Source organism: Cololabis saira, chromosome 1 (assembly GCF_033807715.1).
Source record: "Cololabis saira isolate AMF1-May2022 chromosome 1, fColSai1.1, whole genome shotgun sequence".
In the NCBI taxonomy this organism is placed as follows: domain Eukaryota; kingdom Metazoa; phylum Chordata; class Actinopteri; order Beloniformes; family Belonidae; genus Cololabis; species Cololabis saira.
In genome coordinates, this window is record NC_084587.1 from 18922750 (window position 1) to 18988458 (window position 65709).

General features: G+C 42.3%; 1 protein-coding gene and 1 long non-coding RNA gene across 5 annotated transcripts; one reads left to right on the top strand and one right to left on the bottom strand.

The window, feature by feature from the left end:
* Positions 1 to 21667: 21667 nt before the first annotated feature.
* LOC133432504 (uncharacterized) lies at positions 21668 to 25149 on the bottom strand. Its single transcript, XR_009776839.1, has 3 exons — positions 24949 to 25149; positions 22619 to 23811; positions 21668 to 22502 (listed from the first exon to the last, which is right to left on the bottom strand). It is a non-coding gene; the product is annotated as an uncharacterized LOC133432504 (long non-coding RNA).
* On the top strand, positions 24762 to 57916 carry atf7ip (activating transcription factor 7 interacting protein). 4 transcript variants are annotated; one of them, XM_061716855.1, is made up of 17 exons: positions 24762 to 25481; positions 45826 to 45878; positions 46736 to 46918; positions 47117 to 47239; positions 47339 to 47780; positions 48302 to 48471; positions 48609 to 48746; positions 48842 to 48913; positions 49020 to 49120; positions 50695 to 50756; positions 52015 to 52689; positions 52782 to 52883; positions 52987 to 53088; positions 53411 to 54281; positions 54361 to 54541; positions 55280 to 55362; positions 56801 to 56946. In XM_061716855.1, exons 3-17 carry the CDS (start codon positions 46742 to 46744, stop codon positions 56811 to 56813), a joined length of 3312 nt encoding a protein of 1103 aa, XP_061572839.1. In that variant the 5' UTR covers positions 24762 to 25481; positions 45826 to 45878; positions 46736 to 46741; the 3' UTR covers positions 56814 to 56946. The 4 variants fall into 4 exon arrangements, with proteins under 4 accessions (XP_061572839.1, XP_061572821.1, XP_061572830.1 ...); XM_061716837.1 differs by having other exon boundaries at positions 24763 to 25481; positions 46736 to 47239; XM_061716846.1 differs by lacking the exon at positions 45826 to 45878 and having other exon boundaries at positions 24763 to 25481; positions 46736 to 47239.
* The last annotated feature ends 7793 nt before the right edge of the window (positions 57917 to 65709 follow it).

The following is a 65709-nucleotide window of genomic DNA, read 5'->3' on the forward strand; positions in this document are numbered from 1 at the left end:
TGGATTGTTACAGGACCACGAATAGGACAAACACCACTTCCATGCTGGAGGAAGAAGTAGATGTGTTGGAGGACTTCCGATACCTGGGTGTCCACCTGGATATCTGACAGGAATGGAGGTGCGAGACTCTTGCTATCTTCCAGAAGAGACACAGGAGACCACAAACCTAGACGAGGCTCCTTCAGGTATTGCAGCAAAACAAGTCTGTGGCGGAGAATGCAGTCTTAGAGGACTGCAGGCAATTTTATTAACTGATAAAGGACGCTGGTACCAGTCGGAGGGGGGTGAGTCTCTTGAGCCTGTGGAGATGATTGTGAAACAAAGAATGGCGCATAAACCAGAATATGCAACACTGCACATCCTCTTTACAACGCAGTGTTTAGACAACAGTGGCTTCAAAGGCTCCTTTGGGGTTCCCTGCAATACAGAGACCCATTCAGGGGAAGAGCTGGGCTGCTCACTGCAACAACTACAGAGACTTACTAACTGATTTATTTACAATTACAAAATGTAATTACCCTTTAGGATTTATAGAATTGGGGTTAATGAATTGACGTGTGCGATAGTACGGCTGCAAATCGAGCTGCCAATCTCTGAGGATGGCAGTTTGATACAGAGTCTTGCTATTCAAATGAATGGAAATACTTACCTGTTAGATACGGGATATAATGAATATTTGCATAAAGGATATTTTTGTCCCTCGTGGGTTAGAGTCTGACGAGTATAACGAGTATGTTGTGCCGGTGCTAAAAGAAGCAGTAGCTCAAGCAGCACACTGCAGAAGAGAGGGTTTGGGGGAGGGGCACACAGGAGGAAGACAGCCCATCTTGAGCTAATAAAAATCAGTGGAAAAATAAGAAAATAATATATTATATGAAAATCGGTTTTTCATTGTTAAAGTTTTATGAGGAACTTCACATTTACATGATTAAATAGCATTTTTCATTTTCTGCTCAGAATATGTCTCTTAAGTGAAAAAGAAGACTATGCGGAGGTTTATATGTTGCATAAAACAGAAAAATCGGTTAAAGTGAAGAGGAGCTGCATTTCTCCCACTGTGTTGCTAACACCGCCCTGTTGGGTCAAAGTGGTACAGCCCGGTAATTTTCCATCCACTCTGACCTACAATGTGGGTGTGGCTTAATGTCAAGCATTATGGAAGTGTTGTGCAGTTTTTCCTCATGTTGTTCTATGAATCAAAAAAGGTAAACCTTTCTTGATTTATAGATAAGTGACAAACCGAGGGTCCAGTAAGAAGCAGAAGATTTTTGAGGATTTGAACTTGGTGCTGATCTGATGCTTCGCTTCGTTTTGCTCACATAGGAGGTGAAGGCGAGAAAAAATAATAATAAGATACTGATTTCCTTAAACTTTCATTGGATTTTAGACCAAACCATAAAAAACACAATAACTGTTTTTAGAGCAGCCCTGCGCTGACCTGGTGACCTGTCTAGGGTGTCTCCCTACCTTTTGCTCAAGAGATTCTGCTTTGGATTGAGTAGCTATAGATAACGGATGGATGGATGGATGGATGATTTTTCTGCACATAAGACAAGAAGAGCAAAAATGTGAATACCGACAAAGGACCATGAAGTTCTCTCCTGATACAGCAAGTGTAGTGCTTGATCAGACTTGCATTAGGAAAAAAAACTGTTGCAAGGAAATCCTTAAATGTGAGCCTCGAAGCGACGTACACATGACAAAACTATATTTTGAAAGAAAATGGGGCAGCATTTCATGAGGCTGTTAACAAACAGCAGGAAAAAGCTCTGCAGCCCCGTATGAAGAAATCTGGACAACCGTTGTATCACGTCAGCTCTACGTTGCTGCAGAGGGGTTTGAAGCCGCTCTGTGAGCTCCGGTCGTCACCATTTTGGCAGGAGAGCTAAAATGAGGACTGCCAGCTCCCACTGGAGCTCCAGCTGTGGCAGCCGCCTCCAAGCAAAACCACTCCTAGTCCCACTCCCACTTCCTGCTTGCACAGGATTTCTGTGGATACTTCCAATGGCATCTTAGGTTCATTGTTGTTTCTAAATTGTCCATAGGAGGTTCAAGCATACCTAGTTGGATCACTGTCAGATCACCATCAAAGTCAAGGGCAACATCTAAAACTTGCAGGGCCGTGCGACCTGAGGAACAGGGTCGGGAAACGCTGCTAGGAAACGCTGCTAGGCCATGCAAAGAGTCAGGAAGTTGAGGTCTTGCATACACATGCAAGTTGGAGTCATGAAAAGACAAAGAGCCCTTGAAATGCACTGAAGTTTGAGATTTATTTATTTGTTGTTTGTCTTATGTGATAAACTTGAGCTCTACAATTTCCCTTGGGATTAATAAAGTATCTATCTATCTATTGTTCTATCTGTCCGTCCGTCTGTCTATCTATAAGTTGTGTTTAGGGTGGGCATTTCACTGTATAATGGTAAAAAATACATTTATATAGTAGTTATCTAGTATAATTTACAACTTAAAGCACTTTAAACTACTATTCTCATTCACCCATTTAAATTAATTTATACAATATTTAGTCTAAACTCTTCTCACCTCTTAAAAAAACATCATTATTCCGTATCCCCCGACACACTCGCTCTCCAACGAACACCTTCAGGGCAGTGCAGAGTTCAGTTCTTGGCCCAAGGACACTTGGACATGTGGACTGGTGGAGACAATGGAGGCAACTGCCAACCGTGTCTGTGTGCTGAGCTACACGCTGCTGCAAGTAATCCACTTAATTACTTACCCCATTTAGTTATTGGAGATATATAAGGTTCATATTATATGTATGTGCCTGACATAAGTGGTTCAAGGTCTGAGCTTGGCAGGTAAGTTTAGCGAGTGCTGCGTTGGTGCTAAAACCAGCAGCTCCAACAGCAAACTGCAGCGCTTTGGGGAGGGACACATGATGGAGGACAGGTTTTGTTGGTGGTTTTCTGTATATAGAGTCTATAACCAAAACAGAGAGGGTAAAAGAATATGTTGTCTTAGTCCTTTTATATTTCTCCTTTTTCTTTTTTAAAAAAGGTTATATAAAACTTTATAACTGGTACTGCTTATGTAATTAAACAGCAGATTTCCTTTTCAAAGTCAGTGCTTATTATGGGACAATCTTCCTCAAATGAAAAAGAACATTAAATGGAGATTTTAATGTTATCGGCAACAAAAACGGGCTGAAGTGAAGATGAAAAGGCTTTGTTTCCCACACTGTGCAGCTAGCTCTCCCCCTCTCGCTCTGAAATGGTACGGTCCGTAATTTTCCATTCACTGGAGAAAGTGGGCGTGGCCTTATGGCTACTGCAAAACAAGGTTTGAGCAATTTTAGGTATAATTTTGTTGTTGATTAGAGACCAGCTGAGGGTTTATTTATCACCAGAATCAGGTGAAAAACTGAGCCAGACGTCACCGTTGGTGGAGCACGTCAGTGAGAGCGAAGCACGATGCTTCAAAACCAAGCGGTGCCAATTTAGTCCAATCCTACTGAAACTAGGGCTGTCCCCGAGGAGGGGGAGGATTTGGCTGGTCAACTCAAGTCGGGAGTTTAATGCGACCTCGACGGCTCGTTGTTTAAGTACCCCCCCCCCCCCCCCCCCCCCGTATCCATTTGGCTTTTTTCTCAAGTGCTGTTTAAACCATGTGAACATACAGTGCATGCAGCTGCAACAGTAATATAAACATTGTTTTAAGCATTTTAAATGAAATTTAATTTAAACTACCTTTCTTTCACTGCATAACACACTTCACATGTAGCTCTTGCTGATACTGCACATGCGCAGTTTGCGCACCATCCCACCCCTCCCCCTTCCCTAAAAATACGACAGCTCGACTCAAGGAATGCGTGTCGACGCCAGGCTCCTCGACTGACGCTCGAGCCGTCGACTTCAAGGGGGCAGGCCTATACTGAACTGTGTCAAATTTGCCTTTACCTCCTTGGAAGATAAATAATTTTGTTTATAAGAATACAATGATATTCTGGGTGTTTAAACCTTTGAAATAAACTATTAAATTAAGCTTGATGTAAATAAAATAAATGAATACAAGGTGCTTGAAACCATGTTTTTGAGTGTCCGAGGCGACCACTTAATGAAAACATCTGGAATACAAAACCCTTTAATTTAGTTTGGAGGCTTTGGATTTGCAGGGTTCTGTGACATCACAGAGCCAGATCAGATCTGAATGATCCCGGCTCCCCATCTTTTCCTGCAGCAAACTTTGAGCATATCTTATTTGCCGTTTCTTGAAGGTGGGGAGTGCAGTGGAGCACGTCAAGCCTGGCTACGTTGAACCGGTGAAATGATGCAGTAGTGGAAAACCCTACGTCATAATGTAAGACATGTAATTGCATATTGGGTTGATGTAGTTCTGAGGTTTCTCCACATGGGAGCGTTGGATTTCCTTCCACATATTTCCTGTTGCAACAATTTCTTTATCATTTACACACCAGGAAGGAGGGTAAATTCCTGTAATGTCAGTAAAAATGACTGTTGCTCAACATTTATCAGCTCTAACTCACATACGTCCCTGTTTGCTCTGCTGCATGTCTGAGCTGCATCAAGGAAGTAAAAAAAAGAGGAAACTCAGCAGTGCACGTTACGGCAACTGCAGTAAAGATCCTGCACTATCATGTAGCACAATAGTATATTTACAGCACAACTCGATTAGCAACAAGTAAAAATGTCAACTGCGACAAAGGTCACGCATGTGCACTATGTGCAAAGTTGCTATCTCCATAAATAAGGCTTTACTTTTAAGTAAGAACGATGCACAGCCCTCTGACTTTCCTTCAAGTCCAAGAACTGTATATTTGTACAGGCTGCTGAGGTGGGCGGAGTTAATGGGATGACTCCGCCCCTAAAAACAGTTACTGTGAACGGAAGTGTATCAACATGTTGAAAGGAGAGTTGTTGTGGTGCATCTTGGTGATATTTTAAGACCCCTAAACTTTTATCAAGACCTCAGGAAAATGTGTAAACTCTAACATATCTCTTTAAAACAATGTTTCTTTTCACTTTTCTGCAGATTGGGTCTCAGAAAGTGTGTTCCCTCATCGGGCCTTAATTGACTTGGGAGAACTTGTAACGAAGACCGGGTCAAGATCTGTTTACGGGAGTCAGTATTTATACAGGTGTCAGCATTTCTGAAGACGAATGCTAACGTGATCTGAGGTTAAACTCTTTTTCCACAAGTCAGATGATGGTAACAAGAAGCTACAGATTCTTCAGACTCATGTCAGCATCACTAAGACGAGCTTGTTGGACATGTGGCGGCCGGCAGCAGAGGAAACGCTGAACAATTGAGATGAATGGAATTCGGTTTTTATGGATAATCAGTGCACAAGAGATAAGAGCCTATAAAGACTTGGTGCTACCTTGGAACCGTTTTTTTTCTGGCCTGACGCCAGTTCTTTGTCAGTGGAAACAGAAAGCCCGGTTCCAAACTCAGCACTGGCCCAGAACCAGCCCTGGAACCGGTTTGATGGAAAAGGGGTAAGAGGGGGCTACGCGGACCAAGTCCGTATTAGAGCATATACGTTGTTGTTGCTTCAACTTTCGCACCAATGCAAATGCAGCAGCGACGTAATGACGTGGCTCCCCTTAGAACCCCCGAGCTATGGCAAAGCAAACCGGTTCTCAGCTGATTCGCAAGTTGAACAAGTTGTAAACCAAAACCAGCCCTGGAACCGGTTTGGTGGAAAAGCGGTGTTTAACATATTGCTAAAAGACAGGTTGTCTCCTCCTCAGACCACTGCCGCCTTGCTGCATCCATATCAATTTGTTGCTTATTTAAAAATGTTGCCGTCTTGCTATTGCCGTTGGTCTTAACAACTTCACCCCCTCCGCTTACGTAAGCAGTTCTTTCCTGTAACCCAGCAAAGAGTTGGTGTTACCTTGGAACCGGTTTTTATGGCACGGAGCCAGTTCTTTGTCAGTGGAAACAGAAAGCCCGGTTCCAAACTCAGCACTGGCCCAGACCAGCTCTTGAACCGGTTCTATGGAAAAGGGGTAAGTGTGATGGAGACATGCCGAATGAGGGGGCCGAGGAGACTCTCTTTCCTGTTAGAGGTTCCTGTCTCGCAAATTTACCCTGAATTCCTGCTACTGCAAACATAGAGGACTGTATTCTCTCCTTTTCCTTTCACCCTGCACACCTCAGACATCCAGTACAACTCAGATTTCCGTCATTTATTACATCATATCAAAGAAATACACATTTGCTTCAGCAGTTGTGGTGACTTAAAAGATTACTGGAGGATCGCTTTGTAACATAGCGAGTGAACAAAACAAAGGTGATGATTGTGGATTGTTAGAGGACCATGGATACGATAAACACCACTTCCATGCTGGAGGAAGAAGTAGATGTGTTGGAGGACTTCAGATACCTGGGTGTCCACCTGGATATCTGACAGGAATGGAGGTGCGAGACTCTTGCTATCTTCCAGAAGAGACACAGGAGACCACAAACCTAGACGAGGTTCCTTCAGGTATTGCAGCAAAACAAGTCTGTGGCGGAGAATGCAGTCTTACCTGCAGTCATCTGTTGGGACTGCAGGCAATTTTATTAACTGATAAAGGAGGCTGGTACCAGTCGGGAGGGGGGTGGGCTCTGGAGCCTGTGGAGATGATTGTGAAACAAAGAATGGCGCATAAACCAGAATATGCAACACTGCACATCCTCTTTACAACGCAGTGCTTAGACAACAGTGTCTTCAAAGGCTCCTTCAGGGTTCCCTGCAATACAGAGACCCATTCAGGGAAAGAGCTGTGCTGCTCACTGCAACAACTACAGACACTGACTAACTGATTTATTTACAATTACAAAATGTAATTGCCCTTTAGGAATTATCGAATTGGGGTTAATGAATTGACGTGTGCGATAGTACGGCTGAAAATCGAGCTGCCAATCTCTGCAGATGGCAGTCTGATACAGAGCCTTAGCTATTCAATTGAATGGAAATACTTACCTGTTAGATACCGGATATAATTAATATTTGCATAAAGGATATTTTTGTCCCTCGTGGGTTAGAGTCTGACGAGTATAACGAGTATGTTGTGCTGGTGCTAAAAGAAGCAGTAGCTCAAGCAGCACACTGCAGAAGAGAGGTTTTGGGGGAGGGGCACACAGGAGGAAGACAGCCCATCTTGAGCTAATAAAAATCAGTGGAAAAATAAGAAAATAATATATTATATGAAAATCGGTTTTTCATTGTTAAAATTTTATGAGGAACTTCACATTTACATGATTTAATAGCATTTTTCATTTGCTGCTCAGAATATGTCTCTTAACTGAAAAAGAAGACTACGCGGAGGTTTATATGTTGCATAAAACAGAAAAATCGGTTAAAGTGAAGAGGAGCTGCATTTCTCCCAAGTGTTGCTAACACCCCCCTGTTGGGTCAAAGTGGTACAGCCCGGTAATTTTCCATCCACTCTGACCTACAATGTGGGTGTGGCTTAATGTCAAGCATTATGGAAGTGTTGTGCAGTTTTTCCTCATGTTGTTCTATGAATCAAAAAAGGTAAACCTTTCTTGATTTATAGATAAGTGACAAACCGAGGGTCCAGTGAGAAGCAGAATATTTTTGAGGATTTGAACTTGGTGCTGATCTGATGCTTCGCTTCTTTTTGCTCACATAGGAGGTGAAGGCGAGGAAAATAATAATAAGATACTGATTTCCTTAAACTTTAATTGGATTTTAGACCAAACCATAAAAAACACAATAACTGTTTTTAGAGCAGCCCTGCGCTGGCCTGGTGACCTGTCCAGGGTGTGTCCCTACCTTTTGCTCAAGAGATTCTGCTTTGGAACGAGTAGCTATAGATAATGGATGGATGGATGGATGGATGGATGATTTTTCTGCACATAAGACAAGAAGAGCAAAAATGTGAATACCGACAAAGGACCATGAAGTTCTCTCCTGACATAGCAGGTGTAGTGCTTGATCAGACTTGCATTAGGAAAAAAAACTGTTGCAAGGAAATCCTTAAATGTGAACCTCGAAGCGACGTACACATGACAAAACTATATTTTGAAAGAAAATGGGGCAGCATTTCATGAGGCTGTTAACAAACAGCAGGAAAAAGCTCTGCAGCCCCATATGAAGAAATCTGGACAACCGTTGTATCACGTCAGCTCTACGTTGCTGCAGAGGGGTTTGAAGCCGCTCTGTGAGCTCCGGTCGTCACCATTTTGGCAGGAGAGCTAAAATGAGGACTGCCAGCTCCCACTGGAGCTCCAGCTGTGGCAGCCGCCTCCAAGCAAGACCACTCCTAGTCCCACTCCCACTTCCTGCTTGCACAGGATTTCTGTGGGTACTTCCAACGGCATCTTAGGTTCATTGTTGTTTCTAAATTGTCCATAGGAGGTTCAAACATACCTAGTTGGATCACTGTCAGATCACCATCAAAGTCAAGGGCAACATCTAAAACTTGCAGGGCCGTGCGACCCGAGGAACAGGGTCGGGAAACGCTGCTAGGAAACGCTGCTAGGCCAAGCAAAGAGTCAGGAAGTTGAGGTCTTGCATACAGCGTGCAAGTTGGAGTCATGAAAAGACAAAGAGCCCTTGAAATGCACTGAAGTTTGAGATTTATTTATTTATTGTTTGTCTTATGTGATAAACTTGAGCTCTACAATTTCCCTTGGGATTAATAAAGTATCTATCTATCTATTGTTCTATCTGTCCGTCCGTCTGTCTATCTATAAGTTGTGTTTAGCGTGGGCATTTCACTGTATAATGGTAAAAAATACATTTATATAGTAGTTATCTAGTATTGTTGACAGCTTAAAGCACTTTAAACTACTATTCTCATTCACCCATTTAAATTAATTTATACAATATTTAGTCTAAACTGTTCTCACCTCTTAAAAAAACATCATTATTCCGTATCCCCCGACACACTCGCTCTCCAACGAACACCTTCAGGGCAGTGCAGAGTTCAGTTCTTGGCCCAAGGACACTTGGACATGTGGACTGGTGGAGACAATGGAGGCAACTGCCAACCGTGTCTGTGTGCTGAGCCACACGCTGCTGCACGTAATCCACTTAATTACATACCCATTTAGTTATTGGAGATATATAAGGTTCATATTATATGTATGTGCCTGACATAAGTGGTTCAAGGTCCGAGCTTGGCAGGTAAGTTTAGCGAGTGCTGCGTTGGTGCTAAAACCAGCAGCTCCAACAGCAAACTGCAGAGCTTTGGGGGAGGGACACATGATGGATGACAGGTTTTGTTGGTGGTTTTCTGTATATAGAGTCTATAACCAAAACAGAGAGGGTAAAAGAATATGTTATCTTAGTCCTTTTATATTTCTCGTTTTTCTTTTTTTAAAAAAGGTTATATAAAACCTTTATAACTGGTACTGCTTATGTAATTAAACAGCAGATTTCCTTTTCAAAGTCAGTGCTTATTATGGGACAATCTTCCTCAAATGAAAAAGAACATTAAATGGAGATTTTAATGTTATCGGCAACAAAAACGGGCTGAAGTGAAGATGAAAAGGCTTTGTTTCCCACACTGTGCAGCTAGCTCTCCCCCTCTCGCTCTGAAATGGTACGGTCCGGTAATTTTCCATTCACTGGAGAAAGTGGGCGTGGCCTAACGGCCACTGCAAAACAAGGTTTGAGCAATTTTAGGTATAATTTTGTTGTTGATTAGAGACCAGCTGAGGGTTTATTTATCACCAGAATCAGGTGAAAAACTGAGCCAGACGTCACCGTTGGTGGAGCACGTCAGTGAGAGCGAAGCACGATGCTTCAAAAACAAGCGGTGCCAATTTAGTCCACTCCTACTGAACTAGGGCTGTCCCCGAGGAGGGGGAGGATTTGGCTGGTCAACTCAAGACGGGGAGTTTAATGCGACCTCGACGGCTCGTTGTTTAAGTACCCCCCCCCACCCCCCGTATCCATTTGGCTTTTTTCTCAAGTGCTGTTTAAACCATGTGAACATACAGTGCATGCAGCTGCAACAGTAATATAAACATTGTTTTAAGCATTTTAAATGAAATTTAATTTAAACTACCTTTCTTTCACTGCATAACACACTTCACATGTAGCTCTTGTTGATACTGCACATGCGCAGTTTGCGCACCATCCCACCCCTCCACCTTCCCTAAAAATACGACAGCTCGACTCAAGGAATGCGTGTCGACGCCAGGCTCCTCGACTGACGCCTCGAGCCGTCGACTTCAAGGGGGCAGGCCTATACTGAACTGTGTCAAATTTGCCTTTACCTCCTTGGAAGATAAATAATTTTGTTTATAAGAATACAATGATATTCTGGGTGTTTAAACCTTTGAAATAAGCTATTAAATTAAGCTTGATGTAAATAAAATAAATGAATACAAGGTGCTTGAAACCAAGTTTTTGAGTGTCCGAGGCGACCACTTAATGAAAACATCTGGGAATACAAAACCCTTTAATTTAGTTTGGAGGCTTTGGATTTGCAGGGTTCTGTGACATCACAGAGCCAGATCAGATCTGAATGATCCCGGCTCCCCATCTTTTCCTGCAGCAAACTTTGAGCATATCTTATTTGCCGTTTCTTGAAGGTGGGCAGTGCAGAACCGTCAAGCCTGGCTACGTTGAACCGGTGAAATGATGCAGTAGTGGAAAACCCTACGTGATAATGTAAGACATATAATTGCATATTGGGTTGATGTAGTTCCGAGGTTTCTCCACATGGGAGCGTTGGATTTCCTTCCACATATTTCCTGTTGCAACAATTTCTTTATCATTTACACACCAGGAAGGAGGGTAAATTCCTGTTATGTCAGTAAAAATGACTGTTGCTCAACATTTATCAGCTCTAGCTCACATACGTCCCTGTTTGCTCTGCTGCATGTCTGAGCTGCATCAAGGAAGTAAAAAAAAGAGGAAACTCAGCAGTGCACGTTACGGCAACTGCAGTAAAGATCCTGCACTATCATGTAGCACAATAGTATATTTACAGCACAACTCGATTAGCAACAAGTAAAAATGTCAACTGCGACAAAGGTCACGCATGTGCACTATGTGCAAAGTTGCTATCTCCATAAATAAGGCTTTACTTTTAAGTAAGAACGATGCACAGCCCTCTGACTTTCCTTCAAGTCCAAGAACTGTATATTTGTACAGGCTGCTGAGGTGGGCGGAGTTAATGGGATGACTCCGCCCTTAAAAACAGTTACTGTGAACGGAAGTGTATCAACATGTTGAAAGGAGAATTGTTGTGGTGCATCTTGGTGATATTTTAAGACCCCTAAACTTTTATCAAGACCTCATGAAAATGTGTAAACTCTAACATATCTCTTTAAAACAATGTTTCTTTCCACTTTTCTGCAGATTGGGTCTCAGAAAGTGTGTTCCCTCATCGGGCCTTAATTGACTTGGGAGAACTTGTAAGGAAGAACGGGTCAAGATCTGTTAACGGGAGTCAGTATTTATACAGGTGTCAGCATTTCTGAAGACGAATGCTAACGTGATCTGAGGTTAAACTCTTTTTCCACAAGTCAGATGATGGTAACAAGAAGCCACAGATTCTTCAGACTCATGTCAGCATCACTAAGACGAGCTTGTCGGACATGTGGCGGCCGGCAGCAGAGGAAACGCTGAACAATTGAGATGAATGGAATTCGGTTTTTATGGATAATCAGTGCACAAGAGATAAGAGTCTTTAAAGACTTGGTGCTACCTTGAAACCGTTTGTTCTGGCCTGGCGCCAGTTTTTTGTCAGTGGAAACAGAAAGCCCGGTTCCAAACTCAGCACTGGCCCAGAACCAGCCCTGGAACCGGTTTGATGGAAAAGGGGTAAGAGGGGGCTACGCGGACCAAGTCCGTATTAGAGCATATACGTTGTTGTTGCTTCAACTTTCGCACCAATGCAAATGCAGCAGCGACGTAATGACGTGGCTCCCCTTAGAACCCCCGAGCTATGGCAAAGCAAACCGGTTCTCAGCTGATTCGCAAGTTGAACAAGTTGTAAACCAAAACCAGCCCTGGAACCGGTTTGGTGGAAAAGCGGTGTTTAACATATCGCTAAAAGACAGGTTGTCTCCTCCTCAGACCACTGCTGCTTTGCTGCATCCATATCAATTTGTTGCTTATTTAAAAATGTTGCTGTCTTGCTATTGCCGTTGGTCTTAACAACTTTGCCCCCTCCACTTACGTAAGCAGTTCTTTCCTGTAGCCCAGCAAAGAGTTGGTGTTACCTTGGAACCGGTTTTTATGGCCCGGAGCCAGTTCTTTGTCAGTGGAAACAGAAAGCCCGGTTCCAAACTCAGCACTGGCCCAGAACCAGCTCTTGAACCGGTTTGATGGAAAAGGGGTAAGTGTGATGGAGACATGCCGAATGAGGGGGCCGAGGAGACTCTCTTTCCTGTTAGAGGTTCCTGTCTGGCAGATTTACCCTGAACTCCTGCTACTGCAAACATAGAGGACTGTATTCTCTCCTTTTCCTTTCACCCTGCACACCTCAGACATCCAGTACAACTCAGATTTCTGTCATTTATTACATCATATCAAAGAAATACACATTTGCTTCAGCAGTTGTGGTGACTTAAAAGATTACTGGAGGATCGCTTTGTAACATAGCGAGTGAACAAAACAAAGGTGACGATTGTGGATTGTTAGAGGACCACGGATACGATAAACACCACTTCCATGCTGGAGGAAGAAGTAGATGTGTTGGAGGACTTCCGATACCTGGGTGTCCACCTGGATATCTGACAGGAATGGAGGTGCGAGACTCTTGCTATCTTCCAGAAGAGACACAGGAGACCACAAATCTAGACGAGGTTCCTTCAGGTATTGCAGCAAAACAAGTCTGTGGCGGCGAATGCAGTCTCAGAGGACTGCAGGCAATTTTATTAACTGATAAAGGAGGCTGGTACCAGTCGGGAGGGGGGTGGGCTCTGGAGCCTGTGGAGATGATTGTGAAACAAAGAATGGCGCATAAACCAGAATAAGCAACACTGCACATCCTCTTTACAACGCAGTGTTTAGACAACAGTGTCTTCAAAGGCTCCTTCGGGGTTCCCTGCAATGCAGAGACCCATTCAGGGGAAGAGCTGTGCTGCTCACTGCAACAACTACAGACACTGACTAACTGATTTATTTACAATTACAAAATGTAATTACCCTTTAGGAATTATCGAATTGGGGTTAATGAATTGACTTGTGCGATAGTACGGCTGAAAATCGAGCTGCCAATCTCTGCAGATGGCAGTTTGATACAGAGCCTTAGCTATTCAAATGAATGGAAATACTTACCTGTTAGATACCGGATATAATGAATATTTGCATAAAGGATATTTTTGTCCCCAGTGGGTTAGAGTCTGACGAGTATAACGAGTATGTTGTGCTGGTGCTAAAAGAAGCAGTAGCTCAAGCAGCACACTGCAGAAGAGAGGGTTTGGGGGAGGGGCACAGAGGAGGAAGACAGCCCATCTTGAGCTAATAAAAATCAGTGGAAATATAAGAAAATAATATATTATCTGTAATTCGGTTTTTCATTGTTAAAGTTTTATGAGGAACTTCACATTTACATGATTAAATAGCATTTTTCATTTGCTGCTCAGAATATGTCTCTTAAGTGAAAAAGAAGACTACGCTGAGGTTTATATGTTGCGTAAAACAGAAAAATAGGTTAAAATGAAGAGGAGACAGCTGCATTTCTCCCACTGTGTTGCTAACACCCCCCTGTTGGGTCAAAGTGGTACAGCCTGGTAATTTTCCATCCACTCTGACCTACAATGTGGGTGTGGCTTAATGTCAAGCATTATGGAAGTGTGCAGTTTTTCCTCATGTTGTGCTATGAATCAAAAAGGTAAACCTTTCTTGATTCATAGATAAGTGACAAACCGAAGGTCCAGTGAGAAGCAGGAGATTTCTGATGATTTGAACTTTGTGCTGATCTGATGCTTCGCTTCTTTTTCCTCACATAGGAGGTGAAGGCGAGGAAAATAATAATAAGATACTGATTTCCTTAAACTTTCATTCGATTTTAGATCAAACCAAAAAAAACACATTAACTGTTTTTAGAGCAGCCCTGCGTTGGCCTGGTGACCTGTCCAGGGTGTCTCCCTGCCTTTTGCTCAAGAGATTCTGTTTTGGAACGAGTAGCTATAGATAATGGATGGATGGATGAATGGACGGATGGCTGGATAGATGGTTTGTCTGCACATAAGACAAGAAGAGCAAAAATGTGATGTCAACAAAGGACCATGAAGTTCTCTCCTGATACAGCTGGTGTAGTGCATGATCAGACTTGCATTAGGAAAAAAAACTGTTGCAAGGAAATCCTTAAATGTGAGCCTCGAAGCGACGTACGCATGAGCAAAAATATATTTTGAAAAAAAATTGGGCAGCATTTCATGAGGCTGTTAACAAACAGCAGGAAAAAGCTCGGCAACACCGTATAAAGAAATCTGGACAACCGTTGTATCACGTCAGCTCTACGTTGCTGCAGAGGGGTTTGAATCCACTCTGTGAGCTCCGGTCGTCACCATTTTGGCAGGAGAGCTAAAATGAGGACTGCCAGCTCCCACTGGAGCTCCAGCTGTGGCAGCCGCCTCCAAGCAAGACCACTCCTAGTCCCACTCCCACTTCCTGCTTGCACAGAGACAGCCTTGCTAAAAGTGTCCAGTGACATTATGATGTCTGCTGATTCGGGAAAATGCACTGTTCCAGTTCTCTTAGATCTGTCCTCAGCCTTTGACACTGTCGACCACCAAATCCTGTTGAGAAGACTGAGGGATGAAGAAGGGCTGTCAGGTTCAGTTCTTCATTGGTTCTCGTCATACCTTTCTGGGTGTAGCTTTAGTGACACAGCTAACCAAATAAGGTCTGGGTCAGCAGATCTGTTGTGTGGAGTCCCCCAAGGTTCTGTTTTGGGTCCTGTATTATTTTGGTTGTATTTGATCCCCTTGGGAAAAATCATCCAGAGATTTCCTGATGTCTGGTACCACATGTTTGCGGATGATATTCAGCTTTACTGCTCTTATAAGCCTACTGAGCTCCACAGGCTAAATTCCTTAGTTCATTGCTTGGTGGAGATAAAACAATAGCAAAGTGTGAACACCTTGCAGCTAAATGTGGACAAAACAGAAACCCTGGTTATTGCCCCTGATGACTCCATTCCTGGGATTAACCAGTATTTGGGTGACTTGGGCCAGTCTGTTAAACCGAGTCTAAGAAACCTGGGTGTTGTGTTTGACAAAAAAATGTCATTATTGCAACACTGCAAACAGCTGACAAGGAATAGCTTTTTTCATCTGAGAAATATCTCTAAACTCAGGAAAATGTCACAAAATGATTTGGAGCTGATCATTCACGCATTTGTGTCTTCGCGTTTGGACTATTGTAATAGTTTGTTTTCTTGTCTAAACAAGAAGGAGCTGTCTCGCCTGCAGTTAGTGAAAAATTCCGCAGCAAGAATTCTGACCCGCTCTAATAGGAGGACACACATAACCCCTATTCTTAAAATCTTCATTGGCTGCCAGTTTCCTCTAAGATCAATTTTAAAATTCTGGTTTTACCTTTCAGGCTCCACCTTACATCAGCGATCTGATCCAGCCCTACACCCCAGCTCGGGCTCTGAGGTCTGTGGATCAGAATCTGCTGATGTACCACGTACTCGTTTCCAGACCAGAGGAAACCGATCCTTCCAGGCCGTTGCTCCCAGGCTTTGGAACGATCTTCTGCTCTCTCTGCGTTCGATGGAGTCTGTTGACTCCTTCAAAAGGCAACTTAAGACCTATTTATTTGTGCAGGCTTTTGCCTCATTGTCTTAGGGCTGTTATGACTCTCAATGTGTTGTCTTGGCCTTTTAAACTTAAATTTGTATGTATCTTTTAACTGTGTTTTGTTTTTATTGTAACTGTGAAGCACTCTGTGAGCATGGTCTGTGTAGGGCACTGTACAAATAACATTTACTTACTTACTTACTTACTTACAGGGTTTCTCCGGATACTTCCAACGGCATCTTAGGTTAATTGTTTCTAAATTGTCCATAGGAGGTTCAAACACACCTGGTTGGATCACTATCAGATCACCATCAAGGTCAAGGGCAACATCTAAAACTTGCAGGGCCGTACTAACTTAGGAACGGGGTCGGGAAATGCTGCTAGGCCATGCAGTCAGGAAGTTGAGGTCTTGCATACAGCGTGCAAGTTGGAGTCATGAAAAGAGAAAGAGCCCTTGAAATGCACTGAAATTTGAGATTTATTTATTTATTGTTTGTGTCTTATGTGATAAACTTGAGCTCTACAATTTCCCTTGGGATTAATAAAGTATCTATCTATCTATTGATCTATCTATCTATTGTTCTATCTATCTATCTATCTATAAGTTGTGTTTAGTGTGGGCATTTCACTGTATAATGGTAAAAAATACATTTATATAGTAATCTAGTATAATTTACAACTTAAAGCACTTTAAACTACTATTCTCATTCACCCATTTAAATTAATTTATACAATTTTAGTCTAAATGGTTCTCACCTTTTAAAAAAAACATTGTTATTCTGTATCCCCCGACACGCTTGCTCTCCAACTAACACGTTCAGGGCAGTGCAGAGTTCAGTTCTTGGCCCAAGGACACGTGGACATGTGGACTGGTGGAGACAATGGAGGCAACTGCCAACCGTGTCTGTGTGCTGAGCCACACGCTGCTGCACGTAATCCACTTAATTACGTACCCATTTAGTTACTGGAGATATATAACGTTCATATCATATGTATGTGCCTGACATAAGTGGTTCAAGGTCCGAGCTTGGCAGGTAAGTTTAGCGAGTGCTGCGTTGGTGCTAAAACCAGCAGCTCCAACAGCAAACTGCAGAGCTTTGGGGGAGGAACACATGGAGGACAGGCTTTGTTGTTGGTTTTCTGTATATATAATATATAACCAAAACAGAGAGGGTAAAAAAATATGTTGTCTTAGTCCTTTTATATTTCTCCTTATTCTTTTTAAAAAAGGTTATATAAAAACTTTATAACTGGTACTGCTTATGTAATTAAACAGCAGATTTCCTTTTCAAAGTCATTGCTTATTATGGGACAATCTTCCTTCAATGAAAAGGACAACATTAAATGGAGATTTTAATGGTTATCGGCAACAAAAACGGGCTAAAGTGAAGATGAAAAGGCTTTGTTTCCCACACTGTGCAGCTAGCTCTCCCCCTCTCGCTCTGAAGTGGTACGGTCCGGTAATTTTCCATTCACTGGAGAAAGTGGGCGTGGCCTAACGGCTACTGCAAAACAAGGGTTGAGCAATTTTAGGTATAATTTTGTTGTTGATTAGCAACCAGCTGAGGCTTTACAGTTTTCACCAGAACTGCGTGAAAGACTGAGCCAGATGTCACCGTTGGTGGAGCACGTCAGTGTCAGAGAAGCAGGATGCTTAAAAAACAAGTGGTGCCAATTTAGTCCACTCCTACTGAACTGTGTCAAATTTGCCTTTACCTCCTTGGAAGATAAATAATTTTGTTTATAAGAATACAATGATAGATATTCTGGGCATTTAAACCTTTGAAATAAACTGTCAAATTAAGCTTGATGTAAATAAAATAAATGAACACAAGGTGCTTGAAACCATGTTTTTGAGTGTCCGAGGCGACCACTTAACGAAAACATCTGGGATTACAAAACCCTTTAATTTAGTTTGGAGGCTTTGGGGATTTGCAGGGTTCTGTGACATCACAGAGCCAGATCAGATCTGAATGATCCCGGCTCCCCATCTTTTCCTGCAGCAAACATCTAAGCATATCTTATTTGCCGTTTCTTGAAGGTGGGCAGTCCAGAATCGTCAAGCCTGGCTACATTGAACCAGTGAAATGATGCAGTAGTGGAAAACCCTACGTCATAATGCAAGACATATAATTGCATATTGGGTTGATGTAGTTCCGAGGTTTCTCCACATGGGAGCGTTGGATTTCCTTCCACATATTTCCTGTTGCAACAATTTTTTTATGATTTACACACCAAGGAGGGTAAATTCCTGTTATATCAGTAAAAATGACTGTTGCTCAACATTTATCAGCTCCAACTCACATACGTCCCTATTTGCTCTGCTGCATGTCTGAGCTGCATCAAGGAAGTAAAGAAAAAAAAAAAAAAGGAAACTCAGCTGTGCATGTTACGGCACTGCAGTAAAGATCCTGCACTAAAAATATTAACTGCGACAAAAGTCACGCACGTGCAAAGTTTCTATCCATAAATAAGACTTTACTTTTAAGTAAGAGCAATGCACAGCCCTCTGACTTTCCTTCAAGTCCAAGAACTGTATATTTGTACAGGCTGCTGAGGTGGGCGGAGTTAATAGGATGACCCCGCCCCTAAAAACAACTACTGTGAACGGAAGTGTAACAACATGTTGAAAGGAGAGTTGTTGTGGTGCATCTTGGTGATATTTTAAGACACCTAAACTTTTATCAAGACCTCAGGAAACCGTGTAAACTCTAACATATCTCTTTAAAACAATGTTTCTTTCCACTTTTCTGCAGATTGGGTCTCAGAAAGTGTGTTCCCTCATCGGGCCTTAATTGACTTGGGAGAACTTGTAAGGAAGACCGGGTCAAGATCTGTTTACGGGAGTCAGTATTTATACAGGTGTCAGCATTTCTGAAGACGAATGCTAACTCCCTTTGAATTTAGCTTCTTTTCCACAAGTAAGATGATGGTAACAAGAAGCTACAGATTCTTCAGACTGATGTCAGTATCACTAAGACGGGCTTGTCGGACATGTGGCGGCCGGCAGCAGAGGAAACGCTGAACAATTGAGATGAATGGAGTTCATTAAATGCGTATAAATTCTGGAGGCAAATATCCTGCAGACGGACAAACAACCAAACCTGTCAGAGGGAGGTTTTTGTACTCAAGAGACAAATTAAATTATGCAAACGTTTTTGTGGATAATCAATGCATAAGCTATAAGAGCCTATAAAAAAAAAAAGCAGCTATGAGGCGGGTCTTGGTTGGCTGGAGGAAGAGGAAACATCTGTCGAGAAGGAAGTGCAGTGCCCCAGCCCCTCCCCTTCTTTTGTACATGACAGACAGTGTTTATCACATTTATTATACTAAATTAAATAGTAAGTGCATATTTAGAGGGAGGCTGGTAGGCTTCTTTTGCTCCTTATTTTCTTTCTCATGTCCATCCATTTTCCGCTCCGCTTCATGTTGTTCAGGATGGACAGGAGTTGTGCCGATCCCAGCTGTCATTGGGAGCAAGGCGGGGCACGGCATTGGTAGGGCGCCCGTCCAGGGGAGTGCCGCGTGAGGAATCCCGCTCACTCGTAAAGTCATCTCAGAGTTCAACATGTACAAGTTCAGACTGTGGAGGGAACCTGCAGCACGGAGGAAACTCGAGCACACGGAGCGACAACATTCAAGCTTTCCACTTGAAAGCTGCTGCCCTCAAAGTAAAACACGCCCTTTTCTCCTGGTTAAATCAAAAACGGGCAGAACGAGGAGCATCGGAAGCCCGCTGGGACAAGTCCACCTTAATTCAGTTACCACAAAGCCACCGTCGTAGCCTCACAGGTTCTAACGTTAACTAATTACATCTGACCCTGGAGTCACACTGAAAGCGCGCTTTCATTTTCTATGAAAGCGCGCTGCGAGAGGCGTCGGGAGCAGCGCGTTGGAGGCGTCCAGAGCGTCAAATGAGCAGCGGCGACGCCGAGGCAGCGTCCAATCACAGACCGGGATTCCCGAAGCAAGAAGCCTCAATACAGATTGTACTTTCATGTACACACAAACATACACTCACTCATATGCATACATGAGCATAGCTGTGGACTAACAAAATAATTTTATCAGGAATATATTTCATCCAGCAAACTGACATTTTTGCCGATTTGACTGCCGTTTTTACCTGAACTGCTCATGTGAAACACGTAACTGATGGTTGAGGAGCTGGATGGTCCGAACGATTTTATTTGCTACATTGATCCTACCATGACCAAATCCGCTACCACCCGGTGTGTCAGTGTTCACTGCAGACAGACTTGATCCGCGGACCAAACTTGTTAAGGAGCATCAAACTCAATCTTATCTATGTGGAAATAACGGCAAAATATAAAGAAGGCTTCCCAAAGTGTGATCCATGGTGAAATAGGAAACTGAAGATGTGCACGCTATATATAGATAAGTAGGTTATATGCACTTTGTTCACTCCAGTTCCCGGTCCCCGCCCACTGCAGGCGTCGGCAGACGCAAGCAGCGCGATGCAGGCGTCCCGAGCCCCCACAGGCGATTTTTGCCGCTTTCAGTGTGAATCCAGCATTAGGTTAATTTTGCTGCTTAAAACAGGTAGAGGGAGATGAGCGGGATTCGGTCCGCCAGCGGACCTCTGGTGGCCCGCGGCTACCAGCCTTCAACCGGGAGCAACGACGTCCTTCCAGGCCAACCCCCAAAACAACTCTTGGCATTTTCTCAGCACACATAACGGCAGTAAAAGATGACATTTTAATTAAAATAAAAATGTGTTAGGTCTTTATTCACAGCTCAGAAGTCAGGAGAGTGTTAAGCCCTAATTAGCCCAAGCGATGACAGCTAGTCATCAATCAAAAGGGGCGTTACATCATTTCACCTGAGGTACAAAAACATTTCCCACCTGGACAGTTTTCAAACATCCCATTTGCACAGGATAAAAACTACCTGGGGACCTATGGTAATTTGTACTAATCACGGAGGACGTCTGTGGTTTTAATCCCGTCCGATTGTGCCGCATCTGTGATTTATGATGTCAAAAATCACATTTCAGCACAGATGACATTAGATCATTTTAATCCTGCACATCTCTGTCATTCAAAATCTCTTCTCCTCTTTTGTTTAATTTAAGACATTGCCATCCATATTAGCACGTCTGCCTACATCCATCCCATATAGTGTAAAGATCTGATATTTTTAGATTGAAAATATACAGAAATTGATCGGCATTAAGCTTCACAGAGAGATTTATGAGATGAGAAGACCAGCAGAAGGGACGATGAGATGACGACACGTGCGGCTGCATCTTTATCTTTTGACTCCCATCTAGCTCAAAGTCTCTCTTACGGCACAAAACCTTTAGGACTTCAAGGAAGGAAGCAGGGTAACATCTAAAACATGCAGGAGTGTGGCTCTCGAGGACCAGGGTTGGCCACCCCTGACCTAGACTGATACGCTGATTCAGCATTTTGTCAATCATCAAAATGTGATCTGACGATTTCAACTCAATATTCAAATTTCAAGTTAAATAAAAAGGTAATCGTTTGATAAAATACAAGGCTTCGGTGGAACTTCCAGGATCAACGTCTGTAAATTATGGTAAAAACACAGACTGCGTTCACATGCAGTCAATAACCCTTATAACCGGAATATTAGCAATAACCCGGTTTTGCTCCCATGTAAACACCAATAACCCCTTTGAATAACCAGAATTTGCTCATATTCCGGTTTTTAAAAACCTGGGTTACTCCTTTTCTAACCCGAATATTTGGTCATAAATACGCCTAATGGGATATCCCAATCAAAAGGAACATGAATCTGTTTTCTGCGCATGTTCTTTTTCGAAGGAATCTTGGTCTTTTGAGCCCAGGAAGTTCTTATAAACATGGAGAAAAACGCAAGACCACGCCACACTTTTGGAGTGAGGAGGAGACTAATCACTTCATAAATGTAATGAAAGATATTGTAACGATTCACAGACCAGGCGGAGACGGCTCGTCACTTCCAGTTGCCAGTTTATTGCCAGGAAGGTATTGAACAGGGTTACAGCCAAAAACAAAGAGCATAAGCAGACCAGAACTCGCACTTCTCGGGCTAATCCCACAACAACTTAAATTAGGACCCCTGAAGAAGAAACAAAGGACTCAGTCCCCCCTCCCCCCACCACCTGCTCCCTTCATGACATCACGTGCATTCCTGTGACAGGCAGAGAGACGAGAGAATTCAGGCTGAACTTCATAACTCTCCCATATCAGGGTCGCAACAATATGAACATTTTGGCATTTGTAGACGGTTGAAAGTACCGGGAAAGCGAGATTTACAAAAAGGTGAGTGAAAAGTTGGGCGAAGCAGGATTTGTACGAACGCCAGACCAGATCAAGCACCGCTGGAAGACGCTGAAAAAGGCGTACTACAGGGCTGAGAAACAAAATGGTACCAGCGGGTTCGATTATCCGCCGTGCTGCCGTTATTGGTGGTGTGACGTTCTCCATGCGTCGCTGGTTTGATCGAGATATCCCAAATGATTAGTTACCATGTATACAGGGATAACCCTGTTTGCTCACGCATGTAAACAGATTATTCCGAATGTTTCAGTAACCGGAATATTGACCTTAACCCGAATTTTGACTGCATGTAAACGTGGTCAAAGACTTCGCTTATCCGGCGTGAATCCGCAGAGCTGAACACAGACGTCGGGGTGTAATTTTGGGTCCAGAGGGGATTTTAGTCCAGCGAGAAAATCAGAAAAGATGTCAAATCTAGTCATGTGGATCAACTCGCTTTTGGAGCCACATTATACACCGACCTCAGCTTCGACCAGTCAAAGTCTGAAATACAAAGAAGTTTGTTTAATGTTAGAAATGTACGAAAAAATGTGTTTAATTATCACGATTCACTGACAACCTCAAGAAACGTAAATATCAATATATTTTTCAATGGTCACCATCAATCTTGTGGCTGCTCCACTGAACTTTCACCCCACATGTGTTTTCTCCTATATCGCAGCTCTACTCCACTGAAATTAAAAAAAATATATAAAAAATGAAAACAGCATATATATTTAATTGTTTAAAACTGCCATTGCAGAAGCGGGTTTTTACAGTCTTGCCTCGCTGGATTTGTTCACGCCTTCAGGTGAGAACAGACTCATCTAATCACAAGTCCTGCTTTCACCAGACTAGCACTGCAGTCCTTGTCTGGTGTGTATGTGTGAGAAAGGAGAGAGGGGCACCAGGCAAACTCACACCTCATGATGGATTTGGTTGTCTGAGCCTGTGAGAGGACTAGCCACCGCTGCACGCTGAAGGCTGCAGTAGCTGCAAGGTTTCTGGCTGTTTCCTGTGCACAAGAGCCAATATTGGTGATTGTCGGTGCAGCCGGCCCTCTGCTGGACGGCTGTGGAACTACAAGCTCTTTATGTGGAAGTGAGTCAACAAAATGGCTGACCTGTGCTAAATTAAAAAAGAGCTCATGAAAGGGGTGGATTAGATTTTTTGTAAGCCTGAAGTCAAGTCTTTGGGTTGTGTTCTGACAATCCATTAAAATCAGACTGTGAACCACCTAATTTGCAGAATATTGCCTTTGCAATTTTTTTTTTTTTTTCTTAAAAAGATGCGCTTGCAAGTTTACCTCATTTGATGGGTTAGTTTCTCCCCACATGTGAGTTATGCTGTTTTTTTTTAATCGTAACATTATGTTTAAAAAAAATATAATGGCTGGCTTGTGCTAAAGAAAAAAGAGCTCATGAAAGGGGTGGATTAGCTTTTTATGTAAACCTGAAGTCAAGTCTTTGTGTTCTGATAATCCATTAAATCACACTGAACCATCTAATTTGCAGAATATTGCCTTTGCAAAAAATTTAAAATATATTTTTAAAAAGATGCATTTTCAAGTTTACCTCCTTTGATTGGTTTAGTTTCTCCTCACATGTGAGTTATGCTGTTTTTAAATTGTAACATTGGTGCAAATGTTTCAAAAAAGGCAATTTTTTCTTTTTAGAAGATACAAGTTTACCTCCTTTGATGAGTAAGTTTTCTCCAATATTGGTGATGGTCGGTGCAGCCGGCCCTCTGCTGGAGGGCTGTGGAACTACAAGCTCTTTATGTGGATGTGAGTCAACAAAATGGCTGACCTGTGCTAAAGAAAAAAGAGCTCAGGAAGGGGTGGATTACATTCTTTTGAAAGCCTGAAGTCAAGTCTTTGTGTTGCGTACTGAAAATCCATCAAATCACACTGTGAACCACCTAATAGGCAGATTATTGACTTTGCAAAAAAATGTAAATATATTTTTAAAAAGATGCATTTGCAAGTTTACCTCCTTTGATGAGTTAGTTTCTCCCCACATGTAAGTTATACTGTTTTTTTTAAATCGTAAAATCGGTGCAAATGTTACGAAAAGACAATTTTTTCTTTTTAAAAGATGTGCTTGCAAGTTTACCTCCTTTGATGGGTTAGTTTCTCCCCCCATGTGAGTTAGGCTGTTTTTGTAATCGTAACATCGGTGCAAATGTTACGAAAAAACAATAATGATGACCTGTGCTAAAGAAAAAAGAGCTTGTGAAAGGGTGGACTAGATTTTGTTGTAAACCTGAAGTCAAGTCTTTGTGTTGTGTACTGAAAATCCATCAAATCACACTGTGAACCACCTAATATGCAGATTATTGACTTTGCAAAAGATTTTTTTTTCCTTAAAAAGATGCACTTGCAAGTTTACCTCATTTAATGGGGTTAATTCCTCCCTGCATGTGAGTTCTGCTGTTTTTGTAATCGTAAGATTCGTGCAAATGTTACGAAAAACAATCATGATGATTGACTAAAGCGCCAAACCTCTCATAGCTCCTCAGATGCTGTTTACTTGACCACATATGGGGATCTCAAACACAATGCATCACCTATAAAACCCCATAATCAGACTTTAGGTAATTTAGTTCAGACATTTTAAAGTCTGTTTGTTTGTCTGGCTCCTCCCCCTCCGTGTGGCTCCTCCCCCTTCTCCCCCCACCATTTTTTTTCTTTTTCCTTTTTTTTGCATCGGTCCAGTCACACCCCCCTCCCTCTCCACGCTAATGTGCCGCTCCAGCGTTGTCTGTACTTGCAGCTGTAGGCTCACTGTTGCTGCTCCAACCAACCATCCATCCTGCACCTCGGTGTCTCCAAGCTGAGGTGCTGCTACTCCAAAAAAAAAAACACCGGCGCCCGCGTGTTTGTGTGCGTTTGAGTGTGTACTAACAAAACCCCCCCGAGCATTCAACTCCCGGATCTGCTCATACGTACCTTTTTCCGCCTTCAGGTACCAACTCCGGCAAAAACTACCTGTAGAGGAAGTCGTGGGGGGGAAAGTACATTTTTCTGAAGCCGAAAACGACGGCGAGAACCGGCGTGTGCGGAACGGCTCCTCGGCGGTGACGTCACGGCCGCCGTTGGAATTCTTCTTCTTTGCGTTTTTTGGCGGCAGCCGTTGGAGTTTTTTCTTTTTTTTTTTTTTTTTCCGCCTCGTTTTTGTTGGGAACCAGAAGGGGGCGGGGCTTGTTCCAACGCTTCTTCAACGCTCGGCTTCAGTCCGCAAAGACCGACACAACAGACGTTGTGTCTTTTTGTGCGTGAGCCACAACTCTATCCCAATTCCCACCCCCTCCCAACCCCACACCACCATTACCCGGTTCGCCTTAAAGCACCTTTTAAAGCCGGTTGCGGTGCTCGATCTGCAACCGAAAGCCGTCCCTGGAGGAGTGTTTTTTTGAGTGGCAGAAGGAGGAAGAGAAACCGAGATTGAAAGTAGCGGGAACGTGGAAGGACGCGGAGAGCTGGTGAGTGGCGGAACTGCAGGCAGCATGTTAGCCTCGCAGCTCTTTCACTAAGCCTGTACATGCATATATCTGAATATATAAATATATATATTTTCTTAAAAGCTATATAATTAACCTGGGACTCAATTTGCAGACATGGATTGCTTTAGTTTTTTTTTTTTTCTCAAATGTGGGTTACCGTAAGCTTTATGCAATGTGTTCCTGGCAAGCGTAAGAAATGTAAGCTAGCACTTGTCATATTAGCTAAAAGTATAAAGTTGTGATTTAAAGCATCATATTTAGTGATGCACCGAAATGAAAATTTGTGGCCGAAACCAAAACCGAAAATAATAATAAACACTTGGCCGAATACCGAACAATTCCGAACATGGTTCTTCAGCAGTTTTTCATTTATTTTGCCAATTTCTTCACCATTGCATAAATCAAATACATTTGATTTAGGCATGCTTTTCAAAGAAAAAAATCTTTTACAAAATTACAAGGTAGAAAATATTTATTGAACATAAAAAAATGATTTTTTTTAAATTTACCAGCATTATGTTGTTTTGGTTCCACCTCCTGGTGAATGTTAGGTAAAATTCCTATGGGTTTAGTTTTTGGTTGGCCAACGATTTATTACAGGAGCGGCCAGTCTATTAGGTAAAAGTCTTATGGGTTAGTTTTTGGTTGGCCAACGATTTATGTAGTGCGCAACGTTACGGGACGGAGCGGCCAGTCTATTTCCTTATTTTACAACGCTGTTATTAATTGTTCGTTTTTTTCCCCCACTTATTCCACCGAACACCAAAAGTTTTTTTGCCATTTTCGGCCGAACAATTTCGGTTACCGAACAATCGGTGCATCACTAATATTAATACTTGTTTTTCCTCCACTCTCTTTATGTTTGAATGAGGGTTGTTAAGCCTGGGATATACTTGCTGTTGGTGCTTGCGTTCGCGTCCGTTCGCCTGCACCACCAACCGCAACGTTGCTCGCGTAGTACGCGAGGAGAGCGCGTCGTACCGGCGGTGACCGGTAGGGGGCAGTAAGCACAGCAACAGTTGGAAAAGTGATAAAATATTTAGTAGCAGCGGTAGTAGTAGCAGTAGCAGATTATAACGTCGACACGTCAGATGAACGCAGGATACGCGTGGCGGCCATGATGCGTACGCGTTCTGAACTGCAAGTATAAAGCTTGAGTTACGGTTCTGCGTCAAAACGACGCCGTGCCTATGGCGTGTGGTATGCGTCGACGCAGACCACACGCCGTCACTGACGTGCACCTCCCGAAAATTGTAACTACGCGTCGAGGCGACGCAGACCACGCACAGACCGAGAGGGCTGTGATTGGTTCGCTTGGAAGCAACGCATTTCCGGTTTGAAGCAGTCGTGAACTTTCAGCGCTCTTTTCTTCGTGTATGTGTGATTTTTTTTTTTTTTTTTTTTTTTTTTTTTTTTTTGCACAATAGTTGTCCTTATCTCTTTGATTCACTGTGACCGGAAAAAGTCGCATAAACCATTCAGGAAAAGATTTATTACACGAATTAGCGGTCACGGGAGGTACTGCACCGCGGCGAAATGGAGTGACGGAGAAGTCCGAAGGGTTCGCGACGGCGTGTGCTGTGCGTTGGTTTGATGCAGAACCATAATTCAAGCTTTAGTAGCAGCGGTAGTTGCAGCATTAGTAGCAGTAGCAGATTATAATGTCGACGCGTCAAATGAACGCAGGATACGCGTGGCCGCCATGATGCGTACGCGTTCTGAACTGCAAGTATATCTCAGGTCTTATAGGTAGCTTACGTTCTGAGTAAAGCTGAGGTTTTTATTTACGCTTTGAATGGAAGTATGGGTTACTTATTCTGAACATGGGGTGTATAGCATTTTTAATTAACCACAGACCCAATTTGTAGCCATGGATTGCATTAAAGTTTTTTTTTCTTTGTTTTTTCTCAAATGCGAGTTACCGTAAGCTTTATGACATGTTTCTAGCGAGCGTAAGAAATGTAAGCTAGCACTTGCCACATTAGCTAAAAGAATAAAGTCCTGATTTAATATTATATTAATACTTTTTTTTCTCCACACTGTGTATTTTTGAATGAGGGTTTTTATAGGTAGCTAAAGTTCTGATTAAAGCTGAGGTTTTTATTTACTCTTTGAATGGAATTACTGCGGACACTAGCAGTAGTAACTTTTTTAGAAGAGTTCTTAAGTATGGATTACTTATTCTGAACATGGGGTGTGTAGCATTTTTTTATTAACCTGGGACCCAACTTGTAGCCATGGATTGCATTAAAGTTTTTTTTTTTTTTTTTTTCTCAAATGTGGGTTACCGTAAGCTTTATGACATGTGTTTCTAGCGAATGTAAGATATGTAAGCTAGCACTTGCCACATTAGCTAAAAGTATAAAGCTGTGATTCAAAGCATCATATTAATTTTTTCCCCCACCCTGTATGTTTTTAAAAGTAGCTTAAGTTCTGAGTAAAGCTGAGGGAAAGGTTTTTATTTACGCTTTGAACGGAATTACTGCGGACACTAGCGGTAGTAACTTTTTTAGAAGAGTTCTTAACTATGGATAACTTATTTTGAAAATGGGGTGTATAGCATTTTTGTCATATAATTCTTCATTTTAAATGTATATTTGTAATATTTTAGCATTTAGCATTGTCAAAGCAAATTAGTAGGCAGTAGCCACACCATGATTATAGATCGCCAATCCAAGCAAACTGGGCACGACATCATTGTTAAACCACTTTATTATTTTTTAAAATATTTGTTTAACCGCCCAAGATGTCGGTTTCAGTCCTAAAGTCAGTTTCTAAGCATGTTCAAGGTTTGCAATATCTGGCATTAAACATTGCAGTGGGACTTCTTTTTCTAATTTCGTCAAATTATTCCAGATGAACTGATTTGGACGCTACTGCTAACATTGGTGGCATTCAGCCGTTACCGAGATGGACGGCTACTGTTTTGTTTTCCTTTTTTCCTTTTTTCCTTTACAATATGTGCGTGTAGCTATTATTTTTGTTTCTACATTCTGCTACTATAGTTAAAACTAACAGAATTAATGAACAGAAAGGAGAGGGGTAAATTATTGATATGATTAAAGATAAGACTGTTCAGACTGCAATTGATACCAGATGTTTCCGACTTTATTATATGCTGCAATTTCATCCTTTTTCTGTACATCCATCGTGCTGTGTTCACATGGCACTCTAATGTGTCCTACCTGTCGGTGTGTTACACCCTGGACATGTTGCTTTTATGTGCATCCACACCTAAGAGAACAGGAGAACTAAATCTTATACTGTAGGTGCATTTGTCCACATTTTAACATCTAAGCCTGTTAAGTGTATATATAGTGAGTATGTGTTTTAAAGTCTTGTTGCTAAAACAAGCAGGAAGTTCATCCAAGCTCATCCAGCGCAGATGTGTCAGTTTGGGGGAGGGGAACATCGAAAGACTGATTTGTCTTGGATGGAAGTCAAACATGTAACACAAGTGGGCTAAAATGGAGAATGTTTTTGACCTGTGCTAATCCCCCCCTACTGGTCTGAAGTGGTACAGCCCAGTAATTTTCCATGCAGCAGATTGTTCTAGAATGTGGGTGTGGCTTAATGTCAATGGCCAAACAAGGGTTGAGCAGTTCTTCCGTTTCTCTTATTCTATTGTTCAATGAAGTGTGACAATTTTTTTTTCCTAATATTTTTTCCAGTTGAACAGATGTACAGATAGTTGAACAGCTGAGTGAACAGCAGGGTCATGTGAAACAGTAGAGTCAAAAGTAAGCCACAGTCAAGAGAAAGTATCAGTCTTCATTATTGAACTCTTTCATCGCTATGACGGTTAAAAAATGTTGGGTCTCAATGTTTTTTTTCCCGTTTTTTTCCTTCCTATTCAAAGTGGTGCAGCCTAGTTTTCTACTTTCCCTTCCCCCACATCTCTCGCTCGCAGCGCTCACATGGTGCTTGTACTTCATTGCACAATCTTTTTTTTTTTTTCCTGCAGAGGAGGAAGCAGCCTCTAAAAGGTCCCGCCCACAGTTTTCAGATTTTTTTTTTTGTGTATATAAAAAAGAGGATTATATTTTTTATAGTTAGTGTTATAACTCCAACTGCTAACAGTTGAATAATTGATCGAAAACCTTTGTGCATCTAGATACTAAATTAGGATAACTTAACATGAAGTTTAGCTATTATAATTTACAGAGAGGATTACAGTGCTCTACAAGTGGAAAAAACAGAGTTTATTCGCACAGCCGTGACAACCCACTTGGTCCTTCCTACAGCTTTTTTGCTAAATGCAAGTTGTTGCTATTGGTCCATGAGGACCAAAGGCCCATAAAAGACCTTAGCATGTTTTTTTTAATGTAATTTTATTTGTCAGAGGTGAATTCAGCCACGTCCCTAATATGCATATAAAAGTCAAATGTCCTATAGTTAACATGATCAAGAAGGTGTGCAGAGTTTTTCACTTGATCTCTGTTACTTTGACAGTAAAATGTGGGTACATACTGAAAATTGTGTTGTGACCTTGAGAAATGTCGTTTTACCACCATACAATATTAAAATGACAATGATAACAAATAATAGATGCCCCATTTTATTGGGAGAGTATTTTCTCAAAAGGCCTAGTGACACATTCCATGTGGAGACTGAAGTCTGCTTGATTCTGTAACATTACTATTAACTGTTAATGTTAACTATTTTTGAACACTGCAGTTTTAAGCTCACATATATACATTAGCAAATTTACCACAATATAAGGAAAAATATTTTATTTAGTTTGCTTTATGATTTGAAAAAAAAAAAACCCAACCTCCTCAGTGTCTGCAATCTTGAAACAATGCCCAGTCCATGAGAACCGGTTTCAACCAGTCTCAGCCGGTTGCTTCTTCCTTTCAGTATGAAGATTAAATATGGTGGTTTTAGTTCGAACTCTGTATTGTTGTTCTTAATCATCACCTATTTTAGTTAGCACGTCATTCGCAAGACTTGTTAAAATAGTTTTGCCTTTCACACACTAACCATAACTAAATACGCCCTCTGACATCTAGGATCACTTTTAGCAAGACTCAGTCATAGCACATCTCACATTTCAAATGACTTAGATTAATCTAACAGTTACTAGTTGTGAACCAGGTATCTTGTCAGTATAAGAGGCTAGGATTTAGTTAATGACCTTGAGAAGATAAATGGTGGATATGATATAGGCCTTAGGAAAGTAAGGTAACTGTTTCTTTCAAATGATTGATTGCTGATGGGTTCATGTGCTTCAATTACTAAATGTTATATTTGTCAATATCCAGTCATTTCAAAATTTAGTTGTAAAAATGTTCAAATATCAGACACTCTTTTAGTATGCATTCATGATTCTACTTTTTTTTGCAGGCTATTAGTAATGACTGCCATCATAAAATTGTGTGTATTTTTTTAATTGCTTCAGCACAACAGAAGTCGTCTCTGTCATCAATGTCACACAATTCTGTTGAAACGGTTCAATTTGTGCTGCGCCACAATTTCTTTTTCCTTTCTAGTTTTAAAGTTAAAATCTAATACATTTTTATTTTTTTTTAGGAATATCAGCAAGATTTTGTCCTATTTAACAACATGGACCGTAATAGTACAGCCTGGGAAAAATTATGCAGTGCAGCAAGTGTACTGTACAGCTAACCATTCCAAGAACATCCAGCAAAATTGTACATTTTTGTTGTTAATTAAATTAGTATGCCTTCACCAAAAGCCTTTTTTTAAAGGTGATTAGAAATTATTTAAAAAGGTTTGACTTCCATTTCAGATTTTTAAATTCTGAACACATTTCCGTGTTTTCTCCTAAGAAACGAGAGTAGATTAATTTGTGTTTTATAATGCATTATGTCTGTATGGTATACATAAATTATTGGACCAGTTCATGTCATAGACTAATAGAAAATCCTGATCTGATTTAAAATTTTGTGCAGAGCATAGATAAACCTTTTTGAGGGATGATGAACAAATCTTTTTTCTCAGCAAAAGTAGCTGTCAAATAAAATGTTAAGTCTTATTGCACTTCCAGCAAAACGTCCTTTCTCTGGACTGTTTTGTGACTAACATAGTCATCCCTTCGATCATTCCTCCTTAACGTGCCTCATAACTGTAGTATAAGAATGAATGGTCTCATTTACTGATGAGTTAAATTTTGGTTCAAACATCCATCCATCCATTTTCTATACCCGCTTCATCCTTTGCAGCGTCACAGGGGTCTGTTGAAGCCTGTCCCCGCTAATTACAGGCGAGAGGCAGGGGTTCACCCTGGACAGGTCTCCAGTCTATTGCAGGACCACATATATAGACGGACAACCAGGCATACTCACACTCACACCTACGGGCAATTTCAAATCATCAATTAACCTAATATGCATGTTTTTGGACTGTGGGAGGAAGCCGGAGTAACCGGAGAGATCCCACGCAAGCACGGGGAGAACATGCAAACCACTCTGTTAAAATATTCTTGTTGCATTTCTTTGTGAAATAGAGGTTTTGTGAGATATATATATATATATATATATATATATATATATATGCGCGCGCGTTTTATGGGTTGTACTGATCAAACATACAGAATTGTTGTGCTACGCAAGCATCAGCTGTGATTTTCTCTGCTCGTAAGTGATTGGAATGCTGCAAAAAGTTCTTTCAGTAAATGAAACTTTTTTTTCCACTAGCTAAGTAATTCAAACATGTAGTTCACCCATAAATGTATGGGTAACCTGCAGCAGTTATTTGTACTACTATAACTCTTCTGTGACCATGAGGCAGCCGTGTTGGTACCAGAGTACCAATTGGTTTTAGGACAAATCAAGAATGCAATAGTTTTTTTTTTTTTTTTTTTTTTTTAATGGGAGGTAATAAGCCAGCATCTAAACGTTATGTTTTGACAAGTTGGCAAGTGGTCAGGTGTTGGCCTTTGATTGATGTGTGAACAACCGTGAGGAAGAGAATCCCTCATATTTTACGACACCTAGCATTTGGTTCTGCATAGCGTTAATTTGCCCTAATGAGTTTGACTGTTGAAAAAGGGACATTTTTGATCTGCTGCGCTACCCATCTCGATTTGTAAACGCTGGTTTTGCATTCTGGTGTTGATGGGCGAAAGCATTAACAAAGAACGAAGTGGTAGCACACATTTGCATTTTTATGTTTTCCTCTCTTCTGCCACTGCGTATCCTTTTCTGATTCACAAAGCCCGGCGTTGCTAATTTAGTTTTTTCCAATATTGTGTTGCTATTGTTTAATATCGTACCAACCTACATGCTTAGAACATAAGATCCAGTTCAAAATAACAGTTGTATTTTCACCTATACATACAACGCAGCTTCCTGCCATGGCAGAATGGCACAGCATTTCCATTGCATAATCTTTGCATCAGAGATGGACCTTCTAAGCCTCATGGATCAGACACACATCTAGAAAGGTTTAGGGTCTGAAAATGATCCACATGGCCTCCCCATTCAAGGGGCAGCACCAACGATTACGTTTCAAATTGCCTTTGCTCACAGCTGGTTAGTGCTACGACAAATCAGAGCAATGAACAAGGTGGCTTATTCAAAGCAACGGAAACAAGTCAACCTGGAGTGTTGAATTAGTAAATTATACCTTTGTTGATTGCTGTTGGCAAAACAGCAAAGCATCTACCTTTGCAAAGGAAGAGTTAGAGTGCCCTTTTATTTTTCCAAGAAAAGGTCTGAATCTTTAATATTTTAATGATCTTAATCATTAACGCCAATTCAAACGACTGTTAATCCTCAACTGCAGCTATCTACACTTTTTACATCCACAATATTTCGCTGCTCTGTCGTTGTTGTGTTAAGCCCACCAACAGACCCTCTGATTTGATTGGGTCGCCAAGACTTTTGTGCACATTTAATTAACTCCAATGGATGGTAAAATTAAACGTACCTGCAAATTTAAATTTGCTTTCAGAAAACTGTCCCACCATTTCCATCATGTCGACAAGATGGAGACCACTGAGACATGTGAGGTGTTCATTGCTCTGCACATCTTTTTCTGACCTTTATAACTACATGACCAGGTACTTCTTTGTACTGCACGACTGTTTAATTATCATCATGAATGCACTTAATACCATCAACAAAGAAATGCCATTCTCCATTTACCATGTCAAAACCAATGGGGGACATAGTGATTGGACACACTTCGCTCCGCATCATTTACTGCCAGCGGTGCACCGCTTTCGCTTTTTATTTAGTCTTTTCCGTAAAATTAACGGATTTAGGACACATAGCCTCTCCTTAAAACAGTCCTCCACAGATCCCTGCGTCGCCCAACTTGCACCGCCAGAATTTTTGGACAACGCGGACAGCAAAAAACCGCACTGGTAGATTTGTTCTTCCCTTTTGAATTTCCCACCGCTATTACTTCGTTTTCAAGTAGGGTAGAAAAATTGTTTGCTGCAATGTCTGTAAAACATTTATCAACTTCTTCTTGCATCAAATTTTCTTCATTTCCTCGTTGCTGTGGCTACGCTACATGCAGGAAGTAAACTAAATGAAACTTGACACCAAGAGGAACAGTGCTGCAAATAGGAACATACGTATTTTCCTACTATGTTCTGTGGTGTAATTACAGAACGACGCAATAACGCAGAAGCATAAACGCTAGTGGCTACGTACGGCCTGTGTGTAACCCGTCTGCTACGCAGAAGAAGCTGGGATGGTTGTTTCTGTTTGCTATTTGCATGCACTTGGATGGTAGCGATAAATTAAAAGAAATGACTCGTAATTGCAAAGGTCGCTGAGCAACGTCACCTCTTGCCTACCTCATCCTCGTCCAACCACCACTGGGTCAGAACCTAAATCACAGCTCCCAAAAATGTGTCTGTAAAGACATTTTTGGTAATGGAGACACGCATCAAGGATTTACAATCTTCAAAAACTGCCCCAGACCCCTGGTTGTGGAAGCGGACTTGAAGCCAGACTCTAAATTTACCTCAACTTCATGTTGGAAAAATAAACCTAATTTTTTTTTAAGAATTTCTTCCATTTTCCAAAGCAAAATAATGCTGAAAAAGCTAGATCAGCAATGAGAAAGTTTTTTTTTCTTCATTAGACTGCAAGAGAGAAAAACAAATAAGTAGGCATGTGCTTTTGGAGTCACCATGAAAGGGAGTCCTTCAGCAGCCGAGCCAGCCATTTTGTGCTGTCGCATTTACTCCCAGCAGTCACTGAGAGTGGGGGTGGGGAAAAGGTAATATGCTAGCTTGTTAAGCACTACCAAACGGTGAGGTCAGAAAGTTTTAGCTGCGTGCTGACGGGTTTTCACAGAAACGGACCACGTTTGTGGTCATTTAAATGTTATGAGACCCGTGGCTACTTTTTGCTCATGTGTTGATGTGTCTTCTCAGCAAAGGGGACCAGCAGCTTACAGTGCTGTGTTCATCCTTGTTTAGGAGATAATTGTACGCCTTGCGAGAGAAATGCCACATATAGATAAAAAAAAATACACGATTGCTAGAGTAACTGAATTAAAATTTGATTAATCAGCTCAAGGAAAAGGAACTGTCATTTCGAGGCCAGGGGTGGAATATTAACCAGTTCACAAGAACCAGGATTCATTAGAAATGTTTTCCTAGTCATCACAGGCTGGTTGAAATCCGACCATGTCATTACTGATCCTGAGTTGTTGAAGCTGGCTTTTAATTTGTGATTTCCTTCAGTATCCTCCCACCGTGTTGCTATGAACACCCTTCGGCTGCAATGGTTTAGTCCATGCTTGGCAGTAAAGCTCCAGTGGGGAGCAGACTGCAGGTGTGGGGGAAGGGTGTTGACGCTCTGTCTGGCTGTGGACTTAGGCGCTGATTGTGTAGTGCTAGCCCTAGGTTGATCGTGCAGCTCGACTTATACCCTATATCATCAGAGGATTGTTCCCTTTTTCTCCTGCAGTCTCCTTGGGGAAGCTCTAACAGAGCTCTATGAGCTTTTGCATAAAGATGTTTTTAGTTCAGCATTTCACTTACTGATTTATTGCATAAGTTCAATTAGAAACTAGATTTATTTTACATCCAGATTTCTTTATTTGTTTTAACGTTTCATTGGTTAATATTGATTTTCCTTTTCTGTAGCTAAGATAAAATCTCTCACTAGCGCAAGGCTAAAGAATAGTCACCATGTGCTTGATTGATTCACATGGAAACTCCCGGTTCTGCCTACCCCCACCCCCCCTGTTTTTCTTCCCTTTTTCCTTCTACACCCGCTCTAGCTGGTCTCCACTTCTATAGGGGTAGGGGGTGGGGTGTCGCATACAATACTTTGGCAACGGTTGGCTAAGAACAGTGCTTTTACATTGTTGTTCAGCAGTTAACTGTCTTTAGATAAGTTTTACGTTTGACTACATTTTTTAAATGCTGGAGGTGGCCACATTTTAGATTCAGTTAATCTTTAATATATTAACTATCTACTTCACTCTTAATATTGCCAAACAAAACAATAATCTGACACACATCCCCTGGATTAACATGACTACTTATTAAGATCAATTGACATGTGTTTTGTATTGTAGGTTGTAAAATTTTGATTAATATACAGGCAGTTATCCTCTTTTCCTCTTTTCCTTTTTTTTGCCTTGAAATTCGCAATCTGTTTAGAATAAGTCTGTCTTTGCTCAATCGTCTTCTTCCCTGCATCTCTGGCAGTTGAAAACTTGGTCTTGTCCTGTGGGATAGCATGAAAAAAATGAGGTATGTGGCAAAAAAGAGACCTGATTGGTATTGTAGTCTTGTTCCTTTGCACGGAATGACTTGGCTCAAATTAGATGCTGCCCACATTTCCCCCAAAAAGAGATCTATAAACGGCTTATCTAAAATGTGTGGTTACACAGAATATCCTGTAAATGACAGCAATTCTTTACCAGATAGGCAAAGACCACCTATGTGTGAGCAAATTTTTTACCTTAAATCACATGTCAGAAGAGGATAATAGTAGGAAAGCATAATAACTTGTGTTTTACAATTTACTAATTGTCTAGTCATGCCGATTCCGGGGTTTCAATTTCAATTAAAAGTATTTTCGTCTATAGCAGAATATACCGTTTAGCATGTTGACTCGATGGTGAATTAAAAAAATGCGGTGTTAAGCCGATGCTAGGTTCGTATCAGGTGGTTGCTTTGCGAAGGGAAGTAGTATGATGATTAGGGATGAGGAAGTGATAACAGCTAGCGACCGGTTGATCCGACTGCCAATCGTTTATATTAGATACAAATTTGGAGAATGGCAAAGTGTCCTCGCGTGGTTCAAAACCAGGATGTAGATATGTTTATTTCTGCTCTAAAGTTCGACATTTTAACATGAGTCAATGGAAATCGACTCGCTTTTGGAGCCGACCTTTAGTGGTCAGCCAAGGAACTGCAGCGAAACTTAGTTGTGCGTGAGCATCAACGTGAACGTAAGACGGTCGACACGTGGTTTTAAGAAGGATGCCCCCCCCGGCATAGATTGTCATAAAGCTAACATCCAGGCAACCACAGCTGTGCTGCTCAGATTTTATAGTCCACCTGACGTGCACATTCTTTAAAAACTAGAGCTCTAACACCATAAGAACTTCTATACACCACAGAGAGCAATCATGTTTCATCAATCAAACGGGTGATTGCTCATTTTTAAACCACAGCAAAGGAAACTGATTACAGCTCCTGAACAGTCATCTTTTTGGTGAAATCATTTTGCAAAATCTGGAGTGCCATAGCTGTTTACAGACGTAAAATAGCTTAAACCAATAGCACAGAAGCAAATTTTTTTTTTTACCTGGGTTGGTAATATTGTATGGATTTATTTTTTTGGTTGATTTTTGTTTAAATCTAGCACTTCATTCAGCTAAAATGGGAAGTCTTGGCTAGAGTTGGATAACAATTTTCTGTGGCACGGTGCTGCTAACAAGATCACGTGCAGCATGTAGCTGTAGGATGTTAGGGTTGCTGCGCACAGAAAACCAGGTGGCCATTTTGAGTCTCAGTGAATCCAGATGCAGGCGGCCAGGGTGGGGGGAAGGGACGAGTGCGGACTGTTCGCAGTGTTGTAGGAATGCAGTCTCTGCTCTCCCTAGCTGACTTTCTTTCTTTTTTTCCCCCCCATTTAATATTTTGCCTCCATAGAAACAGTCTGGCGTTAGATAAATATTTTGTGATTGTGCAGGATTAATCTGGTTAATCTGATCTTGAGATCAACAGTCCTGCTTCTGTAATGGTATGAAACGGCAATTTGCCAGGTTTTGCTGCCTGGACTTGATGGTTTAAGCTATATTAGCTACAGGTACGGTGGAAGTTTTATAGTTTCTCACCCAATTACTTAGTCTTAAATCCTAAAATGAACCAGTGCAGCTCTGAATTGAAAGGGGGATGATAGTTAATAAATCATGTGTTTTGAATAGAGCTGATGTGGCTCTTACAACAGCAAACTAAGTCAGTATTTAGAGTTAATCAATATTACGTGCAGATAACATGTTTTCGAACTTGCTTCCCCCCCACCACCCCCCACCCCTTTTTTGTGGGTGGAGTCTGCAACATGTGCTGCTCCCTGCGTGCTCAGCAGGCTGTTCGCAGCAACACTGGTGGCCATTTTGTGTTTCTGCAGTGGCACAAGAGGGGGTTGGGCAAAGACTGCACAGAAACTTGGCATTTAATCCCACAAAAGGGATTTTTATAAAAGTATGAATTCTGATAAATAAAACAAATCACATCAAAAAGAAATATTGACCTGTCGAGTTAATTCTTAATCATACTGGTGCCTGGTCTGAACCTTAGATGTCACAACAGGAAATGTTGAAGGGTCAGCTAGTCATGCATTGGGACAGAAAGTCACAATGCACCAGGTATGTTTTTCAGTTTCTGGTTAAAGCGAGCTTTCTTTGTTCCCCCTGAGTAAAGGAGCCACCTCAGAGCTGGAATGGTTCGGTCTGTTTACCAGAACCCCTCCCTGCTGTGGAGGAGGCGGGCCGCTGGAGGCTGCACTGCTCTGAGCAGCTAGCATGAGACTGTGTGGCTAAAAAAAAATGTCAGCTGTAGCATTTTTTCCCCCTCCTAAGTAACAGAGAAAAAAGTGCTTGAGGCAAAACACTATAGTTGTTGCACTGCATTGCTTTCAATTAATTTGAGGTAACATTTATTTGGATAATCCTGGGAAAAAAGTTAAATTGGGTTTTCATCAACCGGCTTTAAGGAATGAAATTAAATAAGTTATTGGTGGTTTATTCACATTCAGAGTCAAAACGGGTAAAATAAGACATAGCCTTCCCTGAGCATGACCACAACTTGACTTTTCCTTTTTCCTCAACCTCAACACGATGTTCTTTATCTCGTTGCTTGTGATGCCCCACCCCCACTCCCTCCCCACAAAAGAATGGTTCGGTCCATGCTTGAGCAGGAGAAGCTGCTCCAGAGGCGGACGGAGAGAGAGAGTGTGTGTGTGTGTGTGTGTGTGTATGTATGTATGTATGTATGTATGTGTGAGAGAGAGGGAGAGAGCGGGTGATGGAAAAGGTGGGGGCAGCTTCTGCCTTATGATTAGGTGATTTGTGGGTGTGCAATTTAGCGCCGAGCGCTGCTAGCTAAGCTCTGAATAAAGTTCATATACCGGTAGCTTTTTTTTTTTTTTTTTTTTTTTGCCATAATTGAAATGTTTTTTTGGTTTCTCTAAAAGCTAGCTCCCCTCGCATAGCTGTAGGTTCTCAAGTCCTCTAGGTGAACGACGATGTCAAAGAATGAGCTGTTTGGTTGAATACAATTTCTTGGGTACCTAGATTTTATTAATTATTTTTTATTAACTTTTAAGATTTTTAAAGCAATTCTGGAAACAAAACAGAGAAGTGCGTTAGCTCTGTTTTGCATGTCTGAACATGGTACGAAACAAGTATAGGATATGAGTGGAGTAGCTAGAAAGGCAGCAGGATAATTTTGACATTTTTCTTTCGTTGTTTTATTTTTAACATAGTCCTTCCTCAGATCTTGACAGACTGTAAAGATAAGCTAATTTTACCACTAGAAAAAGAACAGCCACCACTGCTACTGGCTTTTTTTATTTTATCATTTTTACTTGGTCAAACAAATGTTTTAAGCCAGTGCTTTAGATTCAGCTATTTAAAGCATTTTCTTTACCAAGTGCTTTGTGTTAAGATAAATTTAACCCATTAGGTTAAAAACTTTGTAAAAAGGGATCCACCCTTTTACACACAGCTTTTTGTGCCCATGTGGCTTCATTGTTTTTATTATGTTTCTGCTGTTTAAATAAGTTGCTGATATCTATAAAATACCTGATGGATCAAATGTCCATGTGACTAAGGTCCTCTGTAGTCATCATTTAAAAGCCATTAGAGGGACAGAAGTAGGTTGAAGCTAACATGGTTGGTGACTCAGTGCCAGCGAATTCTCAGTTCATGGCACATTGTATCTTATTTGAACATGTGACAGCTACGCAGTTAACTTATAATTATTATCTTAGAGAGCCCAGTATTTGGATTTGTTTACGTTTTATTCACACGGAAAATAGCTCAGCTTTATGTCTTCATCTCAGAAGGTGAATCCTCCACATAAACTGAATTACAATAGTGATCAAACTCTTACATTTCCCCTCAAGGGTTTGCAGTGTTAATGGATTTATGCCATGAAACTTCTTTCACCTGCTCAGTTTGTTTTTTTTGGTTGTTGTTTTTATTTTAAATAAATAAATGGACATGACAGACCTCCCCCCCTGACCTTGATCTGAATGGTATAGTCCATGCTGGCTGTAGATTTCCACTCTGTGGACTAGTTTGTGCTAGAGTTGGGGGATGGGTATGAGGTGTTGCTAGGCAACAGTATGTGCAGTTTACTCCTCCTCTGTCTGTGCGCCCCTAGCTAGGGCTCTTGAGTGGTAATCACTGTTCTGCACTTCTGCACTGTAAGACCCAGCTGACACCGGGTTGGGTTGGTGTGTATTTGCGGTACCCTTTGCATGTGCTGTTTTAGTTGGAACAAGAAAGAAAGAAGAAAAAAAGTGTAGGGAAAAAAAAATATATATTTTTTTTTTTTTTCCCTTGTGTACTGTCATTGAACATAGCACAGAAACAGGAAATTAAATGCTCTTTTCAAGACGTTTAAGTCATACCTAACCAGGCACAGAGCCACATTGGTTGCACGTGTTTTTGTATAACACACCCCTGCAAAGACCAGCATGGACTAGCCCTGTTTGAGCTCCTCCTCCTTTTCTTTTATGTTTGGGTCCAACCTCTTGGCTGTTCCCTGCTCCAGCAATCAACAAATATGTGGAAGGCCCAAACCTACACATCGTACTAAAGGTTGACTCTCCTTTCTTTAAGCATGCTTGGCATTTTTCAGAGTCACAGAAAATTAACTGTTTGGTTTGTTACTGCTTAACTTTAAAGTTGAGTTATTCATATTTTCCTTAAGAAGCTACGCTATTTAAGAAAGGTGTAGTTTGGGTGGTTGTTTGTGTCTAGTTTCGGATACTGTGGGACTTAAATGCAAATTCATTAACTAGCTAATCACCAAGGAATTTGAAACCTGAGACACACTATGGAAACATAGTTTGAGGTATATTATCTGTATGTCAGTAAGACTACAACAGCAAACTAAGTCAGTATTTACACATTTTGGGAGATTTGTTCCTCACAACTGCCACAGGTGTAAAATATTGTTTGCATATGTGAAAGAAGCAATTTCCTTTTTTCTTTAACATTTTTGTCAATTTCTTGGTGTAACTAAAAGGCATAACGTTGTATATACTGCTAGCTGTATTGATGAAAAGAAGCCTGTCAGAATCTTTAATGGTGCAATCAAAATTGTTTGCATCAAAAACCAGAAAAAGCAAAAATAAATTACCACTCTGAAACTGTGAGACAGAGAACCGTATACTTCAAATGACTTCATTAATCTAGGAGGTTACAGTCGGCAAAGTATTTAAATTAGGCATTTGACTCATTGAAATGCTTTTATCCGGTTTTATAGACTGGAACACTGGGCCCAGGTGCTCCAAATCAGCTCATCTCACATCAGACTCCTCAAAGACAAATAGAGAGAGAGTTAGGAATGCCCACAATTAGACAGGGTCGTCACACTGTTTTATATTTTATTGGTGGTCAAAGTTGCGTATGCCATGCAGAAATTAACTGCGCATCTTCACAACTTGTACACTCCATACCTGCAAACTGGTTGGTTTTTGGAACATTCGCCGTTTGAATCAGAATATAATTCAGGTTAATGAAAAACATCCTTACGATAACGCATCTTTGGAACACAATACACACACACACCAAGTCTTTCGGCCAATCACAATCAAAAAAGGTCATTGCTTCGTCACCATTACATGGTGGAATAAAGGCAATTTTCATGCAGGGTAATATTACTTCAAGGGATGCCAGTTTTGAGGTAAGCCTCTAATGATATGCTCTTACTTGACATTAAGTAGGTAAATAAGAAATTGCTAAACATTTAAGCAAATTCTTACCTGCGGTGCTTGTGTTCCACCAAAGATGCATCTTTGCGAAGTCGGAAGAAAACAGAAAAGCATAGATGTTCCTTGTCTCATGCTATTGATGCATGAAACTTCTGAAAGATCTCTGTTTTCAAAGTTTAAGTTGTTTCTCAAATTCTTTTTCTCAGGCACATGCACAGTAGTCGTTTTTGCCCATGCTGTGTCCAGGCATGATTGACTCTCACTGCCGATTTCCTCAGGAATCACATTACTCCGGTTTTGATTGTACTAGAGGACGATTGTTACTTGTACATACCATATCATGTTGTAATATTGCACTACTTCATGGCTTATTTTGAGTTACCTTGGTTTGATTCTGCCCGCTCACATTTTGGAATTTCTGAATTATGTTGTTGTGTTATTGAATGATTGTTGCTATGAAGACATAACATATAGGTTGCATACATGCCCTCATCCATGTACATGTGCAGCTGATCCAATCACACTTCAACAATGCCACTGATCAGGATCTGTGGCATGCTGGAGCACAGAAATAAGCACTCAACTAGACCTTGTGGGCCCGCTTCAGCTTGGTTTCGGCCGCCTTGTAGAAGTATAGTTTGATTTCTGGTTATCTGTTGCACATAGCCTATGCATTTAAGATGCATCATTGTTGCTGTTTTTAGTTGTATGTTGTTGTTGTTGTTTGTTTCAGTTTAAGCTAGCTAGCGACAAAGTGCTAGCTAGCAGTGTAGGTTCCTTTCTGCAGAGCAGTAGCTTGAACTCTTGGTTTTCTTTTACTTCCTCTATGTAGCTCAGACAAAATGTAGCAAATTAAAGCGTATTTTATGTGAATTTAGAGCCAATGAAGGTTGAGCTGCAGTAACGTTTACTGAAAATAGAGCAATTTGCCTTTCTACCCGGCTTGAACCTGACAAATTAGTGGTAGCAGGAATATGTTAAAAGCAATCGCATTAGTACCGATCATATTTGTTAGTCTGTGTCGACCAGAAATGTCGAAAAATTTCAGGAAATGTTGCAGTGGTTGTTTAGGAGTAGGGTTGTAGCTAGCTAAGAAGAAGAAATTAAGGGTGCTTTCACACCTGTGGCCCGTTTGTTTTGTTCCGATTCAGGGGCTGAACCGATACAGTTGTTCCGTTTCTCGTTCGTGGAGTTTGTGTTCACAAGGCAAACGTCTGTACCGTTTCAAAGCTGATAACAAATTCCATGCGCGAACCAGCTGCTCTCTGATTGGTCAAATGAACGCGGAAGGAGTTTTCTCTTCCGACCCCGGCATAAACAACACGCCCCTTTCAGCGCAGCACAGACGGCAGCTGCCGGCTTTAGGCTGATTTATGGTTCTGCGTTACACCAACGCAGAGCCTACGGCATAGAGTACGGCGTAGGCTCTGCGTTGATTTAACGCGGAACCATAAATCAGGCTTTACCCATTCATTTATGTGCGCTCGGTGCAGAGCGGAGCCCGGCAGAGGACGAGAGGCCGCCTGCTGCAGCCGGGTTTGGGCTGCGCAAACCCTGCCCGAATTGAACATTGTTTAATTTCAAACAATGTTTAATTTGTGCCGTGCTGGGAAGACATCTCGCACGTCCAATAGGAGAGGAGTTGGTGGAGCTGGACCGACTCCTCTCCTTGCGCCGCGGTCGCACATACACAATGAATGGAGTTGTGTCGGTTGCTGTGTGGATTACGTTCTCACTCCAAATAAAAAAAATGAACCGTTTCAGGTCTCGATTGGAATCGTTCCGAGACCACCTCTCCTAGGCGATCTCGGAACGCTTGTTTTGTACCGTTTCAGAGCGCGATTGCTGTGTTCACATATACCAAAACGTTCCGATCTTGAGGGGGAAACGTTCCCTGTATCAGAACAACTGCTTGAAACGGTACAGGTGTGAAAGCACCCTAAGAAGAAATTCCTAATGTTATCATACAAATAGTCAGTGAGTTTTGTTTTTTTTTTGTTGTTTTTTTTAAATGAGCTTTCAGTTCAGATATATTCTATCTGCGTTCTAGTGTTTCTGATGTCCAAGTAAAGCATTTTTCAAAATTCGGATGGTTTCTTTCTGATGGCCAAGCATGACATCAGATGGTTCACGTAGCCAATACAGTTGAGACATTCACTTTGCTGTTTTCATGTACTTCTTAACCTCAACCTTTTGCCTTGGCAACCTATAAGAATTTTTTATACTTTCACCAAGAATAATATTAAGATTTTATTTGGACCACAGGGATTTTATAGTCACTTTTTTTTTTTTTTTCATTAGCAGGTGTTAGGAGCTGTTTAATTGGACAGGTGGTTTTATCTATAAAATTGTTAAAGGGGTTTTCTAAGTTTGGCTTAGCTATACATTTTCTGCATTTCTTCCCCTCCACTGCCAGCTTGCTGAAGCCTGAGGCTCACCAGAAAATCCTCATTGTGCAGGGTGGCGTTGCAACCTGATACATCTGACAGTCCTTTTCAGCTAGCTACAGAGGTCTCAGTCTGGCAGCGAACAGCAGAGCCGACCGCCATTTTGAGTTTCTGCACTAAATCCAGGCGCACTAGTCGAGGCCGCAAGATGGGGGAGGGGAGTTTTTATGCTCTGCGCAGTATGCAATAACATTGGAATGTGAAGTGGAGCAGCGATCGTGTTTGCCATTCACACTGTTCCACTTGATTGTAATCTATTTTTGTGGTGCTTTTGTTTTGGTGGATTTTTTTTTTTTTAGAAATAATACTAAAATGTTTTATAGCTTAGTTAGGTAAAAATAAGTTTGTGGCAGAAAGCATGCTTGCTGATGAGAGGGAACACAGCAGGGATGGCTTACAGTCTTCAGTGCTTGCACCAGCGTCTCAGTGTGTTGCTTGACAGTGTAAAGTATACGCTGAATCCAGATCAGTCCTCCTATTTTTCCCCACATACATATGTCATCCTGCTAAGTCTCAAAAGATCTGAGGCTAAACTAAACTGTGATTGGCTAAAGCTTAGCTTTATCAACTTGTGTCACCAATATAGTAACTGTAACGCTAACAAGTTTACCAAAAGACAAAGTTTTTACTCTCAATAGTTATTTGTGGAATGTGGATATAGCTTGACTCATGTCTACCTTTCGTGTTTTGTTCCCACAGTGTGACCGATTTAAAGCTACATAGTTTCTGAGTTGATTTGAATGAGCAGTGTCCGTTTTTGTTATAACAGAAGGGAGAGCAATTAGATTTAGAAATACAGTCGGCACACCAGCAGTGGCACATTAAACTCGTATTCATGAAAAATTCAAGCTGGTTGATTAGTTTGTATGTAAGGCTCTTCCCTGCACAGGGGCACCCTCCTCTAATCTGTGTTGCTCTGGCCAGCTACCTCCACGTTTAGCCAGTCCACTCTGTCATCGTTGTGTAACTGGACATAGCTACTTGATTAAAACATAATTCCTCAAATTTGATGCCCAGAATTACTCAAAGCCTTTGGTACAAGTGGTTGTTGCACGTTTTGCCAAAATAGATTAGATGCTTGGCTGTACTAATACACATTTTTCTTTATTTTGTTCTTCTCTTTTTATAGAATAAATACCAAAAGGCCGAAAAAATAGCATTGCATGTTTGACTGGGAAATATTACTGCAGTGACGGACAGAGGAACACTCTTTAGTGTTTTCATGAGCATACAGTATGAATTATTTTAAATGATGTACTTTTAAATAGTACTTGTATTTCTAGCTAGATGAAATTCTCCCCTCCCCCCACCCCTGCAGCACACAAGACGCATACGCAAATAAATATCTCATTCTGTAGTCAAAGGCCCTGATACAGTCTGAGAGAGGGATATACACTGCTAAATTTAGGGTTACTCTTTCATTTCTTATTATAAAAAAAATCCTCAAAAATACTTTTTCTTTGTTTTCCTTTTTTCCTTCAGATTGCTGAGAAATCCTGTGGGAAATCGATGACCAGGAATCTTTAGGCCTAAAGGTGTGTTATTGTTAATTAGTCTATAAATCAACTGTTTCCGATATCCCACCTTTTTCTTGTTTGTTACTGTTACAGCAAGCTGCTCCAACATATTGATTCAAAACAATTCCAATGTACTGTGACTGCAGTAAATTCACATTTAAATGACATGAATGCTTGTAAAATGAGCATATTTAAAATATTTTACCTAGCCTCAACACTACAATATGTGCAACAATCTAAACGGTGTACGGAAAGTCCTTCATGCTTTGCATAACCTCTTTGCTGCTGCCAGCACTGCCCCAGTTGTTCTCCGCTGATTGGCTGAGGATCGAACCAATAGTTACACGGGGGGGATGGGAGGAAGGTTGGGTTACTGTTCCTGCTTATCTCAGTGTCCTCTCTTCTGTTCTCGGGATCGTGGCTTAGGTAAACAGGAAATCCATAAGTTAATCACAAGTTAGAGGTAAAAGGGACTATCAGATCATCCTTGATTTTTCTGACACTGTATAAAAGCTCTCATGCTTCCTGTGGTGCTCTTTGGTTGCTGTCAGTTTAGGATCGTTATGGTAGTGGGGGATCAGATTCCCAGAATCTGGCAGATTTTTAGTTTTTAATGCTAAAACAAATATAATTTGAGGGGGAAAAAGGGAACCAAACCATCTGGTGTGAATCCACATGAGAGAACCTTCTAGAAAAGAACAAAGGAAGCAGCAGAAGAGCTCTCCGGTGACCCCTAGTGTTTTCAGTGGAGCTGTGCATAAAGATCAAGACTGGCTCACAAGCGGAAGTTACTGTGCTGTTTACCTTTGCAGCTCTCGGCCTCTCCTGGACTGGTAGCACCTTTTTGGATCTAATTGGTCTTTGTCGCCCCACAGGGAGCAATGGAAGTTGTTGTGACAGAGGAGAAAAAGAAGATTTTCCGTGCTAGGAAAACCATGAAGATTAGTGATCGTCTGCAGCTGGACAGCCTTCACACCACGTTGCTGACGGCGCCAAGTTTGTCCAACCCGTCTCCGCCTCCTCTGGTGAACGGCACACATAAAGAGGATGGACAGAAGGTGGCTGACAAGGATCAAAACAACATCACTGACTCAAACGCAAATTCACCTGCCTCTCAGACTTCTCTGAGCTCCCCCGCACCATTCCTGTCCCTCAATCTGTCACCTTCTCCTTCATCTTCGCAAAGTCCCAAAGAGCAGGACGAAGCACCTTCCCCCACTTCATCATTCCACTCTGTATTTTTTGACCTTAAAAAGATGGAGGGTGACGAAAAGCAGCGTTCTTCGCCGTCAAGTGAGTCTGTTGCTGCTGCATCAACTGAGCAGAAGGACCAAGAGAAAAATGACAGTGAGGGGATCACCATGGTGGAAAAGAAGCAGGTAAATACCCGTCAAGCATTTCGGAAGTTATATATATTTGCTTTCTTTCTAGAAATTGTATCACTTGATTCCCAACTTGCAATGTATTTACACCTTTAGGAGAAACGCAGCCCAAAAGAGGTCACAGCTGGGGCTTCAGTGACGGTTTCTGGGAAAGATTCGGCCTCCTCTTCACCCGTGCCACCTGCGGCTTCTGAATACACAGAACCAATGGAAACGGAAAGTGACACCACCAAGACTGCTGTCGCTGAGGCCTCCACATCCCTAGTAAAAGACAAAAAGCCTTCTTCCCTCAAAGCTCCCTCTCCCAGTTCGTCGGCGTGTCATCCAACGTCAACATCTGAACAAAAGCACACATCGACCGAAGTCACGAAGGCTGAAGTAAAAGAAGAGGATGACAAAGCTGATGTGAAGAAAGGACCAAATTCTGTCAGAAAGACGGAGATGAACAGTGTCAAAATGGAGGCAAAAAAGGAAGAAACTGATATCAAACAGATATCTAAGTCAAGTAGACCATCATCTGTTCCACCTTTTAATACAGGTAAGATACAGTGGGAGGGGCTATGGTAAATTACGTTTTGTTTAAATTTTTTTTCCAGACAATTTCTGCTACTTCTACTGTTAATATGACAATGAACGCTTTGAATGTTGAATCAATAGTGCTCTCCTTGCATCCCACATTACATCATGAACCTTAGTTTACAATAACTGATTCTGGTTTAATTTTTTTTAACAGCAGTGATCAGTGTTGATTTAAAAAAAACTTGTCAAATTATTTTGCTGATTATTTCCCTTCACTGGTGCCTTCATAGTGACCATGAAGTACTCTACTAAAATGTCCCTGTTTTTATGTCGGAACTGCAGGTTTTTTTGTTCTTTTTTTGTCATTGCTTTCTAGAGTCCAGATCTAATGTGAAGTGTGCTTGTCCCAAACATAGTTTAGTCCCTCTGATTTGATAAACTGGACAAAAATAAATAAAGTAAAACTGACTTCCAATGCTTAAGGAACCTGAGAACAACAGTATAGTTATGAGTTTCTTCTTTATCTCGGTTCTTGTGCAGCTCGTGAAGAGAAGAGCTCAACCTCGGGACTAAAGCGCACTTTATCGGAAGGAAATGAGGAAGATGTGAAAAAAGAGGGGAAAAGGCCCAAGGTGGAGGACGAGGAGCTGGAGGCCCAACTGGAACTTAAAATCACAGCCAAAGCTGGCAGCCACCACAAGCTTGAAAAGGTTTGTATCCAACTTTCCTAATAGAGTTTGACTTCTGTCACATGGTTTGAAATGTTTGACTCAAGAGAATTTAGATTCTTAATATTTTCTTTCTCATTACTCATCCGTCTGTGCCTCTCCGTGATATCTTTTTCCAGATTGTGCAAAACCTTGTGGAAGAACGGCTGAAGATCTTGCAGCTGAACATTTTTGACAAACATTTTCAAGAGTTGAAAGACAGAGTTGACAAAATCGACTGTGCTACGAAACACCAAACCGCCATTAACACACTCCAAGTAGGTAGACGCCACTACTCCTGTGTGGAATAGTTTTCCTTGAGGAGAACACAACTGGCAACGCAATATTAACTCCTCCTCCTGTTTTCTTTCAGTCCAAGATATCCCGTCTATCGAAAAAGTTTGGAGAGGCTAATCAGGCATCTGAAAACAAAAGGAAGCAAGAGGTAAGGCAGCGTTTTCCTTAGCCTGAGTTATTTTCAGTCTTTGTGTGCAGTGTGCAGACGAGTGTCGGATGAGGCTGTTAAAAAGCGTGCTCTTTGATTTCTGCAGGCACTCGCTGCTGCTAGTGCTGCTGCTGCTGCCGCCAGTGCTGCTGCTGCCATTACCGCCGCCAAGTCTGCAGTCGCTACAAACAACATTCAGGCTCAGCGGTAAGTGCCTCCATGCCTCGAACAGCTTCCTGTCTGAATCCTGTCCACTGCCCTTTATGTGCTAATTTATGAGTTCAGCAATGACGTTCACAAGAGTTATCAAGGATTCACTTCACTGCAAACTCTTTTTTTTTTTTTTTTTTTTTTTTTTTTTTTAAATCATGTTTCAAAATATTTTTGGCTATTCAAATTCACAGCAGCTGTGTGTTTGTAAATGTCATTCTTGAATCATAGAGTAGTCTGTGCACAATGATTTTATGTGAATATAATTTGGCTTTTGTATGAACGTGACAATACTGGACTGACGGCACTGCGACACACGAGATCGTTTAGAGCTCTAACCAATGACATTGTCCCAGGTTGCTAACTGTAATCATTAAAAACTGCACTCAAAACCAAATCGATGGGGAAAAACAAACAATCTGTACATCCTCCCAATCCAAACCCCCTTGTTCCATGTCCTTCTGTTTGGTTTGTCAGGGTCAACTTTTTCAAACTCATTAATCTCCCTCCAAATATTTCGTAAAGACTTGTTTGGACTAAACAAACACATGCCCCAGCGTTTTTAAACCGGTAAAGTAACCCCGCGTGGGTTGAGGTCCTGAGTCTTGTGACGTTCTACAATGTGAAGCCTGAGCGTTTCTTCAGGCAGTGCAGAGTGTAGTTACAGCTGCACCTCTCCTCCCAACAGCGTGCTCCGTCGGCAGACAGTAGAGCCGCAGCCCGTGGTGCTCCGCGAGCGAGTGGCGCCCTCTTTTGATAAGACTCCTGCACTGTCTGTCAAGGACAAGGAAGAAGAAGAGGAGGGGGAGGGGAAGGAAACAGATATGTCGCGCCACATTGACATGGCAAAGAAGCTGGCAGAGTACAGTGAAGGAAGAAGCAGACCTGACGTTAAGCTCCGCACAATTTCTCCCCACTTGGAGAAAGTGCTCTTCTACAACTGCATGCGAGGCTCGGGGAACCCCAGGCCTGACCGCTATGCTTCTTACGTTTTCCGCAACTTAGTCCCGTATGAAGTCTACTGCGAGTGGGTAGCGAAGGTCAATTATGTTGGATTAATGGGCAAGGAGGCGCTGCCCAAAAACTTGAGGAGGACGATGAGGATGTACATTGAGCGTCGATTTCCTGCGCTGTCGACTGACAGGTGGAGAGAGATTCGAGACGTTATCAATGAAATACTCCGAGTAAAGAGAAGACCGGAGTTTTTCCAAGAATATGATGGGAAGAATCTTGTGTTTTATTGACACCCATATACAGGAACAAAAGCATACTGGGACAATTGTCATTAGTTGTATAATAGAGAATATGAAAATATTTTCTTTATAAATCCCAATCTTTATTCATGACATCTTTTGACTTTGCACTTCTCTAATGCACAATTAAGCACTAACGATGTAAACTTGGTCCTGTAATAATGATTGTGAGTTGAATCCTCATGCAAGATGTTCAGAGATGACTGATATGGAATAAAGTTAAATGTCCACCCCAACGGGCTTTCACTGGTCATCCTGTTATGGACATGAATTACTTCCTATGTCAACACGTCTAAGTATGAGCATCTTTCTGAACAGGCAAGTCCGGACTTCCATAGAAGTAAAGCCGCCTCCAACTGTTTCTTCATCCAGTTCAGCTGGTGAGTTGCAGGATTTTCTTCAGACAGATGTCATTTATTTCTTTGCTGTTGATAAACTGATCAATATCTTAATGGTTTTCAACAACGGAGTTGGGGGTTTGGATTATTGGTCTTTTCCACGTGGTCTTGTTTGTGAGACACTTTCACAAAGCAAAGAAATCCTAATCCAGCCATCCTAATCGTTTACCTGTTGGATACAAGGAATTAGTCTTGGTCCTCTGGGTTTTTGTTCAATTTCCCCACGGGCCGTACCAGTGGATCCAGGAGAAACTTCATTAGGCCGACTGGCTACCAGACTAGCGCCAACAAGGGACGTCCGAAAGGGCAGTGGAGTAGAAACACCCGGCGCTCCCGTATGAGTCACCGCACATAAATCCAACCCCCCCACCCTGTTGCAGTTGGTCTGGTGTGCTTTGGAGGGTGGGAGGAGTCTCAGGCACATGTCACAGAACCCGCCCTGTGAGTGGATACAACCCGTCCAGGCCAGAGCACGTAGAAAAGACCAGAAATCCAACCGCAAAAGAAGCAAAAAAAGAATGTGAGAGAAATGACTTTTAATAGAGTTTATTATGATTTAAGAGATTTTTAATCCTTGCATTGTTTAATTTGACCTCTATACGTGTAGAAAAGACTAAATTTCTCTGAGGGCTAGTTCTCCAGTCTGTTTTTAAATGTATTTTGACCCAGTGAATGCTGGGATAATTATCCGCCATGACCCTTAGCAACACCAAGCAAGTAGATGACTTCAGCTCTGATGCAGAAATGTAGTTTGTCTGGTTACCCCCACCCGCCGGTTCCTTCCCAGCACTGATTAACGAGTCGTGCTTCGCCATGATTGCCCTTGAGCGTATGGCACCACGTCATTACATTCAGTTATTTTTATGCGCTTGGTGTCAGCGAATCGATACAACGGGAAACAACACAGAAAATATCATAGAAAAGGTACTGACTTTGTGGATTCTTTTTTAGTTTTTCTCATCAGGAACAACCCTCCAATATATTTGAATTTCTTCAAGATAAATGATTGTCTCAAATAATAGCTGGATGTCCACATCCTGCATATGTCGGGTACACATACTCATATTGTGCCGAGCACACTTCCTCCAGTCGTGGTGGAAACGGACCTGGAGCCAGGCCACGCTTGAACGCGGAGCAATCATCAATCATCCCGGGGCCCAGAGTGAATGAGCTCTCAGTGATCTCGGTGACACCTCACGTCCCAGGCTGACTCCATCTTCTGTTTTTTTGTGTTTCCCAGTAGTTCCAGTCCCGGCATCTCTTTCAGTCTGTACTACGACTTCCGCCCCGACATCCACCTCCACTACCGTTGTTCCACAGGCTTCTATCCTCCAGCTAATCACTTCCAGCGCTAACGCCGCCTCCACCTTGGCCAACGCCATCACCACTCAGAGTCAGACCGGCACGCTAGTGCTGAAAACGGCCTCCGGGAGCAGCATGATGGCCGCAGGCCAGCCGCTGGTGATCCAGCTGCCTCTGTCGGTGAACGGCCAGACGGGGACGCTGGTCAACTTCCCCGTGTCCTCGTTGTCTGCCGCCGGCTCCCTCAGCAAGTCCAAAACCTCTGCCTCCACCACCACGTTTATACTCAAGTCTCCTCCCACGAGTAATGCGGCGTCGACCTCCATCTCATCTGCTGCCACCCTCCCAGCCCTGCCCGCTCTCCAACCCTCCCCCGGGCAGGTGCCCACCACCGCCCAGATCTCCCTGACCCGGCCGGTGTACCAGGGGGGTGCAGGTGGGATAACCACGCCCAACGCTGGCATTTCCGTGACCACAGCCAGGACACCGGCTCAGTCTGTCTCCGTCGTCGGTGCCATGTCTTCAGTTTCCTCGCCTGCAACCTCCGGGCCAGCAGCGACCGGATCCACTGCTCCAGGACCCCCACAGGGAACCTCTCTAACATCAAAGACAGGTGAGGAAAGAACCGTCAAATTTGAAATTATCTATTTTTTTCTTCCGTTTTATTCTTCTGTGATTTACATGACTCTGTCTTTTTTGTTGAAGACAACCAAGCTACTGGGAGCACTCCATCGAAACCAGCTATGCCCACGGTGCGACCCAAAGGTTCTGTCATCGATCTCACTGAGGACGACGACGATGTGCAAGGTAGGACCGAGCTCTTTAAACGGTTTCTTAGCCCTCAGATTTGTTTTGAGGCGTTGGAACGATACCTGCAGCAGGGTTATTTATGTTGATCTTTGTTTCTCAGTGACTGGAGTTAAGAAGGCCACGGCTTCCGCCACGGTTTCCACCACGGTTTCCACCGCGTCACCTGCGCCGCGCCCTAACCCCGTCATCAGCGTTCCCACGAGTAAGACCAATTAATTATATTTCTATAAATCAATGCTTAGCATTTCACCCTGTCTATAATTCCCTTATGAATGCATTATATAGTCTTTTCTAAAACAGAAAGGTGAAATCCCGCAATCTGATTGGTTGTTAACTGTGGTATAATGAGCATATACCACGGCTTCTATTCTAGAGCCTTATCACAGCATATCATTCCGTGTCAGGGAAACAACAATGTATCCATGACAACAACCAACTATTACATATTTTTTGACGGTTACAGTAGGTAGCAAAAAGTAGCTGGTGTTAAAGTTTATTTTTAATTTTCGTTAACAATTAATTAGGCATGTTGACGGTAAACTCTGATCTCCGGGGAGGGCTAACGATGGATGAATGGATTGAGTGCCCGTCTGCGGAAAAAAAGACGAACAAAAGACGACATGCAGATCTGACATCTGGAGAGGTTGACCAACTCGATAAAGAGAAAAGTGAGGCGGCCAATACAGTTAAACAGACGCGGTGGGCGGTGAAGTGCTTTGAAGACTGGTGCAAAGACAAAGGTTTGGCCGTGGACTTTCAGACGGTGTCTAAAAAAGAATTGAATGACATTTTAAGAGAGTTTTATGGCACTGTCAGAAACTTTAAAGGTGACCTGTATGGACTGAGCAGCTACACCGGTATCCGTGCAGGACTGAACAGATATGTCAGCGACCCCCCACTCAGCCTCTCTTGGTGCCTCCTCAAAGACAAAGAGTTCAAAACCTCTAATAATGTGTTCGCTGGCGTTGTGAACATGTTGAGGAAGAACGGACTTGACACTATAGTGCATCACACATCAATCACAAACGCTGACCTCAACACCATAAAGCGCGTCCTGAATCCAAACACTCCAACGGGCTTGGTAAATAAAGTGTGGTTCGACACGCAGCTGCATTTTGGGCGCAGAGGAAAGGAGGGAAATCGTCAGCTCAAACCCTCATCTTTTGTGATCAAAACGGATGAAAGGGGCTTGAAATACGCCACGCTGACGCACGAGGACGCCAAAAATCATGATGATCCAGAAGGCAGGAACAGGGAGAGAGTCATGTACCAACTGCCCGGTGATCCTCTCTGCCCTGTGTCCTCGTTGGAAAAATATCTCTCCGTCCTGCCTCCTGACGCGCCGGCGTTTTATCTGCATGCGAGGAAAGAGCACTGCAACTTGGACAAAGTTTGGTAAGTGTATCATGCGTACTGTATATTTAGATGAAAGGTAAATTAATATGACAACTAAAATATGTGTGGTAACATTTAGGTTTACACGAGAGCCGATGGGCGTCAATCACCTCTCCACAATGTTGCCCCGCATCTGCAAGGAAGCTGGCACACAGCATAGATACACCAACCTCTGCCTCCACAGCACCCCCATAGAGAAGCTGTCTGATGCAGGCCTCAACACCACACAGATCTGTTATGGAGTAACTGCAGAAATGAATGTAAATAATTGTAAATCTAATGTTATGGAGTAACTGCAGAAATGAATGTAAATAATTGTAAGTCTAATGTTATTAGTAACAGTATTAGTAAGAGTAAAAGCTGTAATTTTTCATTTATTTATTTATTCGAAAAAGGTTAAAATATTTATTTATAATAGGCTATGCATTTCTCATGAATAAAACCTACATTGATTGTGTATTCCTCATTATTGTTGGAGAACCAACTGTTTCCATGACAACAACCAACTGTTACAGAAGGTAGCAGAACTTAGCAGCAGTGTTTTGACGACATTAACAAAAAGACTAAATTAGTCGAATTGACGTCTTTATGGTTAATTTTCACCTCCAGGTAGGGTTGACAATGGTAGAGTGCATTGAACAGTGACTTTCTCCTAAAAAAAAAAAAAAAAAAAAAGACGAGGAAAAGACGACATGCAGAACTAACGTCAGAGATGGGACTATTTTTTTCCACAGTGGGGCTATTTTTACTGGATAATATGTATTTCTGATTAATTAAAAACAACAAAATTGATTGTGTATTCCTCTTTCATATTTACATTATTGGTAACTGTTTTATAAAAGCAATACATCACGACAGGCCATGGTATATGCTCATTATATCACAGCTGAGGGTCGTTCTTCAGCCCGATGCTTAAATATATTATATCTATTATATATTGTATAGTCTTATGATTAATTGGTATACATAAATAAAATGTGTGTGTGATCTGTCTGCAGCCGCAGGAGCAAGGTCATCCCCAAAAACCAATCAGACCGTCTCCAGCAATCCTCAAATTACAGTGCATCACCGCCCCCCACAGGTAAGGACTCAAAACTGCACATGCGTATTCTTTTCCACTCGTACCCACTCAGCTCGGCTCGGTTTGGCTCTGTTTGGACGGTTTTCCACTAGGCGATAGTACCGGTTAGTAGTTCCAATCGAGCTGAGTCGGGCTGACAATGCAACATCACCAGACTGCAGGCTACTGATTGGCCGGAGTGTGAGTGACGTCACGGATGATTCTTGAGATACTCCTTCACATCCGCCGTATTTAAAACCCAACGACCGGGACTTTTACGTTACAACTTTGTTACTGCGAAAAACGGCATTCAAACCGGCTCCGCAGTGCAACAACGAGCTCAACGCGTTTCTGTTCCTCGTGGCCGAAGACCGAATCCAGGCGTTGGATGGTTTAACGCGTTTCAAGGTCTCCGAGCAGATGGCCCTTTGTGGGTACCGGAGGACATGTGTCCAGAGGTAGTATTGGAAGAAGCAACTATCGGGCCATCAAAGACCACGGCGGTCGCAATGGCTCGAGCCGGTAAGAAGTAGTTTGAGCTAACGCAGGCCATTTACGAGAACAACGACAACCATTGTAAAGGAGGGTCTCTCGGACCTGTCGAGAGGGATCTTGGCAGTCGCTGGTGAGTGTTTTGAGACTCTAAAACAGTTTCATATTACTTACTCAAATTGTTAATTTTGTTTTCCGCATGCAGACAGGGAGTTAAGTAAATAATATATTACAGCATTTTCTGGACGTGCTTTGTGGTGTAACGCCTCCGGTTTCTGCTCTTCATCTAGGCCGGAGGAATTGGAGCCATGGCAGGCAGCCGCGGGGCCGTACTGCTGCCTTCAACCTGGTCGTCCAACCCCGGGAAGCCGGTCGCCAGCCGCCGCCACTGACCCAGTCCATGAAAACCTTCCTTTGTACATAGTGTAACATAGTTTTATTGTGTAATAAACAATTTCACAACCAATTTGCATAATGACTGTCTCTTTGTGGGGGGCGGTTCTTTAGTGACTGAAGCATCACAGCGGCTATAGTTTGTGTTAAGGTTGTTGTTAAATGTTAATTCCCACTAAACTATAAATATAGTTAATTCTGTTGACCGAAGTAATAGAGATTAATTACCCTTCTGAATTTTAATATATTTTGACTTGCATTTGTTAACCTTTGCAAAAGGTGAATATCTGCAGACGGTACGAATGTATTGTTTACATCTGTAACTGTTACACAAATAGTTCGTTAGAGCATCGCTAATGTCTCGGCCGTCCTCCCCCCCGAGTCGCCGCCGAAGCTAGAATCACCTCAGATCAGACTTTTCCTAGTGAAGTTAAATCTATTTATATTTTTACAAGGGTACATTTATGTTGGCTTCAAAAAATATTTTGAATAAATGTTGAATTACTAAATCTGGCGTTTCAAAAGCGAAAGCACTGATGCACATTTTCTCTCTCTTTTTTTTTTTTTTTTGTAGGAACCTCTGCTGAAACCTCGCCCTGTGACCTCTACGACACCAGCCCGGGCCACCAGCATGGCTCTCCCCCCTCTCCCCGCTGCTCCGGCACCGCCGCGTTTACCGCTGGACGCCGAACGGACCTCGCCCCCCCAGCAGCTGCAGCTGAAGCTGGTGCCGGGCCACACTGGCATCGTGCTATCCTGGAGCGTGGCGGAGACCGACCGGAGCTGCGCCGCCGTCGAGAGCTACCACCTCTACGCCTTCCATCAAGACAACTCCAGCGGCAACGCAGCGCAGCAGCACTGGAAGAAGATCGGCGAGGTGAACGCCCTGCCGCTGCCGATGGCCTGCACGCTCACCCAGTTCCAGTCCGGTTCCACGTACCATTTTGCGGTCCGAGCCAAAGACGTTTACGGCCGCTTCGGTGGCTTCTGTGAACCTCAGTGCACAAATGTCATCAGTTCCAGCTCCAGTTAAACTGTTCAGAAAGAGACATTTTTGGCCTTTGAAAGTTTGACCTCTTTTAATTTTTTTTGTGTGTTAAATATTGTATGCGGAAAACATACAATAACTGTAAATAAAGTTGGAGAATTGAAGCAGGAGACAGTTGGTTCGCCCCGGTTCCTCATATGTGATATATTCTTTTGTCACTTAAGCTGTTCTGTGTAACCTGGAGTTATTTTACCCCTCTGCCCCCACCAAGTCAGATATTTATGTTATTCACTCCTGTTAGTCAGACTCTGACCACCTTTTTTTTTTTTTTTCTTTTTTAATTTTTTAAAGTTAGGCAACAGGATCATTCATGTAAGCCAGGGATGTTCAGTCGGTCCTCGAAGGCCGCAATCCTGCATGTTTTAGTTTTTTCCCTGAATCAACACACCTGATTCTAATTAACTGTCGTCACCACCTTGTCATCAAAGTCTGGATAGTTCTGTTGATGACAAAGCTCCTTGTATCACGGTTTGATTAAAAAAACGTGCAGGACTGCGGCCCTCGAGGACCGACTTTGGACACCCCTGATGTAAGCTCAGTTGCACAAAAATGTATTCCTGTGTGGTAGAAACAGAATGCTAACTTTTGTGAGTTCTGTCTGGCAACCAGACTTTGGCAATCCGAATAAAACGTTTTATCAAAGTAGAGGCTTACTACATGGTATTTCACACGGGGTTGTTTTGAAGGCCTTTCTTCCCGTTGTGGACCACAGAACCAACATTGATTTCACTATCCATCCATAAGGAGTTCAAGGACTACAGGAAGTCCTTCTCCACCATATTTCTCATTTGCTGTTTCAACAGTGAAGCGGCTGAGATCTGAGATCTTGGTTCTCGGTCACAAAAGGGAGGAACGCCCTTTCTGCGTTTTTTGGATACGGTGCTGCTTCATATTCAGGATTTTATACACTTACCAAATGAAGGAAATAATGGCCCGTCTCTCCAATGGGGCGAGAAGAAATTTGTCGCTCCTCCACATCAGGAGAAGCCGTTTGAGGTGGTTGGGTCATGTGGTTAGGATGCATGTCAACACGCTGCAAAGATTGTATATCTCAGCCACCCTGGGAATGCCTTGGTGTTCCCATGGAAATTGATGGATGGATAAGAGTGTCAACGGGCCATGGAGTAAGCAGGAAAACAATTTTTTTTCTTCTAATTTGTATCTAGAAAATTAAACATTGCGTGTCCATTAACATAAGGAGTTATGCATCTTGGTGAATGATGAATGTCCACTATGTTAAGTAATATGTCCCCAAAAAAACAAAAGTAAAACTTAATTTGCTAATTCTTTTTCTCCGACAAACATTTTGTAGGTTTTTTAATTACCTTACATGTTTTGGCGATTCCTTTCGCCTTCATCAGTCACAAGATGTGTGTGACCCGTCATTTATCAGCTGATGTTAAATGACGGGTCACACACCATCTTGTGACTGATGAAGGCGAAAGGAATCGCCAAAACATGTAAGGTAATTAAAAAAACAAAATTATTTTTATCGGACAAAAAGAATTAGCAAATTAAATTGTAAATCCATAGACAAAATGAACTTTATCAAATCAAAAGTAAAACTTATTTTCTCAGACTGCTAAATGAGGAGATGGTGAGAATGCATTGTGGAATAATTTCCTGAATAAGATCAACTAGACCCTCTGACCTGTTCATACATACCCTAGCTACATGAGCATAAATTAATTAGCTAAGGTGTGTCGGGCTGGAAGGAAACAGTCTCACCTTACAATAGATACAACTATTAGGAATCCAGTTTACAGTGGACCTACATCATTCGTCCGTCCTGTGGGGCGACAACCCACATGTGGGATAATATGGGTTGGATCCAAAAGCACGGTCCTCAGCATCTCAACCTATGGCTACAGAACCTGGAACATGGAGGGGAAGGATCCTGAGCTTGTGCATGAGATTCTGAATAGATATTTCATCGAACTGACCTCAAGACAGCGTGGGTGTTTTCACGATTTTCAAGAGGCGCTGGATGTTGTTCCGCTCTGGAGTTTCCCATGAACTAAAGTGGGGTTACTTAAGCCCCATTTCCACTGACTGGTTCGGTACGGTCCAGAACAGTATTTTGTGTGTTTCCATTCTAAAATAGTCCCATTAAACCGAACCATATCGCACCATTTTTGGGCCCCCGTTATTTGTACGTCCATAGAAAAATGGCACGGTACGTTAAGGGTGGAGTTACTGGCATCACACGATACAATCTGTTGATTGGCGACAGAAAAAAGTCACTACCCACGACAAAAGCAAGCGCGAAAGAGTGGGAGCGTTTGTAAACAGTATTTGGCACCCGCACTCTTCTCTCAATCAACGTGGCGTGGATTATACGAAGTACCAAAAACCTAGCAAAACAAAAAGGAGCTGCTGGATGAACTCCATTGTTGCTGTTGGTAGCTTCGCTTTTTTGCCGTTGCACTTCTATGACACCCCTCTAGGCATTTGGTCTACACCCCACGTTGGCCATGGCATCGGACGACTTGCAGTGGAAACGTTCACCTGAATTAATTGGACCATTCTAAACCGTACTGAACTGTACCAAAACGTACCGAATCCCCCGCTGGCTAGGAGCCTGTGGGTTGGGCTCTTCCCCAGTAGACAAGAGGGTAACTTTCGTGTGCCTGAGTGGGGAATGGGCTCTAACTGTTGTTTGTGTTTATGTGCCAAACAGTCTAAACTCAATCTTAATCCACTTGGTGTTCTGGACTTCAGTAGAAAGGTGGATCACATGGGTAGGATGCCAGACAAGCCATGTCAACCCATTGGACCATTCTTCCGGCTCTCGGTGAAGGCGGACGCTTTTTCTGCTCCCGCTCCCTCCCTATCTGCCCTGCTGCTGCTTTTTGTCTTGTCATTCTTAGAGCCTCTCTTTTCACATCCTCCGAAACTTTCTACAATCATGGAATTGGTTAACTGGTCTCTCAGTGCAATTGACCAAATTTTCTCGACGAGAAGACAGGGCAACAGGGAGCCCTCCTGCCCCGCCGGAATGTTTGCTGCTGGATACACGATGGACCCCTGGAAGACGTGGAGGATCGTCCATACTCTGTCCATACTGTCAGTCGAGGATGTTGAAGATGCCTTCATAATTGGATTTATGATAACAGGATTTCTGCTTTTTGGAGCTGGCGGTTACCTGGCATATCGACTAATTCGGAAGTAGTCGACAGCTGTTCTGGCCCTTTCAGAGCTGCCTGACGTGGCTAAAGGGATAAGCTGTGCGACCAACGCTCAGACTCTAACGTTGGGGGAGCAAAACCGCAAGCTGGATGCGATTCTTGATTCTTGGCTGACACGCTTCTCCACTATCACATGGACATCAGGGGTGTGCTTCTGTATTGACAGACTGGAGTGCTGGTTCACCTTTAAGAGGGTGGATTCAATTTCAATGCAATCCCACCTCAACCTTCCTGGTAAGATGTATGAAGGCATATTGGACAAGGAAGTCCAATTGAGGGTTGAACCTCAGATTCAGGAGGAGCAATGCATAATATGTCCTGGCCATGAAGCACTGGACCAGTGGGTGTGGCAGTTTACCCAACCAGTGCATGTGTGTCTTATGGACTTGGAGAGTATATTTGCCCATGTCCCTCAGGGTCCTCTCTGGGGTATGGTCCTAGGAATATGGGGTACTGGGTCCATTGCTACACACCATTCACTCCCTGTAAAAAATGGATCAAGAGCTTAGTCTGCCCAGCCAGAGGTAAGTCAGATTCCTCTTCAGTGTGTGTCTAGGATTCTCCTTTTTGCCAAGAGGCAAAGATGGTCCCATTCGCAGACTTCAGGGTTGCATCTCTGCTTTTTGCAAATGTGGTCCTGTTAGCTTTATCAAGTCACCATGTATACCTTGTACTGGAGCAGTTGAGTGTGAAGTGGCAAGGATGAGAAACAGCACCTCCAAATCCGAAGCAATGGCTGTCAGTCAAAACGGGTCTAAAAATTAAAGTGCCGCAACTGGAGAAAGGTGTTTCCACAGGGGAAAGTGCAAGATTGACAGACGGATCTGCGCTGCATCTGCAGTAATGCACCAGTTTTTGGTGAAACAAGCTGAGCCAAAAGGTAAGTCAAGGTAAGTGCTCACCCTTACCATGGTTAGGAACTGTGTGTAGAGACCGAAAGAATATGATTGAACTAAGACGATTGAAACAAGTCTCCAGTTGTGGCAAGAGCAGAGGGGAGCCGTACAGAGATTATGGTTAGAACACCACCCTGGCAAGTTTATCCAGGGATTTTCAACCAAGATACCAAAAAGCGCTTTGTTCATACTGAGGGGCCCGAGACAGTGTTCCAGACATCAGAAGGTCAGTTTATTCAACTATTTGTCATTTTGCGACTACAACAAGAGGCTTTATTCATACAAAACAAATGCAAATTGCAATATTGCAACCGAGGTCAATCACTTTGGGCCCCTGAGCAAGACCCTTAACCCTTACTGCTCCCCGGGCGCTGTACAAATGGCAGCCCACGGCTCCTAGTTTAACTAGAGATGGGTTAAAAGCAAAGAATAAATTTCCCTATTGTATGACTAATAAAGGAAAGTTATTAAAATGAACTTGATACACATCTAAACTTATCACCAAAGAGCAACCTTCAGAGCAGAGAATAACCAAAATGAGCAAACTGAGCAACCAGGACAGAAGCCATCCACAATGTGTACACAAACTTATTACAATACACACTATGACCTCAACATTCATGCACAGCTGAAGAAAAGCCACCACCAGCCAGGCTCGTACACCCCTCCAGTATTCTGTCCCTGCAGGAAATACAGAAACAGAAGTCACAATTAAGGGCCAAAGATCAAAAATAAGATGATATATTAAAGCAAACAGTCCAAAACCAAATATTTTCTTGCCAACAGGAGTTGGCGTTGCTTCAACTTGACTCATCCAAGTGGGCTAGGCCAGTTAACTATCAGTTATACCACCCAATCCAAGTAGGGTGTAGCCATCGGTGGAAGGGTGATAGGTCTGGTGGCGATGGCACCCTGAACGTTTCACTGACCCCAGGAGTAGGACATGTGTGGTGTAACATACAGCATTCCTTAGCATTGACGTTATTTATGATTCCTCAACATTCATGGTATGGCGCATCCAGGAAGAGGGTGAGTACCTGGAACAGCGTACAAGACACTTGTTGGCTGCAACCACTAACATGCTACAGGAGGTAAACAGAGCACACAGGAATGTCGTCTGGGGTATCAGAGGAAAGGCAAAAAGGTGCAAGGCTTCCTGTTTTATACCGCCAAACAAGTACTCACCAGCAAGTGCCACTAATTACAAACTCAATAACAGTGGCCGCTGAGAAGCCAGAGTTATGCACACTGCCAGGCTATTGAGTGGCTAGACTCTACATTAAAGGTGAAGTGAGAAGCTCTGCCATTCAAGAGGAGTACAGTTGTTGCTCTTCCACATCAAGAGGAGCCGATTGTGGTGGTTTTGGCATCTGGTTAGGATGCATCTTGGGCTCCTGCCTGGAGATATTTTCAAGTAAAGGCGGCTGCCATGGGACACGCTGGAGAGATTCTCTCAGCCGGCTTGGGAACATCTTGGTATTCCTCCAGAAGAGCGAGGGAGGTCATGGCCTCTTTGCTTTCCCCCTGTGAGTCAAACTCAGATAAGCAGAAGTTAATGGATGAATCTACATTGGCCTTTCTGCACATATTCTCTTCATGTCTGCATGTATTTTCCTCAGACACTTACCCAGACAGCAGACACATTTAGGCCTAATCACTTCTTCTTTTGGCACTCATAGTTATTATTGTATTTATTGAAAATGTGTATTAAGTCAATTTAGCCAATTGGAAAAAAGAAAACTTAAAAAAAGCCTAATTACTTTTTCGAGATATCTACAATGTCATTAAATTATCACTCTATTACACCCCACTGATATACTGTAAATTCATCCTGAATTGTTGTTTAGTTTGTATACCGCTGTGTTCCTGGGTGATGATTGAGTTTCTCACACCAAATGTGTCCCCAGGGAAGTTGCAGCCTTGCACTGATTTACAAAAAAAAAACAGCTGGAGACTCCATGGAGACGCTTTAGCTGCTCATCAGGAGCAGACAAATATGAGCCCCCTGCTGAAGCGAGACCCTTAAGGGAAGCTCATCAATGAGATTCCGGTAGCCAAACGTTGATGCCAGGAGACGATCAATGGTAACATGCATTTGCCGTCTTGTAAGCTCACCACCTGTGGGGATGGGTATTGGGATGGGATCATTGTAAACCAAGAAAACACTGTTTCATGAGCATAAGTGAGGAAGAAACAAGTATTTTCTGGTTAGGGTAAGTATAAGAACGTATAATGAACATGTCCTCAAATATATTTGCGAAAACCTTCAACTGGTATTATGAAAGTCGCTCCAATGACCAAACCAAGATTCCCCTAGGCCACAGTGAACGGGTTCATTAGATTAGCCGGAGTCATTGTAGCCACTGTGACTTAGATCCCTAGTTTGTAGAGTATTGCTTTGAACTTAAAGTTATCTCTGCTATCAGTGTTTGCAAGGCAAAGCATGCAGAGCCTGTAACCAACGGCCAAGTCGTTATTTTAAGAATGAAAACTTTTCATTCTTATCTTCAACTCTTAACCTAAGACTTGCAGACTGAAGGGTGGAGAGAACAGAGGTTTGGAGGCCGACACAGAAAGCACTGACACATGAAAGAACAGAGTCAGCTGGTGCTCCTACGGATCTCAAAGTGCAAGTCCAAACAATTTCACAAGCTAAAACATAAGTATGTCCTGCAAAATCAAGCTTAACTCCTGAGAGTCTCAGTCAGCATATTTGTCATTTTTTACAGACTCCCAATCAAGAGTGAGATTAGAGGGCATTATGGTATTAAGGTATTAAGTTTTCATTAAGTCATCTGATTAGGCGGTATTAACTTTCCTGAATCCTGAATTTGCTCTCGTGCTGCCACACACCAAACTGGAAAACACACAACTGACAATTTCATCCGGGTACAATCATCCGCAGTTTGGCCACGGATAGCTTTTTTATATACTTGAACAATGCCATTGTATGTTGTTTGTTTGACCTGGTTAAGTCATCTGAGGGGTATTCCAGAAAGCAGGTTCAACAAACTCTGAGTCTAAACCTGAACTCTGAGTTGACTTACCCTGAGATAGGAAACTCAGAGTTTTCAGTTCCAGAACAGCGGATATGAGTTAGTTCAATCAACTCTGAATTTGTTAACCTTGAGTTAAGCGCGTGCATGAAGAAAATAAAAAGCCATCATCAATGGAGCCCTGATACAACGATTCACCATGGCAACCGGCGACAACAAAAGATCCACATACTTTTTTTTTTTTAAACTTTATTTAACATTTCAATTTACAAAATCCCTTTGAGGAAACATTAGTTTGCATCTGAAGATCCACATACTTTACGCCACTGGAGTTAGAAGTGTTAATATGTGCATATGGCGAGTATGAGAGCATATTTCGGAAAAAAAAAAACACAAAGGAGAGACAATTGGCGTGGGAGAAAGTTGCTGCAATCAATGTGTAAGTTTGAATGCAGTATTCATTTAACATTTAAGCACACTGTCTTATTATATTACAGATGAAAACAGTGGTGGAATGGTATTGAATGAAATTTTATTGTCATTTAGATCAGGGGCGTCAATTGGGCACGGCAGCCGCCACACTTCGGCTTCAGGGGAAAATGTAAATGTTTTTTGTTTTTTTTCATACATTTATGGAATTACTCTGTGTCTATTTGTATTGATTTATTCTATTACTTAATACATATAAAATAACTACAAATGCATATCAGAACAACATGACCGATTTCACTAGGTATTATCTTTCCCAACACTTGTACCCCCCTCATATCTTGAAATGTGATGTCCCTGACGACAGTGGTCACTATCAATCTCGTTTTTAGCGCGCTCTGCAGTGTTACTAACTTACAAAAATGAAAAGGAAGCAGACAACCACGCAATTAAAAAAAAAAAAAGAAAGAAGGCAAGTGATGGGTCCAATGTTGCCCCAGCAGCAGAAGATATTAACGAGGCTGTTAGCCACTTATGCAAGTTCATCTTAAGGTAAGATATCAAATCACCCTACCCTCTTATAAATCTGTTTAAGGGAAATATTCAACTTTTTTTTACTCTCTCTCTCTTTATCTCTTCTGCTCCCTCCCTCTCCTTTTTGCATTTGGACTTTAACGGTTTGAAGTTAAACTCGGATGTCCCTGTGTTAATGTTGCACTGACATAGTGAATAAAGTTAACCGATTGAGTTAAATTGCGTTTGTCAGATACGCTTTTTCTGCTCTCTAACTCTGCCGCTTGCTGTCCGTGGTGCGGAAAACAGATGTGTATCGCGTAAAGGCCCATTGGCTGAATTGACGCTACTGAGGGAGGAGACGGAGAGAAACTCAGGGTTTATTGAAGAAAACCTGCTAGCGAGCAGGTTAG

Excerpts from the sequence above, each read along its gene's own strand:
- atf7ip (XM_061716837.1), top strand. The coding sequence starts at position 46,742 with ATGGAAGTTGTTGTGACAGAGGAGAAAAAGAAGATTTTCCGTGCTAGG. Across the intron at positions 52,690-52,781 it reads CTCTCTAACATCAAAGACAG|ACAACCAAGCTACTGGGAGC; the intron begins GTGAGGAAAGAA and ends TTTTTGTTGAAG. Across the intron at positions 54,282-54,360 it reads TGCAACTTGGACAAAGTTTG|GTTTACACGAGAGCCGATGG; the intron begins GTAAGTGTATCA and ends GGTAACATTTAG.